Source organism: Rosa chinensis, chromosome 6 (genome assembly GCF_002994745.2).
Source record: "Rosa chinensis cultivar Old Blush chromosome 6, RchiOBHm-V2, whole genome shotgun sequence".
Classification (NCBI taxonomy): Eukaryota; Viridiplantae; Streptophyta; class Magnoliopsida; order Rosales; family Rosaceae; genus Rosa; species Rosa chinensis.
The window spans coordinates 5213143-5284549 of NC_037093.1; the positions used below are offsets into that span (position 1 = coordinate 5213143).

General features: G+C 39.2%; 4 protein-coding genes, 1 long non-coding RNA gene and 1 other non-coding gene across 9 annotated transcripts; 2 read left to right on the forward strand and 4 right to left on the reverse strand.

Moving 5' to 3' along the window:
- Nucleotides 1-4749: 4749 nt before the first annotated feature.
- LOC112173879 lies at nucleotides 4750-9643 on the reverse strand. Of its 2 annotated transcripts, none has more exons than XM_024311562.2 (8): nucleotides 9228-9643; nucleotides 9065-9132; nucleotides 8763-8829; nucleotides 8468-8622; nucleotides 8276-8349; nucleotides 7668-7736; nucleotides 7281-7381; nucleotides 4750-5281 (listed from the first exon to the last, which is right to left on the reverse strand). In XM_024311562.2, exons 1-8 carry the CDS (start codon nucleotides 9483-9485, stop codon nucleotides 4988-4990), a joined length of 1086 nt encoding a protein of 361 aa, XP_024167330.1. In that variant the 5' UTR covers nucleotides 9486-9643; the 3' UTR covers nucleotides 4750-4987. The 2 variants fall into 2 exon arrangements, with proteins under 2 accessions (XP_024167330.1, XP_024167331.1); XM_024311563.2 differs by having other exon boundaries at nucleotides 8276-8346; nucleotides 9228-9641.
- A 652-nt stretch (nucleotides 9644-10295) lies between these two features.
- Nucleotides 10296-10381, reverse strand: LOC112174948. Its single transcript, XR_002926258.1, has one exon. It is a non-coding gene; the product is annotated as a small nucleolar RNA SNOR75 (small nucleolar RNA).
- Nucleotides 10382-20655: 10274 nt separating this feature from the next.
- LOC121050117 lies at nucleotides 20656-21668 on the forward strand. Its single transcript, XR_005802001.1, has 3 exons — nucleotides 20656-20689; nucleotides 21008-21171; nucleotides 21536-21668. It is a non-coding gene; the product is annotated as an uncharacterized LOC121050117 (long non-coding RNA).
- A 10797-nt stretch (nucleotides 21669-32465) lies between these two features.
- On the forward strand, nucleotides 32466-41303 carry LOC112172105 (CLP protease regulatory subunit CLPX3, mitochondrial). 3 transcript variants are annotated; one of them, XM_024309291.2, is made up of 15 exons: nucleotides 32466-33751; nucleotides 33847-33908; nucleotides 34096-34193; nucleotides 34418-34497; nucleotides 34807-34857; nucleotides 35868-35942; nucleotides 36015-36092; nucleotides 37336-37392; nucleotides 38551-38621; nucleotides 38705-38804; nucleotides 38972-39076; nucleotides 39433-39495; nucleotides 39797-39919; nucleotides 40053-40211; nucleotides 40828-41019. In XM_024309291.2, exons 1-15 carry the CDS (start codon nucleotides 32918-32920, stop codon nucleotides 40837-40839), a joined length of 1968 nt encoding a protein of 655 aa, XP_024165059.1. In that variant the 5' UTR covers nucleotides 32466-32917; the 3' UTR covers nucleotides 40840-41019. The 3 variants fall into 3 exon arrangements, with proteins under 3 accessions (XP_024165059.1, XP_024165058.1, XP_024165057.1); XM_024309290.2 differs by lacking the exon at nucleotides 40828-41019 and adding an exon at nucleotides 40622-40769; XM_024309289.2 differs by lacking the exon at nucleotides 40828-41019 and adding an exon at nucleotides 41041-41303 and having other exon boundaries at nucleotides 32467-33751.
- A 12216-nt stretch (nucleotides 41304-53519) lies between these two features.
- LOC112173113 (probable fructokinase-5) lies at nucleotides 53520-55407 on the reverse strand. The gene is made up of 5 exons (XM_024310666.2): nucleotides 55144-55407; nucleotides 54622-55032; nucleotides 54119-54253; nucleotides 53900-54016; nucleotides 53520-53814 (listed from the first exon to the last, which is right to left on the reverse strand). Exons 1-5 carry the CDS (start codon nucleotides 55315-55317, stop codon nucleotides 53680-53682), a joined length of 972 nt encoding a protein of 323 aa, XP_024166434.1. The 5' UTR covers nucleotides 55318-55407; the 3' UTR covers nucleotides 53520-53679.
- A 3409-nt stretch (nucleotides 55408-58816) lies between these two features.
- LOC112172504 lies at nucleotides 58817-66829 on the reverse strand. Its single transcript, XM_024309872.2, has 2 exons — nucleotides 66542-66829; nucleotides 58817-59298 (listed from the first exon to the last, which is right to left on the reverse strand). The coding sequence occupies exons 1-2, from the start codon at nucleotides 66754-66756 to the stop codon at nucleotides 59094-59096; spliced, it is 420 nt and encodes a 139-aa protein (XP_024165640.1). The 5' UTR covers nucleotides 66757-66829; the 3' UTR covers nucleotides 58817-59093.
- Between the last annotated feature and the right edge of the window lie 4578 nt (nucleotides 66830-71407).

The window sequence follows — 71407 nt, forward strand, 5'->3', positions numbered from 1 at the left end:
AATCTGTGATCTGGATAGTGATTGATAAATTAACCAAGCATGCACACTTCATTCCACTCTCACACCCTTATTCTACTGCTTCTTTGGCTAAGGTGTATGTGCTAGAGATATTTAGATTGCATGGCATGCCTGAGAATATAATATCTAATAGGGATCTAGTATTCTTGAGCTTATTTGGTAGGCTTTCTTCAAGTTGCAGGGTACCAATTAAGCTCAGTAAATCATCAGCTTATCACCCTTAATCAGATGGTCAAATTGAAAATCTGAATAGGACTCTAGAGCAATACCTGAGGTATGTAGTAGGTGAGAAACCTCAAACATGGGTGCAGGCAGGCACTACCTTGGGCGGAATGGTGGTACAACACAGCCTACCATTCTGTCATCCAAATGACACTATTTGAGGCACTTTATCGATATGCACCACCCTGCTGTCAACCCTTATTTACCTGGTTCAACAGTTATAGCTCAAGTTGATCAAAAATTCATAAGCAGGGATGAACTTTTATTTGTGCTCAAAAGAAACCTGATGAGAGCTCAATCAAGAGTGAAGGCATTCCATGAAAAGAAGCATACTGAGAGGACTTTTGAGGTAGGAGATATGGTTAGCTCAAGTTACAGCCCTATAAGCAACATTCTATGCATCAAAGTGCTTTTGAAAACTATCTGCAAAATATTATGGCCCTTTTAAAGTGGTTGCAAGGGGTTCAGTAGCTTATAAACTCAGGTTGACACCCACTGCAAAAATTCATGATGTGTGTCCATGTATAAGAAGAAAGTTGGTGATCAGGTGTCTGCGACGCCCAGCTTCCCCCCATCAGTGATCCAGCCAACCCCAAATGGACCTTCAGCTGTGTTGCAAAGAAGGTCGGTAAAGAAACATGGAGCTGCAGCCACTTAATGGCTAGTTCACTGGTTTGGTACATCACCTGAGAAAGCAACTTGGGAGTATGCTGAAGATATAATGTACAAGTATCTAGATTTTGACTCAGAAAATGCAACTTGAGGACAAGTTTCATGTGCAGGAGGGAGTGATGTTATGATTCTCAATATGGTTATCCTAGAAAGTCAGGAATGGTTTCGCACTAATGGTTTCGCACAAGTTTCATACGCACCGTTTCATTTTAGGGTAAAAACTCCAAATAGTACCTGAACTATTGTGAAAGGTACTTTTTGGTACCTACGAATTTTTTTTTTCTCCAAATGGTACCTGAAGTATTGCGCCGTTACCAAATATAGTACCTCCGTTAACTTTTCCGTTAAAATCATCTATGTGGCATGTACTTTTTTAGATAAAAACTCCAAATGGTACCCAAACTATTGTAAAATGTATTTTTTGATACCTGTAAAAAAAATTTATACCCCAAATGGTACCTCAAAGATTACACCTTCACTTTTTTTTTTCATTATAATATGAAATTCATTCATCGAAAGAAGTGTTACAAATAGGTTGAAACAATACAAGTTTCGGTATAAAAAAAATCTAGTATTTCATCAAATTAACTATTTATTTTTAGCTAAAAATTTTATCAGGGAAAAAAATACAAACAGTACCCAACCTATGGCCGACTCCGAATTTCTGTACCTAAATTTTCAAAACTATCACTTTGGTACCTGAAGTTCGGACCCCGACCCAACTTTAGTACCTGAAACACTGTTGGCTGTTACGGCGTCAGACAGGTGGCATATATTGAAGGGTAATTTGGTCATTTCATGTTTTATTCATTATTTTTTTCTTTCTTTAAGCATTTTTCCTCTCTCCTCCTCTCTTCCTCTCTCTCGGTCTCCCCTGTTCTTTATTATCTTCTTCTTCCCTCTTTCCAGATCTTCATTTTCCTCCTCCTCCCTGCAGATTAGGGTGAGTTCCCATTTTTACCCAATCTTGAGTCAATTGAAATTTACACAGCATGGGGTGGATTATCATCATCATCATCTTCATTTCCCCTTCTGCACCAACCAATGCAAGCAGCATTGGCGGCGATGGCAGCCCACTCTGTGATGCTCTCAGCTTACTCATCCCCCACTCTCTTCGCCCAAATTCAAACCCCTAACCCCCGCCTAACTCTCCACTCCAACTTCCATGGCATCTTTCTCAAGCTCCCCATCAAATCCCAATCCCAATCGATGTCTCTCGCCGCCGCCCCCAAGCCCCTCAAGGTCGTCGCTTCCACCAAGAAGGTCGTCGCCGTCCTTAAGGGCACTTCAACCGTCGAAGGTGTCCTCACCTTGACCCAAGACGATGACAGCACTTTGTCTTGCCTTCCTCATCAGTTGCTTCCTGAATGTTTAATTGCATAGCAGAATTGAATTGACATTGCAACTGTGTTTTTTGTATTGGGTTGCTATTGTTTGTTACTCTGAAATTGGTTTTTGTTACCATCGAAGGCGTCTTCAATCTTCATTTGGGCTGCTCAGCTCTGTAATTTGCTCATGTTTCTGGGTTTTGGGTGTTTAATGATGTGTTTTCACCATTGGTGGTAGTTGGGTTTGTGTGTAATTCTGGTTTGCTTTCGCAAAATGCTTACTTGCTTGTTCTTGATTATTACATGTGAATTGTGATGGGGCTGCAGTTGAGATTTTGGGTTATTTTTGATAATTTTGACTTAATTGTGGTTAATCTCCTTCAACACGTTTTGATCCCTATGATTTTTATTGTTATCTGATATCTCCGATGCCTTTTTTGCAGTCATAGCCTTATAGAGATTCTTGATAGCCAAAGAGGAGCCACCATTCTGGTTAGCAAAAGAAAAGCCGCAAAAAAAAAAAAAAGCATATGTTGTATCAGTAGGATCTTGATTATTGCAATCAAAGTCCGAAGAAACATTGTTGTTGCTTGTGGTGGCTCGGACAAGGTGAAAGTACTGGTTCTGCTGAGACTGAGAGATGGAATATGGAGATAAATGACAAGAAGTTGAAACAAACGTGGAATTGATTTATGATGATCTGAGGGTGATGAAGAATGGGTTGTAAAAGAATGGAACTTCATGGGGAATTGATGTTCATGGGTTGGTGCTGAGGAAAATGAAGATCTGGAGAGAGGGAAGAAGAAGATAATAAAGAGAGAGAGAGAGAGAGAGAGAGAGAGAGAGAGAGAGAGAGAGAGAGAGAGAGAGAGAGAGAGAGAGAGAGAGAGAGAGAGAGAGAGAGAGAGAGAGAGAGAGAGAGGAAAAATGCTTAAAGAAAAAAAATAATGAATAAAACATGAAATGACCAAATTACCCTTCAATATATGCCACCTGTCTGACGCCGTAACGGTCAACAGTGTTTCAGGTACTAAAGTTCGGTCGGGGTCCGAACTTCAGGTACCAAAGTGATAGTTTTGAAAATTTAGGTACAGAAATTCAGAGTCGGCCATATGTTGGGTACCGTTTGTATTTTTTTCCCATTTTATCAACAAAAAAGATTTGGGGCAATATTTGAGGTACCATTTGGGGTAAAAAAAATTTATAGGTACCAAAAAATACATTTTGCAATAGTTCGGGTACCATTTGAAGTTTTATTTTAAGAAAATACATGTCACGTAGGCGGCTTTAACGGAAAAGTTAACGGATGTACTATATTTGGTAACGGCGCAATACTTCAGGTACCATTTGGGGTAAAAAAAATTCGTAGGTACCAAAAAATACTTTTCGCAATAGTTCAAGTATCATTTGAAGTTTTTACCCTTCATTTTATCGGCTGGGTTTTGTTTCTGTCGTGCACATGCATTGCACGTGTAAGCTTCCTGTTAGGTTATTAGTTATTACAAAATTAGAGTTTATTTAATATAACTCTTGATTGTTGACAAGTGTCACAATCCTGCTACTCCTTGAGTGAGTACATTAGGTTTCCCATGTTATTCAACAGTCTATGAAATTTGCTATTTCTCTTTTCTTTTTTTCTTTTTTTTTTAGATTGCATTTCTCCGTTGTGATTTAGGCTCATATCATATTCCTTCCGACTTTTGATATTCACATGCAATAGGGAATTTTGTAAATTTGAAGCCAAACTCTAACCGACCAAAGAAAACTCCAACAAGCCATTGGGACAAGGCTTATTGCGCCAAAGACCATTTCCTTTAACTTTAGCCCCAGCACCATAATAGTCGAATCGTATTAAGAATAGCCGGGACACGATATGTGATCATCACCCCCTTAGGGCTCCATATACAACTCATCTCTCCCATGAATGCCGAAGCTTTGAAACCCGGGCGTAGGAGTACACGGCAAAACCATGTAGAAACCTTCTGAGGAAGAAAAATCCTCCGTCAGAGAGAAGTCCACCACATCTGAGTCCACCATAGCAAGTTTAGAAGCCAAACTAGTATCCATCACATCGATGAAAGACCTCTCTGTATGGGGTTGCTAACACAAACCGAAACCCTGACAGAGCGAGGGAGCGAAGATGTATTCCTCTCCTTAAAAAAATAAATAAATAAATGACATTTGTCACTTTTTTTTTGAGAATAATCACAGTTGTCACTTGGACTCACTTCTTATCTACTCAGCTTAACGGCCTCTAACATCCGCTAACCATGTTAAACGCTAAAATAAAATTCTAACATTTATTCCAAAAAATATTGGCGTATACCAAAAATCGATAAAAGACCAAACCATCCCTTGTTCTCCATTTGGAATTAGAAGAGCAATGCATGCAGTGTTTTGGATGGTACTCTCCTTAACTAAAGAACTGCTGCATCCACTAACACAAGCAGTAAGAAATTTATACCAAAGAACACCCAACCACAATCAACTCACATTTTAATATATATCCTTTGAATAAATATAATATTTTATAAAGTGAACACAGATGCAACTTACAGTGGTGCAGTCAAAGTAATCCAACAATTGAATTTTAACTAAAAACAATATTTAAAAAATGACATAGATATACATGCAGTACAGATTTAAGAAGTATAATCCCTTTCACCAAAAAATAAGTACAATCCCTTTCACCAGAAAAGGAAGTACGACCCCAGTTAACAGTTTGATTACACACCCAACTAGATATCTTAAAGATTTTCCATGGGTGTGAAGGCGATAGTTTTGGGTTTGACAACCCAATACCCGATAAAAACAGAAACACATAATGAGATTACTGATAGCAAAAGGGCAAAAACACTAGCAGCACTGACTGAACTACTTTGTTTCACCCTTGTTAGCATAGAGATTTTCATAGATATATCCAAGGGAACCCAGTCACAGCTAACAGAATAGTGTCCAGAGCCATGCCATGATTTTCCATCAACAGGATACCAGAATGCAACTGACATCTTACTTGATCCGCCAATTGTGAATTGAGCATCCTGCACAAATCAAGTAATACTGACTTTAGACTACTTAAAAGTCTATATTTCTCTTGAAGTCATATAAAGAGGCCCCTTACAAGATGATTCTTTGAGTCAAACTCCCCCATTAATGAACTCTTATTTATTTATTTAAAAGAAAGAATATACAAGGTCAATATTTTACTTGCAATATGTGTGTATGGGCCCAATCTTGAGAAGACTCCCTCAAATTTGAAATTTGTAGCATTTCCAGCCACCATGCAATTTAAACAATGATCAGAACTATCACCTTCTACATCCAAATGCAACAATCACCTGTACAAAGATCAGCCAAATCCAAAACCGTTGGATTTTCCAAACATGCAAACAGATGCAGTTCAGTAGACAAAACTGGAATGAGAATGGACGTAATCAAGTCGCTAAACAGTTTTCGATTAGGCTGATTTTTGCAGGAATGATTCTTGCAAACAATGAACAGTTCCGATGATTGCATGCTGGAAATTGAAGGGTCCACCAAGTTCAAATTTTTGAGGGACCTTCTCCAGAAAGGCTCAACACACTGATAAGCATGTGATATGGTATCAAAGGTCAATTATAGGATGAGCAGGGTGTAGCACAAACCAGTAATCAATCCAAAAAGACTGCCAGGACTTAAATGGTGAAAAGAGAAAGTACATTCAGTGGATGAGTCCACAGCCATGAGGCCCAAAACAAAAAAGTAGCCAGTGACCAAAAACAAGACCGCAGCCTCACTGAACAACAACTAACATATTCATCATAATAAGAAACAAAACAGCCCATAAACCAAACAAATAGCGCACTTGATCCCAAAGCTCATCCACTCCGACCCCCTCGTAAACCTCAAAATTTTTCTGTTTCGCTCCATCCATAAAACCCAAAACACTGCCAACAACAAACAGCCCCAAAGGATTTTGTCTTTCCCTTTCTTCCAAAGCCATGAAGCGAGTGCTCAACAGCTCATTGCAACCTTTTGGAAAAAACCAAACAAATGTCAATCTCCCTAAACACCTTACATCACAACTTCAAAGAAAGACGGCAGTGGAGTAAGACATGGTTTGAATTTTTTCTTTGCAAAAATGCACCAGTTAGGAGAAAAACAGCGCCTCCTTTGGAAAAGATCACAAGTGTTAAGTTGTTAACCCTCCCAATAGCCACCAACCATACCAGAAATTTCACTTTAGGACGGCCAACGATTTCCAAAATATGAGAGAGAGAGAGGAGAGAAATGAGGAAGGTTATCCCTGTTACATAAAAAGAAACAATAACATTTGCAAGAATCATCCCTAAACTATCAAGATTGGTTGCTGCACAAGAGCCAAAGATATACTATTCCAACTTGTTTTGTCCTCCATCGATGAATAGAAGCGGGCTTCTTCCAAATTCCTTAAAGAACAACCAGCTAAGCCACTTCAAGTCGTCAAGATTTCTCTTAAAGCTGAAATTCCAATTGTAAGGATACAAGAAGACATCGACGAATCTTGAGATACTCTCTTGTTGCTTGCTAGGGAGAGGATAAAATCTAGGACATAACACTCGCAACGGATCTTCCTTTACCCAATTATTCTCCCAAAACTAACTTACAGCATTACCCACAACAAACTTACAGCATGGTAAAAAAGAGGAGAAGCCAGAGAGATATCTTTCCAAAGGCTGGTAAGTTTGTTGACATTGACTAAATATATAAACAACAGGCATGCGTCAAATTTGCAGAGTTTGTGCAAGTAAAAAAGCAAGGTCCCAAATGATTTACAACATGTTCATCACATGATTAAAGCAATCTTGTCTAAGGGAAATATTTTTCAATTGGCAACCAGGCTAGATAGTGTTGGTCATAATCATCTTGGTTCAATAAGAAACCACAACAGTCCAATCTGCAAGAAACTTGCACAACAGACAATACAAAATACACAAAACTAGGGGGGAAACAGTCATCTTTGAAATCCCATTAAAAATAAATAAAAAATCAAATTTGGTAGCTCAAAATTTGGAGGCTGACCTGTTGGAGGCGATCCATAGTTCTCAAAGGCCTAGAGAATTCAAAATAGTATGTACCCTTTTGACCATCTGATGCATAGGGACTATCTTCTTCCACAAAACCTTTCATAGTAACAATAAAAGATGTAAAATTGAGGGGAAAACACAGCTTTTGGGGGACAGAGAGATGAGCATATATTTTTATAATGCACGCTCAAGTCATAAATACAGGGCCTTTACAATGGTGACCCTGAACATAAGCCAATAAATTTAAGCCAAAAAAGAGCTTATCTGAAGTTGACACAGGTTATCCAACTATATCTCAAGGTTGGAAAATAATATATGAACGCCAGAATAACAAAACCATATCTATATGATTGATAATTACATCCCTATCATCGATAGCTACCTGAGTGAACATTCAAGCTACTGTGCCACCAAGCGCCTTTCCAATCATTTTTTGCACTAGAATCATTTGCTGACAATGGAAACAGATAACCTTAATTCAAACCCTGAAAATTATGAACAAAAAAAAACGCAAAATATACATTGAAGGATTTTTTTTCCTTTTTCTGAGTGAGGTCTAAAACAGTACTATTTGCAGTTGGTAAGTTTTCCAAAGGAGATAAGATGGGCAATGTTATTAAATTATATCATGTGCAGTTAGGAGCTTCTGTAACGGAAATAAAGTATAACTGAAATCATAGAGTACATAAGACAATAGTTAGCTAGATGAACCAGAGATATTGTTGAAAATGAGCATTATCAAAAGGGAAAACACTTTTTAACATAGAACTATCTTGAAGGATCATGAAATTTGACATTGGAGTATTACAGAATAAATTTAATGTTGCCTTTATGAATTGCAATCTCTTTGTAGTCACTATCTTCAGTGCTTGTTGTACTTCATTTATATTTTCTTATATTGTAAAGCTAGTGCCTTTTTCTAATATACAGACATGCCTTATTCTGCCATTCATAGAAAAGTACCAGTAGGAGAAATAGCCTTAGGAATACCTGAAGAGCTAATTCCATCTAGGTATCTACAGTGTGGGTTCCAACCATAAAGATCATTCAAATGACCAAACCTGCTAAAAAGAAATAGTAAGCAAAGACAATAAAATGACAGCATAGAAATTAAATCAGAGTCCATTTGGCAAACATGTGGATCATTAGTATAAAACTCAATATGGGATTGCACTGCTGCACCTGTCACCTCCATTTCCATCCCTGTTGTCCACTGGGTTACCACCATAGAGACGTCCAGGAATTGCATTTCCAATAGAGAAATGCATAATGTCAACTTCATGGGATTTGCAAGTCTTGTTTGTGCAAGAGTCAACTCCTTCCTTACAGCCGCCCATCTAGCAATACAAAATCCCTTTTGGTTTGAAGCTCCCAGTATATGAAGGAAAAGCCAACATAAAACAAAATATTTTGTACAAGTTTATAGAAAAATGAAAAGAACAAATCCATAGTTCTATAGGCCAGTGAAGAAACTTACATTATGATAAGTTGCAGCTTCACCAATTTGAAACATGAGGGCAACAGATGGGCATTTGGTATTCTCACTACGTAAGAAAATCAAACAAGAGGTAAAATGAAATATAATTAAAAAAAAAATTCAACAAAAAGTAGTAAGGTAACCGTACAGATGTCGTAGAATAATGATACCACTGACGAGCTAATGAAACAAAAAGTGTAGCAAAACATCCCTAAAGGACAGTATCTAATCGCAATTCAGTTTCCACTAAACGTAATAAGTAGAACAAAATCAAAATTAGTTAGTTCAACCGAAAAACATACCCTTTTGAGTAAGCGTAATCCCCATCAACTTGAACCATAAAGAAGACATCACGGCCATCATGCAAAGCCTGTATGAAACCAACGTACACTAACTAGGTCAAAATACAACCAAAAAGAGAAACAAGAAAACAAAGTCCAAGGTTTGGTTTAAATCTAAGAGTACCTTGACGGTCATCTTTCCACCTGTGTATTCAGTTTCAGCATCTGGGTCAAGAGCAGGGAGAAGAGAGAACTCGGACCCATCCGTGTCCTTCCAATCGTCGGCGTGACCATCGAGGGTGATAAGGCCGGGCCCGAACTGGGCCTGGATTCGGATGTCTGAGTCGGACTCGCAGCTCCATTCACCCGACTCTTCGTGCGAGTTGACCCGTTGTAGCAGAGGCACACAAAATACTAACAGCAGTAGCCATGGTCGAAGCATTGTAGCGGACAATCAACTCTGGGGCTTCAGTTTGATTCTTCTGCATCCCGTGAAGATTAGTATTCGAGCTTGACTGATAATACGATTTTTCTAATGACGACTTTATTTTTGGATCTGATTTTGTTTTCGCATCCGAGTCAGTTGCGGTCAAGCTCCTAAAAAACAAAAACAAAAACAAATATATATATATATATATATATATATATTCAAGAGTCAGTTCTTTTTTCGACAAAGTATAATCAACCGTCAGTTGCGGTCATCTAACATAATTAGAGATCAAGAAATAAAAAATTTTGATATATTTTAATTATAAAACAATTTCTTGGAGAATATGAGGTTTTTTTTTTTAAAAGGAAAAGAAAACTTACAACACAAAGCCTCTAACTACACTAAAATTAAATTGGTCTAAATTAAAAGCCGAGCAGGCCAAAAGAGGAAGTTTGTCTCGCCATATAATCGCATCTGGAGATTGATGACCAAGGGAGGCAATAGCGTCAGCCACAAAATTTGTTTCACGAGGAATATGAGAGAAAGAGATTTCCTCAAACATACTAGAAATGTCTTGGATGTCACGAACAAGAGAACGAATTTTCCAAGGAGGGTCACTAATCTTGTTAACACAGTCGATCACCAGCTTTGAATCACCCTCTACTAGAATGTTAGAGCAGTTGAGATGCAGCGCATGGAGGAGACCATCTTTGAGCGTGCTACACTCCGCCACAAGAACAGTAGTAGAGCCGATCTTCAAGAATTCTATTTACGATTTGAATTCATCAAACAAACAAAAAATTAGGAAGTGGGTATTAATCAATCTCTCAGACAATTGCCTCATTTTGTCCTCATGATTTAGTGAATGAATGGATCGGACTAGTCATCTGTTTTCATCATCATAGAGAAAACCCAATACTTACTTCACAATTCAAAACAAATCAAACACAAACAAGAAAGAAAAATTGAAACTTTCAGAGATTTGAATGCTCCTGCAGCCATCATAATGAAAACCCACAATAGTTATATAAATGAAGACAATTTCCAGGGCGGCGGCGGCGGCACCGGAGGAAGAGCTCGGCAGCACAGAGAAGAGTGAAGGTGGCGCAGAGGAAAGAGATCTTGGGTTTTAACAACAAGGGGCCTTTACCCTTACCTAGATCAGCAAACTCAGTTTCTCTCAGAAATCGAAGCCAAAAATCAACCAAGAATTTCTGCTTTGCTGCTTGAGGAAGAGAGAGAGAGAGAGAGAGAAGTGGTGACAGAGAAAACGCTCGTTCGCTTTGAAGATGTGGGAGACACAACGATCTCTCGAGCTGGGAAGATATGTTTTGACGGCAGAGGAGGCTGGAAAGAGAGAATGGAGACGCTAAGCAACCATATCCGGCTCACAATGTAATTGTTAGAAAAGAATGAGTACAGAATAAGTCATTTGGTAAATTTCATTAAAAATACACTATTCACTCCGTGTTTTCCATAGAAGGAAAATCCAAAAGCTAGTACTTGGTTGCTTCTCACTTTCAGCTGCCGGGAGAAGCTATTTGGACCAAAAGCAACTTCTACAGAATTTACCAAACACCATACCATTATCCCAAAAGCAGAAGCACCCCCAAAAACAGCTCCAAAATCAATCCCAAACTGGGCCAAGTGCCATTGGACTTAGCTTCTAGTGGCAACATTGTGAGAAAACTGATAAAATTAATACATATTCATAGTTGAGGCTCTTCTTATTATCTCGAAAAGTTTTTTTAATCCTTATTGTAATTTATAAGAATTAAATATTGTTTAGTCCTTGAGCTTTTGGCCAAAAAACACTTCAGTCCCTAGCCTTCTAATTTCACACGTTTAGTCCCTGTACTTCAAAATTTTGAACCAATAGGTCATTTCGGTTAACCATCCGTTAAAAGTTGTCGTTAACTGGTTGATATGGCGTTTCCATCCATGCCAACTCAACTTCTGGCATCCAAGTCACTGGTAAAATGTCCAAAGTAACCCTTGCTTCATTATCCCCCAGCTGCAGCTTAAATTCACTCCAAATTCATTCATATATTCCCTCAAAATGACCTACTCCAAATTTTGAAGAAATCTGAAAATTAAACATAGTTTGCCACAATATCACAAAAAGAATCCTTAAAAAAAAAAAAAAAATCTGCAGCAAGCCAATGAACAAGCTCTAATTTACAAAAAACAAAAACTAGAGCATTACACTCTGATAAACTGTTCTATAAGCAAGTACTTTAGCTCTAATCATCTTATCAAAAGATTATAACTAGCAACCAAGTGGCACAACACAAGGTTGCACAAAAAAAGGATGTCTAAACTTCATTTGCTTGGCAGCCTAACACTTGATCAATTTGCAGACCTATTTTCCCTCTCCCTTATCAGAATTTTCTCTAATCCTTTGGGATGATCTTGTTGGTTTTGCAACTTGCTTGGTTGATGCCCTAGTGGTGGTTAAGGTAGCTTGAACATGCCTTGAGGTAGTTGGGGCAGATGTGGCTTGTCTAGGCCTCCCTCTTGTTGGGGCAAACTTGTTTTCTGCTAAGCTTGCTGCCTTCTGTGCATCCCACTTTTTTCTGGACACACATGAACAAGTTAGAGTCAATTTAAGTTGAAAATGACACTTTTGAGTCAAATAGAGAGTAAAAATAGCAGGCAACATACCCTTTGATACTCAGCTCTTTCCTTCACTTTCTGCCTCAACTCATTGGCAGTCATGAGACCCTTTTTACCTCTCTTAGACTGCAGCAAACAATAGCCAAATGAAATAGCAGCTTATCACATAATTAACTTATCAACTATGCAATTGAAACTACAAAAAAGTGCACTTAATATGTTGTATACCTGATTTCCAGAACCTTGACCAACTTCATTAATTTCCTTCCTCTTCTTAGAAACAGCTGAAGTCGTCTTCTCTTTTGGAGGCAAATGCCTCTGACAAGTTTTGACATTATGTCCTACTTGGTTGCAGTTGCCACACTTGAGTGACCTTTGCACCCTTCCAATATTACCAATACTATTTTGAAGCTTTTCATAAGCATCCTTGATTCTCTTAGTCTTTGGCCTACCCAGTTGCCTTGAGTATTAAGGAGGTAAGATTGTTGGTTCTTCACTTCTTGACCACATATCCATGCTATTAACAGGCATGATCAAGTTTGAGTAGATAGTCATATATGTGCTCTTAAGGTAGCAATCTGCCACAAAATCATCAACATCCTCCCTCTTTCCAAATATTGCAGAAATGGCCTGCTTGCATGGGATTCCAGTCAAATCCCACCTCCGCCAGCTGCATGTCCTTGCAGCAAGGTCAACAACATTCTTGGAACCCTCAATGTTCTCCACTATTGCTTGGTCCCCACCATTGAATGTTGAAATGCAATCTTCAACAACCTTTACCTTATTCTTCTCAATCACGTTTCTGGCCTTTGGGCAGATATTTCCATGATCTGTTGCCATCTTGTCTTTCCTAATTTGAATCCTCCTTATTAACTTCATCCTTATCTCTTCAAACATAGTGATAGGAGGCTTACCCCTTCCCTCTACAATAAGGGCATAAAAGCTCTCACACATGTTGTTAATGAGGATGTCACAATTGTTGCTTGTTCTAAAATATGCCTTGGACCAATGTTTGGGTGGCCTCTCGGGTGCTGCAAATAACAAAAAAAACTCCATAAGTAAATATCAGCAACAGTCCATAAACTTCAAACAGAAACTTAAATGGAGACTAAGTACATGTCAACCAATTATAAGCATCAACATCAAGGGCCTTCATCTCCTCCATTTCATTGAGAAAGTAAGGCAAGGTTGTTGACTTTGCTGTTTTCCACATCTGGTCCTTCATAACCTTTCCCGGAAACAGCATAGTGAAGTTTGTCCATAAATGTCTTGCACAAAATCTGATTTGTGCATATGGGACAACATCCTCAAAGGCAAGTTTCAACCCTTTCTGTTTATCACTAATAAAAGTCCAGCCTGCACCATCATTCTCAATACTCAGATCCTTCACCAACAGCTCAAGAAACCAAGTCCAGCTATCCTTTGTCTCCAACTCCACCATTGCATATGCCACAACCCAAGAAGTGTTGTTGGCATCAATCCCCACAGCTATTAGAAGCTGACCCCTAAAGTAACTCTTAAGATGTGCTCCATCCAGCCCAATCACTGCTTTACACCCAGCTCTGAACCCATTCTTTAAGGCTCCTAGGCAAATGTACATTCTTTTGAAAATGGGTAGCTTCTTTTTGTTGTTGAAGTCACACTTTATGTCGGTGGATGTTGCTGGATCAACCCTCTGCAACTCCATCCCATAATCCCTCAACCTAGCATATTGCTCTCTAATGGATCCCTCAACCTCCAATAGGGCAGTTCTTTTAGCTCTATAAGCCATTGACCTTGAAACCCTAGCTCTAATGCTAGCTGACATGGTCTTAGCTAGAGAATCTGCAAAAACAAACAAATTCATTAAGTTTCAAAACACATCTGAATTAATGGCATAAGCAGTTAGAAACAAATTAGAACACTTAGACCTGGAGTTATCTCTTGGTTAAGAGCAATCTGGTCCTTGAACCTTGCAGTGAGGTACCTCATCCTTACCATACTATTGTTAAACTTCCTTGTGTACTTGTGTTCAAGTACATACTCCTTCACTTAATAGTACTTTCATATTACATCTTGGAGGCAAACAAAAAAAATAAAGGCAATTATCCTCCTTGCATACCACCCTTAACCTTGTCTTATCATTCTTGATATAGACATATTCCCATCCACCCTGAATTGCCATCTCCCTTAAGGCATCCCTCAATACCTTCACATAAGCAAACTTCATTCCCAAGCAAAACTTGAGTTTTTTCATATCAGTAATAGGGTTGAATTCAATCCCCACATCCTCTAATTCTCCATCAGAATTAATGGCATATTGCAGCCTTTCATCACCTGAACCATCCTCCCTAAACATATCCTCATCATCAGAAAAGTGCCCCACTTCCTACTCTACATTTGACTCTTGACCCTTTGATCCCACCCTTGCAGTTTTGCCTTTTGAAGCTGCCTCCATCACTGCTTCTTCTAGCCAATCATCATCATCAGTTCCATAGTGTTCATAATCCTCATCATCAAATTGAGGATCATAATCCTCTTCCTCACTACCCTCTTCACAAAATCCCTCATCAGCCTCACCACCACCAAAGGACTGTAGATAGTCCATCACATCTATATCATGTAGACCAGAACCCTTACACTCTACACCATTTGTCCCCCGCACCACACTTGACCCTTGCACACCACTTGTTGAACCAATACCACTGCTGCCTTGTCCTATACTTGACTGCCCCCAACCACTTGATGCTTGCTAATCACCTTTTGAATTTTTTTTTTCCCACTAGAGTGGTACTCTATAAGCTTATGTTTTTCCTTCTCTTTTGGATCCAAACCTCCAGCTTGGCTTGCTTGAGTTGGTACATGGTTCTCCAAATCTCTAATCACAACTCCTTTGCTTGGCTGTGTTATAGGCTCATGTGGTAGCTCTGTTATAACAACACTTGACTTCTTTCTTGGAGAGTCATGAAGCTCTTCTATAACAACACCGCTCTTACCACCTTCACTAAAGAACAAATCTTCATACATGAAAACATCATCATCTGAATCCCCAAACACTTCATGAAGCTCTACATGGTCCAAGTACAATATGATAAGCCTCCAAGTAGGAATTGCACTACACATAAATACCACATCCTGATAGGTTTCCACTTCATAAGTGAATCTTTCTCATCACCTATTCTATACCAATAGTCGATTCTTTGCGATGCATAAGCCAGATTAAGTTGCATCACCATGTTATTTACCTCCACCAATGACATCCTATCTTTCCCTACATTATCATAGTAGTCATTCTTCCCTCCAACATAGGACTCCCTCTGTAAGCAGCCTCCATAGTACACTTTGACGGTGAAATAATCGGGGTGGGTTGCATAAGGATTATAAAAATATTAGTACCTAACTCTTGAAGCAAGAAAACACAAATAAACTTGCAAATTAACTACCTAGCCACTTTGCATGCAAGAACCAAAACAGAATTGTACAAATATATGCCTCCATAAAGAGGTAAAAGATAAACAGACCAACTTTCAAACATTGTTTAAGACCAGTAGTGCCATTCTTCCCACATGGGAGACAAAGACAAAAAATACATTATTTACTGCCTCTAATGGACCACTTTCAGCACTTTCAGTACCATAATAAAAGCAAAAGCAGAAAACTCATCCACAACTTGGACAATATTAAAAGCCATACCCAGCCTTCTCAACAAACACTCGAGTTATTTGAAGCTCTTAAATACAACACACACTGAACTTGAAGCAAGCAAGTGCACAAAATCTGCAAACCCAAAATAGTTTGAAAATCCCTAAACTAGAAAACCAGAAACTCATAACACCCAATTTCGATTTCCAAACCCTAGAACTCGAAATTTCCATTCCAACACAAAACCCTTTACCAAAACATCGGAAACAACACAAAACCTACCCTAAAAACAACCCACAAACCACCCATAAAGAAACCCCCAATTTTTGTTGAAAACCCTAAAACTCGAAACCATCCAAAATAGTTCGTCTATACGTTCAATTCATCATCATGTGGTTCAAAACAGAAATCTAACTCACTATATTCAGGGATGTCCTCTTTCTCAGCGTCTTCAGCTCTCGGAACCCGAACAGTTAAAAAATAATTATTTTTAAATCTATCCAGCTATCTCGAGAGAAGGGCAATGGTAATATTGGAACTAGTTAGTTGTAGGGTAGCAACAATTAGTGGCAGATTCTTTCAAAGTTTTAAGGCTAGTTAGGTATTGTTGTGACTTAAAAAAAAAAAAAAAAAAACTGTTGTTGCTGTGTTGTGAGAATAATCAGCTGTAAATTAAAAAAGCTTCGTGTTTGGTAAACAATACTTTTAAAAGTGATATCAGTATACAGGAAAATTTTATAATATGTTAACGTATGACAAGCATACAATTGTCTTAAAGTGGTAAAATGAGTCATCAAAATAGTAATATTAGTCCTCAAAGTGGTAATATGAGTCCTTAAAATGGTAAAATTTCTTAGTTACGACATTAGTCCTTTAGTGGTAAAATGAGTCATTAAAGTGATAAAATGAGTCCTCAAAGTGGTAAAAATAGTTGATGTATGAGAAACATTAACATACCATAGCCTTACCCACATAGGAAACAAATTCAAAGCATGTTTAATTTAATAGAAAGCATCTTCTAAAGATAACCGTTGGATTGCTTCTAAAATCTGCTGCCAGTGACCTATAATTTTCAATTAAATTTTCTTTTTATTTAGTTACCAAACATAATAAAATCTAAAATTTTAGACAAAAATTGATTTTTTTAAAACGAAGCAATCCCAAACAGGTCGTAGAGATATCTCGCACCACAATTTCATGCTAAACGGTGTCTCTAATTTCTTTTCTTCTTTTTTTAGAATTATATATACTATGTTGCTCCCATGTTTTTTTTTTTATAGTCAACTACGCCGATTGTCAATTATAGCCAATATTCGATAATATTTTTCATTTACTTTCCTTACTGGCTATTGGCAGCAAGAGTGTCTATTTGTTGGCCAATGTCATATGAACTAACTGTCAATTCCGTACATACACTACTAATGTGACATGAGCTCGACATTAGGGCTGGCATTTTTAGCCGAGTTCAAGCTGAGCCAAGGAAGTCGATAACCGACATTTTCGATAGCCGAACTATTGGTACGGTAGTACCGAATCGAGAGAGAGTTGACGGTACGGTATTGGTTTTGATTTTTAGAAAAATATGGTATACCGTACCGAACCGTATATAATATATATTATTTATTTATTATATATATTGATCATCTGAACCGTTGATTATTAATAGTTTTATTGCATATTAAATTATAACCGTTGGATTAAACTAAAACTTTCCAAACCCTAAGGGTGGAATTCAGAAACATCATTCAGTCTCTCACTCCCTCGAAGCCTCGAACTGAGCCGTTTGGAATCTCTCTCAGACTCAAACCCTCTCCACCTCTCGTTGACTCGATCTCTCCTTCGAAGCCCAAACTATCCAAGAATCAAACACGGAAAGTGTTAATCTGTTCATTCAAATCATGTCTACGGCCGGTGAGTCTTCCCTTTTGGTTACTTTTTGTTTTAATTTTAGTTAGAAGCTCTTGGATTCATTCAATTCATGTTCTAAGTTGAGTGATTTCTAATGTTTTTGCTATTTTGCATATTGCTTGCTGATGTTGAATCTCAAGTGGAATCGATCTATGTTGCAGTGTTACCATTAATCTCAAGTGAAATCGAATCAGTCTCTTTCAAGTGGATATTTTATCTGTGAGTTCTAAATCCATTACTTTATTTTTTTTGTCGGAATCGATCTCTACAGGGTCTCTCAATTATGTGATGTTCTAGGTTTTCAGGTTTTGGTGATTAACTAATTCTGGGCTTTGTTTTTTGTTAGGGTCTTTGCTTTTGGATATCAGGTCCTGATTGGCATTGCTCTTCATTATTATAGAGGTGAGGTGAGGTTCGATTGGCAGTCTTCTCTTGAGTGTTATTAGATTTTTGGTTCATTGCTGAGCTTCATTGATACCAAATTTCATGTGTTTGGCAGATTGTAGATTGCCGATTTTTGGTTCAACTGCTACTGTCTATTTGTTGTTTTGTTTAATTCCCTTGTTTCTTCATATGAACTTTCAGTTTAGTTATTCAGATTATTGTACATTTGTATGAACTTTCAGTGAAGTGATTTTATGAACTATGAATTGAAATTTCTGAATTTGTATGAAGTATGAACAATTAAGTGATGAAATGAAGCAATGAAGTTGATGTATCATGAATGAGCACTACTACAAAAAGTTAATCACACAACACTAATCACACAACGGAACACAAATCATCTGTTGTGTGTTGAAGTCAGTTTAATCATACAACGGTGCTGGTTGAATTCTGTTGTGTGAATGCCAACAAAGTGATAACTTTTTTATAGGAACTACATTGCACAACGGAAATTAAGCATGGTCCGTCGTCTGAGCCTTAAAAATTTAGCGGCAGATTTCCCTCCACATATCGTCTTGGTTGGCTCTTGAAACATTGACATTTGGGCTACTTGGTACAACGGGTTTCACTATTTCCGTTGTGTGATTGAAAAACTAAGCACCAAAGTTGAGGAAGCTTGCTTGAATGTTTTCGCCTAGATAGGCCTAGTGCAAGCTGTTGTGATTGTACAACAGATTTTAAGATTTTCTGTTGTGTGAACTTAGAACTGAAAGGCAAAATTTTGAGCCAAAATCTTATAGGCGCCATATTTCCCTCCATAATTTCACATTTTGATTTTTAGTGCTGCACTCACACGACGAACTGCTGAGACTTGTGTTGTGTGAATGACATAAGAAATTTTAGCTTTGCTTTAATTGCCATACCGTGTCCAAAAGAAGAAGGAAAAAAAAACATAGCCCTCCGCTCTCGACGCTCGACACTCAGCTAGAAACCCATCTCTGCTCTCTATCGACCGTAAACCTAGAAACCCATCTCTTACAAACCCATCTCGATCTCAGGCCGTACTACCTTCCCCTTCCTCACCTTCACCCTCTTCTCCCTCCCTGTGACCGTCCTCACAGCTTGAACCTCCTCCGGGTTGTGGTTTTTCTCCCCTTCCCTTCCGCCTCCAGCTCGATCTCTCTCTCCCCGGCAGCTCGCTTCCGTAAGTCTTTCTCGCATTCTGGCTAATGGATTCTGATTTTGCTGTGAAGTTAATTTCTTCATTTTGGGTGAGAATCTAATTCAGATTGTTGTGGCCCAGCTTAATTTTACCCCAGAGCTGTCAGATCTACTTGTTCTCAAATGCTCTGGTCTTCCCCCGAGAGTCCATGGATATCTGGTAAGGCCTTCTCATGTAATTTTGTTGAATGCAGATGAGAATGAGCTTGAAAAAGATGAACTTTTTATTGTAATCTTGAATTTTGTTTCTGGGCTTTTATATGTAAAATACTGATGAGATTGACCTTGAAAACGATGCAACTTATTGTTCTAATCTTGAATTCTGTTTCTGGGTTTTTGTGTGTAGAACGCTGAAGAGAATGAATACGAAGAAGGTGTAGTGCCAGAGATGAAATTTGTGTTGACCAAGGAAGACGTAACAGAGACTGGAGCACCAGCTACTCTGTTGGTTTTCAATAATGAAGTTGGCTTTTCCAGGGAGAACATGGATTCCATTTGCGGCATATTCCATTCTACAAAGATGGAAAAGAGACAGCAGAGGTTAATTGAAGAGAATGGTAATTTCTTGTTAGACTTTGGAATGTTGATAACTTTATGTATCTATGAGCTCGAGCTTTGTCATTTGATCAATCTGTGTTTCTTGTGGTTGAGTAATGTTTCCTACAGGCACTTTTATAATTTCTGGTTTAGACGTTTTCGATGTTCTTTTATGCATCCTTCAGTTCTTGACTAAATAAGTTCTGTAGAAGATGACTCTTTCTTGACTAAATAAATTCCTTTTTTGGAGAAATGTTTTATTCCTTTGTACATGTAACTAGTATTTTTACTGTCTTGATAGGTAATGGTAATCCCGAATTTTGGTCAGAGATCCATAACAACATACATGATGTTATCTCATCTCATTCATATTTGAATTGAATATCAGTGTACAGATTCCGCATCGGATGTACCTCTTATTTGTTATTCATTGTTAGCATAAACCTTGAATTTGAATGTCAATTTTTTGCCCCCATCCCCACTGTTTTCAGGTACCGGCCTCTACAACATTGCTATTTCTGGTCTCAATGATGCCTTGTGGGAAAGAATTCATTGCCTGGTAAGCTTTAGTTCTTTAATATTGATTGTATTAGCTAGTGTATTTAACTGTACGAGATTTAACTGTACACTAGTATATAATGCATGTCTTCATGCTTTTTGCGTCTGTTACAAAGTATTAGCACACTAAATCTACAGTTTTTGTGGTTTACATGATTATGAGTATGAGACAGTGTCTTAAAATGGAAATTAGAGCATTAGAGTTAACAATTGTTTGGTATTTTTGGAGTAAAGTGGATAACAACACATGAGTTAACAATTTCCTGCTCCAATTCTGCCTTCTCAGTTCACTCAAGAGAGTAGATAAAGATGCTCTGCCTCCACGAGCTTGAGAAGCTGATAAAGACGAGGGCTTCATTATTCGTTTCCAGGTTTTCAAGCTGACTTTCTTTTTTTTAATTAATTTGATTTGGATGCATGTGAACACTAATAAGATTGAATTGAAATGAATGATTAACAGATTTGGTTTGGATGTTATGGAATTTGATCAAGTATCAATATTTTTTATTTTGTTAACATATCAAGGGAATTGGAGTAATATAGTGTATGAACATGTTTTATATTTTCAACTTGATGTCTGTAGTCTCAGATGTTCTATTGCAAATTGAATATGACTTAATATAATATTGATTATCAGGTTAGCATAGACATGGATTTGAAATATTTAAATTATGGTGCTTCTGTGGCAGGTTGAAACTGAATTTGAAGAACAATGGGCAGATGTTAGGTGGAAGAATGGTTAAATATGATTCAAGACATTGAACATGTTCAAGATCAGCAGACTGTTATTGATCTTTGCTATTTGAGCACAGTGGAAGAACCGGTGGATTTGGTTCCTGCAAAACTAAAGGAGGTAGTGATGATAAGAGAAGCATCAAGATAAGTAAGTTAATAGCTACTTATAAAAGCTCAAATTCAGTAAGTGATGAGATAATTGAATCAAATTTGTTGATTAAAGCTCATGTTTGAAGCACGGAAATTGCAAAACCGTCTATGAGGTTAAATTGTAATCTCTTCAAGTTTTTCTTTAATTGATTCCTTTCTGTAATTGTAGATAGAGAGATTGTTCATTCTATGTATGTAGTCTGTTGTAGTAATTACAAAGGAACCACCTTACTTGCAAGTAACAATGTGTTGCAGTTTTGTTAAACTGGTGTCTACAACTATTCCCCTTAATCTTTTTGTCTCAAATTTTCTTCTGGTAATTCAATTGTCAGGTCATGGAGCAAGCCACTGATGCAGAGAAAGCAACGGCTGTGTCTGAGTTTCGTGATTTCAAGTGCAGGAACAACTTATTCTTTCATCATATCTGTTATGATTAGAAAATCTGCTTGCGGCATCGCGCGGGTTCTCATGCTAGTATAAAGTAAAAGCTAAGTTAAGTGGCTTCTGCTTTTTTTCGTTCTAAAACATGCACCTATTTTGTCAATAGATGTGCTCGTAGTAGTAATTAAACCGTATATAACTAGAAGTGCTGCTTACTGTTTTCTTTGATGATATGGCTTCCATTATCTGTAACTAGGAACTAATCAGAACCTAGCTATTGGTAATTGAGTACAGGAGCTGGTCATTGGATCCTCTGTTTTAGTAAAAATAATTCTTGCACTTGACTTTCTTAAAAAGTAATGACTACTATTCCCTGAAAAAAAAATTCAGAAATTGACTATTATCTTGTTGAATTCCAATGAAAGTGTTCCTGCATAATGGTTGATATTTTACCACAACTAAATTGCACCCAGATATTTATTCTTTGAAAGAACATAAATTATTCCATTCACAGAATCGTACATCACCAATGGTTCTAACTAGAACAAGCAGGTGAAGAAGAATTTTTCTTATGGAATCCAAACTATTCCAACTAAGAATAGTGATGTGATGGAACTACTGAGAGTGATATGATTGCTGCAATATGTTTGTTCTCATTGTTTGCTTCTTTGTTTGTTGTTTTTGTTTTGGTGTGGACAGTGCTTCTGCATAAGCTGTCATTGATAATCCTGACAATTGAACGGTTGATTCGCATTGCCCTGTTTGCCAAGACAAATTTGAGCTGGGATCTGAAGCAAGGCAAATGCCATGTAAGCATGTATATCACTCAGATTGTATTGTACCATGGCTAGTCCAGCACAACTCATGCCCTGTTTGCCGCCAAGAACTGCATCCACAAGGATCTGGAAGTGGTCATAGCTCAAACATTAGAAGTGGTGGTTTTGGTAGTAATCCGCCAAGAAACAGATTGAGCGTTTATATTCCTAGAAGCTCAGTAATCCGCTCTGATTTGTTTTGTTTTTTTGTTTATACTGATTCGATGGGTCTAGTCAGCAGCTAGAAATAGGTAGGGATGCTTTTGATTCATGTGTAGGTAGCAGCTAGGAATGCTTTCTTTTTTGGTATATTATCTAGTAACTTGAATGTTTGGATGTTTGAAAAATGCTACTTGAATGATATGGATTAGTGTGGTTTTATATGGTAATATGGAGCATTATTTTTGGAAAGAGATTCCAAGTATGAATTACATAATGAACAAACAACAGCTCCAAATAATGTTGTGAGAACCAAGCTCAAACAACAAACCTTACATTGCTCACACAATGGTTGATACAAAGAATTTGTTGTGTGAACTAACAACCAACAACAAAGAAAACAAATTCTGTTCTCTGAGATTAACATCACACAACAGAAATCAAATAATCTCTGTTGTCTGAGTAATCAACAGACAAGGGAGATAATTTTACTTCAGTTGTGTGTTACTTACCTCAGACAACAAACATTAAGTTATATCCGTTGTCTGTTATTAGTCTCAGACAACAAAGAATGAGTTATATCCGTTGTGTGTTATGAATCTCAGACAACAAAGAATGAGTTATATCTGTTGTGTGTTATGAATCTCAGACAACGGCAAATTTCATTTTCTGTTGTCTGATTGTGCCGCGGCATCCCCGCGCATGCCATGCCAGGCACATGCCTGCGCAGAATTCACACAACAGAAACTAGTATATTGAAACACAACACTCACTTAGACCACGGTGAGTTTGGTCATCAGACAACAGAAATTCACCGTCGTCTGATGACCTTTTTGTAGTAGTGGAGAGTTATATACTTATTTTTCTGATTTTTTTTCATTTACTTATTGGCCTGGGCTTTTTAAAATTATAGATGGGTCACATTGGAGTTTTGGCCCAATCATAAACTCGGTTGGAGGCCCAACCAACCGATACCAACCAAGTCTCTGGGTATACCGATAAGTTGGTATACCGACTTCGGTGGTCGGTAGTGGTTTGGCATTTTATGTACCAAACTAGATCGGTACGGTACATGGTTTTGGGCCTGCGGCTCTGGTACCGAACCGAGTCCAGCCCTACTCGACATGACATATGATCATATTGTCATTCTGGAGTTTCACTCTCAGGTCACTAAACATACATATCTCATCATAACACACAATGTTTGATCTCAATTTTCTTTCAATTTTGATAATCAAACAATAGGCTAAATACTGGTTACTATCATGTGGTTTAGGTCCAAAATCAATTCAGTCCCTAGACCTCTAATTTTATCAAAAACACCCCAGCAATTTCAATTTTGATTTAATAGGTCCAATCTGTTAGTCTTTCGATAATTGAGTCATTTAATTTGTTGACGTGGCTCATATATGGCCTATGCTTTATGATGTGGTGTTGAGGTGACATGCATAGTCAATTTAGGAGTAGGTCTCACTATTAGAAATCTATCAAATAAAAAGTTTTTCATCAAATAATCCAACTATAAGTTGAACCCATAGCAGAATATTAATGAATTAGACCTATTAGATCAAAATTGAAAGTACATGGGTGTTTTTGATGAAATTAGAAGTCCAGGGATTGAATTGATTTTGGACCTAAACCATATGGTAGTAACCAGTGTTTAGCCCTCAAACAATTTATGCATATCAAATATCGAGGCATTAACCATGGTATCTACAAATATTTGTAGGCAACACAATAATATATAAGCATATACACACATATAAAACCACTAACAAGACAAAGACAAACCCTGTCTGGATATGGAATTCTCGTCCTCTCTTAGGTTCATTCCCAATTTTCAATCCTTCATTCAATTCCGAATGCACACGCTCGAGTCCTTTATCAAAAACTAAATCCGATAAGTAATTGATATATGATTCACTTTAAAAAAGTCACTAATTTACATTTAGTCGACAATTAAGGAAAACCATTTCCAAATAATCTGTTTTATGTAGTGAAAGCTCATACGGGATGTGGTGATCATACTTATCATCTATCCACTATTTATAGTTTAGGTTAACTTATTTGACCCTTTTACTTGGCATTTATATCTTAAGCAAATGAATAGCAATTACTATTCCCAAATGATTTTGTTTTCTATGGTTATTCCGGGATACAATAAAACTTGAGTATTTTTTTTTTTTTGAATAAAGGGCGGTGCGACTTCCCTCAAGTCTTAATTAATGAAACTGTCGAATACAAGGGTGGGGGGGGACATTGAGCCAAAATTCCTGGTTACAATACGCAACTAGAGAACATCTTGAAATACTATCATGAGTCCCTACTAAACAATTGTATTCAACTAAGCACCAACTAGCAAAGAGCGCTCTACTAGCTACTCTATTTGCTTTGACACAAGTCACACAGCGTGACACAACGGAAAGATAACTCGATCTGCAACTCGATTATAGCATAGCATAATTTCTATACGCACAGCTTTCTCATCATGTTGCCATTGGAAAATACATCTAGTGAAACTAAGTTTCATCCTGTCACTAGGAGGCAGCGACCATTTGACTACGCAAGGAACTCGCAGCCTACCTAGAGCAGACACGTTACTGCCACTAAGAGGATGCGACCATTTGCTAATGCAAGGAACTCACCACCTACCTAGAGAGACAAGGCACATAGAGTGCACAAACAAGCATCAAGCTCGACTAGCCCTACATGCACTACTACAGTAGGGAATTATTTTCAACACACGCTGCAAATAACTAAAACTCCGAAGACAACAATAACAAATAAAAACAAAGAAAAGCCCAAGCAGCATGGCCTTGACACAAAGGCCCGGACCAACCAATGGCATGACCCAGACACAAAAGTCCGGCCCAACCACTGCTCACCACAAACAACCAGTGCCTAAAACTTGAGTATTTTAGTTGTAATTTGATTCGTCAACCTTACTAATTTAACTTAATCATAAAAAGTCTACCATTCTCATTATCAAATTCTTATCAACAATTGTAATTACTCAATCTCCTTAACAATATTCAACATATTGTTTCACTAGTCAAAATCGGTCGATACTTATTTCCCAATTTCCTTAAGCATATGACCAAACCACCGATTCCATTCTTATTTTACATTTCAACATTGATAACAAATTTATCATTTTAATTCACAAAACCACTTCTCTCTACACATTCAACTAAACCATACTTGTCTCATTGTCATACCAAGTTTTCAACGATAACTCAAGGAACCAATGACTACTTAAGCAATATAAATCCAATTTCACTTCATGTAATCCATAAAACCACAACTTCAATGAATCTAAACAGTTCATGGCAAAACATATCCAAAATGTCTAGACCCTTACCATTCTTCTTTTCCAAACTAGGAGTCAATTCATCGCTCCACCAACATTCATTTTAACACCTAACATGCGCAACAAAATTAATAATCCAACTCTTAACCAAATTCATATCCAAAACAGAGTTTGTGATCCTTACCATGCATCGATAGAAAACATGGCGTCCAGCGGCTGTTCAGTGCCACCGCCACCACCAAAAGAAAGAGCACATGCGAATAACGACGACTCAAACCCAAACCTAACACTGCCATGAATTGCCTTCAGCACGCAACTCCCAAAGCTCACGATGCCATTGTTCACTAGCTCTTTCTGATTTCCTGTTTCCACCTCACCACACTACCACCATTGCATGATCTAGCAATCATCGCTCATTGATGCCAAACAACCAGAGATGATGGCTCTGAGTTTCTCCAACCTCCGACCTGCTGCCTGAATCGCATGAGACCGTCTCTAATTTTAGAACTAGTACCTCACGATCCATCAACCTTCAAAATCTAGAAGTCTAGAATCCCCTGAAGCAAAACCCTCACTACACGTGTTGTCGTGCGCCTATGGGACTTTTTAGATCCGCTACTCACGACCACAGGGATTTCCAAGCTGCCTCTATTAGGTCATTGTCATGTTCCCTCTTTGGTTGAAGCTTCTAGTTTGATGTGGAATGTTAGTAAGATATGTCCAAGTATATCATCACATTTCTAATATTAATTCATTGAAATTGCCTCTTTCCAATGCGGTGAATATTATAGTTTATTGACAAAATAAAAAACATGGTAAAATATACAACCATAGATGATTTTTAGTAGCTACTATAGATAAGAAATCATCAATGATCATCAATTTTTGATTCCACACATTCATATATGCATGCTTTAGCTATAATAAGGTTTATTGATATTGAGTACCCATGCCTCTTTTAGGACATGTATTGTCTCTCCAAGGTAAATTGAATGTAGATATTTATATAACCTCATGAAGAACGTTATAGGGCTTGTATGATCTTCCTTTATAGAGAGTTTAAAACTCATTGTGAGTATATTCCAAACAAATTCACGCTGTTATATTAGTCTTTTCTCTGATTTGACCATACGCAAAATGCGTATAGATTGAATTTAAAATATCTATTGATTGGTGGTGAGTCCAAACAAATAGGTCAAAAGTACATAATTCATAATTATCACATTTTCAATTTCTCAAATTTTTTTGAGAATTTCTCAAAAGTAAAATGAGACATGGTGGATAAATATCTCATAGCACTTCATCTCGTTATTCATAAACGATATTTCTCCCTTTAATAGTGTAAAGATTATCTCATTATGAGCAAGGTTGCAATACTATGCATGTCATCAAATTTTGTAAATAATTATATGCAACTTGGTAGATAAAAAAAGAAAATAAAACTCAACCGGTCATGCCACAATAATGTGGATTTGGCTAAATGAAATTTGTGGTTCATGATTAATATAGTGGTTATAGTTGTGTAATATAATTAAAATATGATGAAAATTATCTACACCATATGCAAAAGAATGTCATATCGGTAACATGATATATAATTATATGCTATGCTAGAGATATCCATCAAGATCTGTAGCTTTTAAGATGATTGTTACCTTAGCTTTGAGAAATATCAATCATGAAAAATGGCAATTGCAATGGATCATGTCCATAGTTGCAATATATGCAAAAATAAATATCTGTGCCAATATTTATGATCATGAATATCGATAGGTAAAATTCAAGCCTTCATTTGTTATTGAAATATGTATGACAAGATATTGAGAGATCCAATAATTTATGAACGTAAGGTTCATAATATAGTTTAATTGGAATCAATATTAATATAGCCGAATTTCGAGTTTAGGACTGTGGTCCATATGTGTATAAGCGTATACTACAATTAAATAATTCAATTGAGAATCATAGCCCTCATTGGATTTCAGAGATAACTCAAATATGTTTGAGTTTGCATAGTAAGAAGCTTCAAGTTCTAAAAGTAGAATGAAAAGAGGTTAACACATGTAATCATAGTGAGAAGGAGTAGTGACTCTGACATAATTGGAGATCAAGAGACAAGAGGTTTTGAGCTATTTTGATTGTATAACAATCTCTTGGAGAATGTGAGGTTCTTAAGTATTCGGATCAAGAAACAAAGGTTTTGATCTCATGTGATTACAACATTCATAGATAGAATTTAAGATTTTAATTCATCAAATCAAAATAATATTGTAAGATGAACAAATTGAATCCATTCGGTCAATTTAGAAATGTATATACTTAGATAACAAAAAACTACCCACCTCGTGTATTATGATTTGGTGATTGGCTACCAAAGGAATTAATATGAGATGCTTTCAAACTTTTTGAGAGTAATAGTCAACCAATTTATTAATAATAAACATAAGAAAAATTACAACTTATGGATGCAGAAGCTACATCAACATATAAAATAACAAGATTAATACTAGATGCAATAAAGCATTGGAAATAAAACCTAATAAGGGATGCAATTAAGCATTTGACGAAGCACCAGATAAGATCAGGGCTATGTAAAACGACACCAATAATATGGTGGACCATACTTCCACGCAAAGATATACGCCGAATAGAGGGTAACGTTCTATCAAGATGACCAGCGGTAGTGTATATATTGATTCAGGGAACATATATTGATATTATAGCCCATATATGTTGTAGTATCAATAATCTTGATTAATGACTTAAGCGTGCAGACATGGTGAAATAAGAACAAACAGTAGCCTTGCTACTTTAATTGCCTGCAAAGTAGCACCGATGAGAATAAACAGTAATCTTGCCAATAAGATTATATGTTCAGTCTCGTAATGTGAATTTCCCTCTTCTTCTTTCTTCCTCTTGGTGGGTGGAATCGTTCTATCACTCACTCTCTGTACCCCTCTCTCACTCTTTTTTTCAGCAGATCAAAGAAGTAGGTTGTCCTTCTCCGGAGTAAACACGCAGTAGAAGAAAGAAGAAACCAATGGAAGCATCTAGCAGCTCAATGGCACCCTGAAGTTGTGGGAAAAGAGCAAGGGCAAAACTGACTTGTTACTGTTACATGAACAGGTGTGAACAGTTAACTCATCTTTCATATATAGTATAATGTTGATTGATCAACAATATGCTATTTAATAAAAGAAATTTATGTGCATATTAATTGAAAAATCTGAAAAGAAAATCAAAATCTGTGATATGCAGCATGTATGCATACATATCGATAAACAAAACGTATGTATATGTTGCCAGAGATAGAGCATTGACTACTAAGTTGGGATTGCATACAATTGAATGGCAAAATCATGGCTGCCTAAAGGTATGGCATCTGGAAGCTAAATCGGATCAAACTAAGTGTCATTGGACTTAGCTTCATGTGGCAACATTGTGAGAAAACAGATAAAATTGTATTATGGGTTCGAGTGAGCAATGTCTTTCCGATATGTTACCACAATTATAAAGCAAATGAAATAACAAAAAATGAACTCTTCGCTAATTGATGCATGCTAGAATACATATTCATAGTTGGGCCTGTTCTTATTGTCTCGGAACATTTTCTTAATGCTTGTAATTTATAATTTAGGTATCACGCTGTAGTTCTATTAATAGTCGATGTTTGATCTTTTATTTAATCAAATAACCGGCAACCGCTAGTGCCAAGTTGATTTTTATTTAATCAAATCCAATGGCTCTAATTGTTCTAATAACTCGTGCTAGTGCCAAGTCCAGTTGTTCCATCTTTTAAAGCCAGATTGGTTTAAAGATTAATTCTTTTGTTACTATTTTTCTTAGTCTCTCGAGAGAAGGGGAATGGTAAGATCTAAAATAGTTAGTTGTAGGGTAGCATCAATTAATGGCAAGTTCTTTCAAAGTTTTTGGGCTAGTTTAGTATTACTGTGACTTTTAAAAAAAAATTCTGCTGCTGTGTTGTGAGATCAATTAGCTATGAATTAAAACAGTTTCATATTTGATAAACAATACTTTTAAAAGTGCTGTCAATACATAAAACAACTTCAGAGCGTGTTTTAATAGAAATTATCTTCTAAAAATAATCTTTGAGTTGCTGTAAATTAAAACAGTTTCATGTTTGGTAAACAATACTTTTAAAAATATAGGGCTGCACGCAAGGAATCAAGTCTTTATGTTTTCTCTCTTTGAGAAAACCCTAAGAAGGCTTCATGATCTTGAGAATTTTCTCGTCCGGCGGTGGCCTTGGCCTAGGCTGGCCGTTTGGCTTCGTCGAAGCCGCGGGGCTTTGCTGTCGGGCGGGATTGCTATTGCCTCAGTGGCTTCATGTGTGGGAGGTTTGGCTTGCAGGTTTGCCGAAATGGGTGGAGGTGGAATCCGAATGCCTTTTTCTGATTCGAGATCGAACTGGACAGATACGGCGACGGGTCATGGGCTTCCAGGACCTGCGGCGGTGTCTTCGTCATGGGATTTCCAGAACTGGAGGCAGCGGTGGCTATGGAGGAGTTGGAGCAAATCGTGTCGTGGAGGCGTGGCTTTGGTGATCTGGATGGATTGCTGTGGCGGCGTGGCTATGGAGGGTCTGGCCGGATCGTGATGGCCGACGTGGCTTGGTGGTTTTGGGCTGTTTCGTGGGGTGGTAGTGGTGGCGAGGTTCTAGATGATGGTGGTCGGCAGCGTTGCACCAAGCTGTCCACAGATTTTGGTTGGGTGATGGTATTTGGGTTGGGCTTGGAGCACCCTTCCCTACTGGGCCGCGAACTGGACTTCCTCTCTCTTGGAGCTGCCCTCTTGGGCTTTTATTTTGGGCTGGGGTGTTTTGCCCTAGGCCCATTTCTATGTTTTTAGTTTATCTATTTACAATAAGGACTAAATTCTACTTACTACCCTGTACTTTCAAAGGTTTATCAGTTCAGTCCCTGCACTTATAATTTAATCAGAAAAGTCCTTACACTCTCCAATTTCATCAAATCGATCAAATCTATCACCACTCCATCAATTTTCGGGGAAAATTTTCAAACTACCCACCTGCATTCACAACACTGACGCGTTGGTGGACTGCCTAGCGATGGGTAGTTTGGGAATTTTTTCTGTGAGAAGGTCCCACGTCAGCATTTTAACAACGAAAATTGATGGAATAGTGACGGATTAGATTAATTTGATGAAATTGGAGAGTGCAAGGATTTTTCTGATTAAATTAGAAATGCATGGACTGAACTGATGAACCCTTGAAAGTACAAGGTAATAAGCATAATTTAATCCTTACAATAATTTCCTTTTTAGGAACCTATGCACTTTTATGCACCGTATGTACCTCTAGCGCTTCTGGAGTAGTACCGAAAGAGGGTATCCGCTACCTCTACGTATTTAAATGTATAATGAGTAGGACTATATGTATGTACCACTTGTGGGTACTACCATTAGCTTCTTGTCTGTCTATAAATGACAGCGGAATGGTATATAACGGCCTATTCTGACTTGTGATAAATATATTATTTCGCCCTTGTGACATTACTAAAAAAAAAAAAACTTTTAAAAGTGCTGTCAGTACATAAAACAACTTCAGAGCGTGTTTTAATAGAAATCATCTTCTAAAAATAATATTTGGGTTGCTTATAAAATCTGCTGCCAGTAACCTATAATTTTCAGTTAAAACTGCTTTATATTAGGGGTAAAAAATACAAACAATATTCAAACTATGGTCGACTCCAAATTTCTGTACCTAAGTTTCCAAAACTATCACTTTGGTACTTGAAGTTCGGACCCCGACCCAACTTTAGTACCTAGAACACTGTTGGCCGTTACGGAGTTAGTCAACTGTCAAACTTTGAGGGGTATTCTCGTCCTTTCACCAGATTTCTTCTTCTTCCTCAAACTCTCTTCATTTTCTTCTTTCTCCCAACTCTCCCATCATCTTGGGCACGGGTGGGCTGCGCAAGCGCGGGGTGCTAGGAGGGCTGCGCAAGCGCGGGGTGCTAGGAGGGCTGCGTAAGCGTGGGATGCGGGTACATATGTTGGGTCGGGATAGATAACCTGGGTACCATTGTGATAGTTTTTGAAAATTTGGGTATAGAAATTCAGAGTCGGTCATATGTTGGGTACTATTTGTATTTTTTTTTTCCTGGAGGTAAAGACAGAGGGTCGGTTTTACCCCTAAGAAAATGCCACGTGGCATGATAGTTAACGCCGTCCATGACGGCAGGTACGAATGTTGGGTCGGGTGAGATATTTGGGGTACCATTGTGATAGTTTCGGAAGCTTGGGTATAGAAATTCAGAGTGGCCCATAAGTTGGGTACTGTTTGTAATTTTTTCCCTTATATTAGTTACCAAACATAATAAAATCTAAAATTTAGACAAACATTGATCTTTTAAAAGTGTAGCAATCCTAAATAGAGTCTTAAAGATGTCTCGCACAACAATTTTATAATACGGAGTATATCATGTTGCTCTCATGTTTTATTTATTTATTTATTTTTTACTAATATTTATTTCTCTAAGAAAACAAAATAAATTACTTTTGCGTGATAAATGAGATGGAAGAGTTTTCTCCGACGATTAAGCAGAAATATAGAAAAAGAGTTGATCCAAAAATAAATAAAAGGCGGACATGGCTGGATGTTGCGGCAATGGTGGGGTGGTGCGGCTGCCGAAGAAGAGGGATGGATTGTTAGGTACTAGGTGAACGAATACGTCAAGTACATGTCAAGTTATTAACAAGGCGAACGCAGTCAAAGTGTCAAAGTTAGCAAAAATAAGACTGGACGGAAAAGGAAAGAGAAGAGTGTGTGGATTGTGGATTTTGGATTTGGAAGTATTTCAGTTTTTGTTCCTATAAACACTCCCCACTTTATCTTTCCTTTCTGGATTGCTTGCTATGCTCCTCCCCATCTCTTCCTACAAATTTTTGTCACAGTTTGATTATTATAATAGCATAGCATTGGAGATCCCGATCGCAATCTCAATCTCTTCTCAACCCCTCTCTCTCTGTATTGCATTAAAATTGAAATTTCGTGATTTGTTTTTATAATGTCTGGCATGTTGAGATGGCAGAAACTAAAGCATATAGCACAGCTCCACCAGCGGTTCACTCAAGTATCCGCAATCTCCACGCACCTGCACCACTTCAATATCACTAGCCATCATCGCCGAAGAGAGTCTCTCATCGGAGTGCAGGCGCGCTACAAGTGGGATCACGGCGGCTCGGGCTCCGGCGATGCCCGCACCACCCGTAAAATCAGGGCAGAGGCCAACTGCCCGCGCTGCTCCTTCAACCGTATGGACCTCATCTTCTCCGATCGCCGCTTACCTAACTTATCCCCTCCTCCTCCGCCGGCGGAGGAGGCCGGGAGGAATGGCTCTGGGCTTCAGTATCAGGCCCTCAATCTCTGCCCCAATTGCAAGACCGCCTACTACTTCCGACCTCACCAGGTTGCTCCCCTCCAAGGCACTTTCGTGGAGATTGGGAGGCTCACCAACACTAACACAACCTCTTCCAATCGCAACGCCACCAAAATCAAAACCAATGGTTCCAATCCCAATACCACAAACGACGATACTAATGGCCTGAGGGCATCCTTCTGGGACACTCTGAGATCATATGCCAATGCTAATGGGGCGTCGGAGCCACCTGGCAATTGGCCTCAGCCTCCCCCTGGCAACGGACTTGCTGTGCATACGCCCCCGGGCCCCCCTTTTGCACCTGGAGTTAATGTCATTCGCGCTACTGGAGATGCAGATGCAGATGCTGGAGACAAGAAGACTGCCTGGGGCGGCTCCAATTTGGGGAAGGATTTGCCCACTCCTAAGGAGATCTGCCAGGGTCTTGATAAGTTCGTTATTGGGCAACAAAGAGCCAAAAAGGTTCCAATCCCATTTCTTTACTCAATCTTTGCTTCATTCTCATGCTCTTTCCATACTTCATCTATGGACTGGACATTTTAGTATTTGCGTTGCAGGTGCTTTCTGTTGCTGTTTATAACCACTACAAACGAATTTATCATGCCTCCTTGCACAAAGGGTTGGTTTTCAGTTTTCCTTTTCCTTGACACCATATTCATGCCCTTAACTCTTTGTCAAAACTTATTTTTTGTTTAAACCTTTCCCCCATTCTTCACCACAATACTTGTTTATGCACGTACCGATTGTTGTACTATATGTTTTATGGATTTAGATACTATAACTGAACCAATGGAGTTTGATTCTAGGTCAGCAGCAGAATCAGGAAAACCAAACACAATAGATAAAGAAGATAGTGTAGAGCTAGAAAAGAGCAATGTGCTCTTGATGGGCCCAACTGGATCTGGTATTAAATACTTCCAAAGCACTTATCAACTTATGCACTCCAGTTGTTTATATTCTTAGCCCTGTAATAATGATCTAAATTTATATATGACTATCTGGATTTTTTATTTTATTTTGGATAGAACAGTATGTGGAAGTTGAGATAATTATACAGAGAGAGAGATAGAAGAGGAAAGAACCCCTAAGATGTTAACCTTCCCTTCTAACTATGATATTGTAAAACAGGGAAGACGTTGCTTGCAAAAACACTAGCTCGATTTGTGAATGTGCCATTTGTCATTACTGATGCAACGAATTTAACACAGGTGAGTTTGTTTTATAGTGATTTCTTGACAACTCTTATGAATTGAAATAGTCGCATGAAATCTCAAATACAAGCTCTACTATTTTGGTCAAGGTTGGTATCTGCCTAATATTTTGAAGTAGTTTGTAAAATCATTTTAATTTTATTGACACGCTTGGTATCTTTCACTAATTGCAGTGAGTAGCAAAGTTGGCATGTCATAAAGAAAACATTCACTTCTCATAATTAACCATGCTGCATGTTTATAGGCTGGAAATATCTTGTTTGAATTACTGGTAAACTGAAAGAGGCAAATTCTGCTATTTTGCAGGCTGGTTATGTTGGGGAAGATGTCGAATCAATATTGCAAAAACTATTGGCGGTATGTCTTGTTTTGCATTCTTCAGTGGTTTTTTCTTATCAATCCACTCACATATCTGTTACCTTTTTTCCCCATCTTTCTGGAGGAATGTATATGCACATATACATGTATTTTGTTTTTGTTCTATATATTCTCAACAGTTAATAATCTTTGAAATGTGTATGATATAGTCCTTTCTCCACATCATTTTTCTTACCATTTTTTTATGTTGTCTGCACATTCTGAGAATGGTTATATGTGTATGTGTTATTGATGAGAAGGGAGACTCTTAGTTATATGTTCAATCAACTTTGTGATTTTTTTAATGCAGTGAATAGGTCAAGTCCAACTTCTAAAGGCAAAATTTGTCTTTTTTTTTTTCCTTTTCTTTTTTCCTAAACCCTTAAACCCCACCCCTCCCCACCCTTGATGGGGTTCGAACACATGACATCTCAAATGAGAAGTCAGTATCTTACCACCCCACCAAACACACGCACCCAGGCAAAATTGGTCTTTTAATTGCAAAAGAGTTGGAGATTAAATTATGGCTTGGATCCTTCATTCATATCATGCATCATTTATATTTGTTTTTAGTGATCTAGTTACTGTCTTGTTCACCTACTCATTCCTTACCTCAGCAGTCATTAGATCTAAATCCATTGTTGTAGAATAATAACGCAACTAAACTGATTCCAACTGCCTCAATAAATTCCACCAATGGATTTAAATCCAAGGGCAGTTGAGCACAACTGAGTAAATAATCAATTGACTAGGTGAACAAGACTCCGTCTAGTTATAGTGAATCCTTAGACAGCAATATATAGCAATCAACTTTCTGCTGCACCAAAAACATTTTCTTAAACATGTAAGCTTGATGTAAATTTTGTCCGCTGGACTGTTCCTGATATTTTAGTTTACAACTTAGTCAACATAATTTTTGATGTTCGTTTAAGCTCTTGACTGCAAGCATCTAACCTGTGCTCTAATTACCAGTTATATCACTGAACTCACATAATTGATCTTGTAAATAGGCAGCTGACTTCAATGTACAAGCAGCTCAACAAGGGATTGTTTACATTGATGAAGTTGACAAGATAACTAAGAAGGTGCTGTATTTTTTTTTTTACATAGTTTGTAGGCATCATCATATTCTTAGTTTTTGTATTGTTGGTTTTCAGGCTGAGAGTTTAAACATTAGCAGAGATGTTTCTGGAGAGGGTGTTCAGCAGGCTTTACTGAAAATGCTCGAAGGAACTGTGAGTCAATTGTTTTAAACTGCAGTGTTGCTCCTCATTTTATTGTTTTTATCCATCTCACCTTCTGCAATCAAGTAACTTTTGGATGCCTGGAACAAATTGAATGTTGGCTGTGGTTTTCTCCACCTCGTTGTCCCTCTTGTTGTCTTTTGAATTCATGATAGATGCAAATCCCTTTCTAGGTATTTTAAATTCAGCAGGACTGGTTGGAAAAAAGTGAAAAGAAAATATTATAAAACGAAAAGAAGGGGATACCAAAATTGGCACCCAAATATAATTCATGAACAAATAGGAGTTTATTAAACATTGCAACAGATATCTCACTTTTGGCCGCATGTGAAAAGGCCACACTGCCCCTTATAGCGCATATTGCAAAAAAGGTATGAAAATTTTTTATGACTTGATTATGAAAGTGCCATTGCTGTTTACATTTTGAAAGAAAAAGTTTATTTTTGGTTCATTGAAACTTTCAGGTGCCAAATTTGGTAATCCCCCAAAACTATAATTCTAATTCCTTGGCCTGAAGGCCATTCTTTCTCTTGTACAACTTCCTTGCTATCCTTTTTTGTCCCAACCATCATTTAGGTGGTTTAGTCAGAACTCTCTTCTTCTTTGCTATGGCTTTGAATAAGGATTCTTTGTTTGGTGAAATTAGAAGCGGAGAGCAACTCTTAAAATTGGGTTGGTCAATCATTTTTCAGTAGCACTCTTGCGTGCTCCACACTTTCTGATTATCTTCTCATTTTCACCGAAGCTTCCTTGTTACTTCCAAAGTATTCCATTTGCCATTATTTCATACAAAGTAATCCGTCTGTTATCTCTGTAAGATGAATTTATAATCTACTATTTCAAAAAAGTTGTGGACTCTTACTAATAAGATGAAGGAGGATAATAAGATGAAGGAGTATTTATCCTGTCCAAATAAAATTTAACATTCTATATTTTTTGGTCAAAAGATTTAAATACGCTTTGTTTTTTTTTTTTTTTTTTTTTTCTGTATTGATTTGTGTGTATATGTGTGTGTTTTCGTGATGATAGCTCAGAAAATATGCCTTTCAATGAGACTCTAAATAATATTTGCATCAGTTATAATTGCAAATTGACACAGGCTACATATCACGCTAAGCACACTTTTATTTATAATGAACTTTCACATCCCCGGCAAGGCAGCAAGTCAGTGTTATTAATTTATCATCAGAGTCTCTTCTACTCACTAAAGAGTAATATTTTCTTCATTGTTTAGATAGTGAACGTTCCTGAGAAGGGTGCGAGGAAGCATCCACGGGGTGATAACATACAGGTATGACATTTTGTAGTTTCAATTTTCTGAGATATTATGCCACTCACAAATTTGTTCATATAATGTTGATTATCTTATTCGGGTATTATTAGAACCTAGGTTTAGCTGGTTTTTATATCGTATAAACTTCCTAATTTGATCTATGTGCATAGTTTGAAATCTTTGTGTTTTGGCCTAAACGTCATCTTAGACCAATGTACTAAGCTCAGCTCTGGATGCAGAGCTGATCTGGGTTGATGCGATGGCTTGTGTATGCTTAGCTGTCCTGTTACTGGCTGCTTAAACCAAGCCAGTCACCCAGGGAAACTGGTGTGGTATCGGCAAAGGACCCTGGATGCTTAAGTTAGCAAGGGTGATTAGGAGTAATTAATTTGTGTACAACAGTTAGGAGAGTAAAAGTTGCATACCGTAAATGTAGACTACTAATGCCTTGAAAAGGGAATTGTGAAGGAAAACTTTCTCCCTTCTTTGATGTAGGATCAAAGAATGATAACATTCGTTCTTCATTTCAGTGCACGAATTGGTGCTAGAATCATGGGAGTTCATGTTTAATGGCCTGACAGAATGCCACATGGGGTCTGACTGCCAGCTGGCAGCTGTACCCTTTCTAAGACTAACCAATGACCTGCCTCATCCATTGAGCCCCGAGGGGGAAAACGCCAATGTGAATGTATGGGAAGTACTTTCCTTTATGGCAAGTGCACCATGCTGGGTACCCCTGGGGTTGTCTAGCCAAGAATGCCAAGCAATAGGTCCTTGAGGCCGTGGGTCCCTGTAGAATGTCAGTCATAGATGATCTTACTAAGGTTATTTCATTGTCAGCTTCCACCCAGCCTCAGTAAGACCTTCTGTTCTGACTGTGGACAGCTTTGCACTGTATGAATTTTGTGCTTCCACTTCAATGTTGAAATTATTAAAATCAGACTTCATCAGTGCATGTTTTATTCATCCTATATCATGAATTCTATCTTGAGCTACTCAGCTGAACTAGGTAAAGTGTTTCACTATGAAGACAGTCAAAGCAATATAATCTCCTACCCTACGAATTTTAAAGCTTTGACTGGTGAATATCCTGATTTTGAATACAACCTCCACCATATTCATATTAGTTCACTATTACAATATCATGATCCTAAAACTCATGTAATTGATCTGCAGATAGATACGAAAGATATCCTTTTTATTTGTGGTGGAGCATTTGTAGATCTTGAAAAAACCATTTCAGAGAGGTATGTGTATCAATTTCTCCTAGGCAGATTCGTTTTCTTTTTTCTTAAACGTATGTTAGGTAACTATCTGTATTTCTGACCAGACGACAAGATTCTTCTATTGGCTTTGGTGCTCCTGTCCGTGCCAACATGAGAGCTGGTGGTGTAACCAACGCAATACTGACATCATCTTTACTTGAATTGGTACGATTCAGACCTTTCAAAGTTGTTGAAATAGGAAACTGATTTTTGCCTGTTCCATTTTCTTTATAGATCTGCTTGTTTCTTGGACAAGTACAGAATATATTTGCTTGATATGAAGTAAAAAAATTTGTATCGTATGGTCTAAAAATTGCATTTCAAATGTCCAGGTTGAAAGTGCTGATCTCATTGCATATGGACTCATACCCGAGTTTATTGGACGTTTTGCAATATTAGTTAGTTTATCTGCTTTAACTGAAGACCAACTTGTTCAGGTAACAACGAAAGCATTTTTGTTTGGATTCAATGCCCTGCAGGTGCTTCTGATCCTACATACAAGATATTTTACCAGGAAAAAATTGCTTATAACTTGTAACAGAATAAATCCTTTGTTAGATTTTACAGAATTAACTGTCTCCATGCACTTGGTGAAGTGGCATTTTATGTCAACTCGGACCTTCTGTAAATATTTTGGGTACTGTGTAGAATAAGTGCTACACATTCATGAGTCATTGATTTTCAATTCAGTATGGAGTCATGTTTAATTTCTCTTAGCCATAATACTTATCACTGCATTAGAATTTTTTGAGGATTGCTTGACCTATACTTTTCGATTTATTCTTTTTTACAGGTACTGACGGAACCAAAAAATGCCCTTGGTAAGCAGTACAAGAAACTATTTAGCATGAACAATGTAAGCACTTTTCTTCTGCTTTTTTGTTTAATAGCATGTTTTGTACTAGCATTGAAGCATATGTATCATGATTGACTAGAGTTAAGACAGGAATCTTATGATTTCATTAGAGATATCATATTGAGGATGGGAGACAAGCCAAGATGGCGGGATCTCCATCCAAATGTTCTTTCAGTACCATGTCTGCAAACTTAACTAAAGCATCAACTACTCAATTACTTTTTCCAGGCATGAACTCAACGATGACCTGTTGAATGTTCTTCCAACAGTTAAGATTATGATATAGTTTTAATCATTTCAGGTGAAGCTGCATTTCACGGACAAAGCACTAAGACTCATGGCAAAGAAAGCGATGGCTAAGAATACCGGTGCCAGGGGATTAAGATCGATATTGGAAAGTATTCTAACCGAAGCCATGTATGAGGTGAGGAAGAATCCATTGCTTATCTGCATGTTTTAGAAAGAAAATGATGATGATGATGATATCATGATAATGATGTGGAGTTGTTTTCAAATATGTTATATCGACTAATTATCTTGATGGGGTTATGTCTCAGATTCCGGATGTTAAAACAGGAGAAGATAGAGTAGATGCTGTAGTGGTTGATGAGGAGTCTGTGGATTCAGGAAATGCCCCTGGATGTGGAGGGAAGATTATTCGAGGGGACGGTGCATTGGAAAGATACCTTCGTGAAATAAAGTTGAAAGAATCAGTGGTAAGATCCTGCAAGTGATTACACTTTTCCAGCCTTCTTCTTCTTATTTTTATTTGTTTATATTTTTTATGAATAGACTGAAACAAGCTAGGAAAAAAGCCTCTAGGGCAGCCTGAACTATAATTGTCAAAATTATAGCCACTTAGAGCATATAAAGGAAGGCCTTTAGTCCAAGTGAGATTCCCATCAATTGTGTGGCCATCATGGGATTGGCAATCGTCTGTAAAGATTGCTTTCCGGTCGATATAGTTGAATGAGATCTCTTCAAAGGCATGGAAAAGCCAAATAGTGCAGTCAAAGAATGCTGTACTTGCCAAGTGTGTCTTCCTGTTTTGGTTTTATCCTCTAGGATCCCTTAAATAATTTTATTTACCTCATTGGCTACCCTTGCGCTTCTAATTTCATCACAGGTGCCCATGGACTCACCAACCCTTGGTTCTTTTGTCAACTAATGGTTGGACAAGATTCATTAAAATGATGACTACTAGGTGACGTACGATGACATTAGAAGGGTAGGAGCATAAATGATTTAAGGTGTAAACGTCAGAGAGGTGAAATGAAATTAGTCCTTTATTTTATTTCGAAGTACTGAACAGTTTCTGTTTTTGGTCAACAGTTCATTCTTTAAGCTAATTTGGCTTGTGGAACCCACATTTGCGGGGGGGTGGTCCGTCCTTTTTTCTTTATCATGAAAGTGGACAATCCATTGAAAATACAATTTCTGTTTGGCATGGACTATTTAGTAAAGAATGTGTGGTTTCTATGTTCTCAAAAGAGCAAAAGAAAAAAAGTGAACAAAAGGCATGATAGAAACATTCTACCTGTGTAGGAGTATGTCGAGGTAGCTGAACGGGAGTCGGAGGGAGAATCAGAACATTCCAGGGCTATGAGCATGTAACTATAATACCATCATAGTTGTTATAATATGTAAAATTTCTTTATTGTTATTTGTAAAATTAACATTCATAATCTGGTGTAAATACCCTATTATAGAATGATGTAGCTTCTGATTCAAATTAACCAGAAAAGAAGAAAGAAAGAGAGCAAAAAATGTAGCATGTCTGATTTATTTAAATCTTTGCAATTGAGGTTGCCGTTTTTGTTTATCCTCTATCATTGTACATGTTTTTTTTTTTTGAGGGGAATGAAAGACTCATTCATTGATTGATCATCATTACAATCGGAGATTAATATAGCCTCCACAGACATAGGAATGTTTGAAAAGAAATCTAACAGAAACTCATCATTCTTGGCCTCCTGAGCCAAGATGTGAGCCACACCATTAGCTTGTCTTCCAACCTTGAGTACACGAGCTTCCAAGGCTTCAGGCAACAAAGCTCGCAAGTCATCTAGCAAAAGACCGAGGTCCGAACAATCCAGTGCAGCAGAAGATAAAGCTGACACCAAATTCAAGCAGTCTGTCTCCACAATCAATGGAGTAAGATGATTCTCAATAGCCAGCTGCACCCCTAGAACCAGTGCTAGCAGCTCCGCATGGCGAGCTGATTGAACCATTGTGATGGAGTGCTGAAACCCATGAAGAAAAGCCCCGTCATGGTCCCTAAACACCCCCACCTAACCCCGAGCGACCCGAAGCTTGATCAAAGGCAGCATCAACATTCAGTTTTACGAAGCCCAATGGAGGTTTCGTCCACCTGGGAACCGGCCTAGCAACCGGACCCGACTGGGTAGAAGAATGAGCAGCTTCATATTCTTCCAGCCAACCAAAAGTCATTGGGACAATCTGTGAAGCTTGCTTAAATTCACCCTCCCAAACTTTAGCATTTCTATTTCTCCAAGTAGCCCACAAAATCATAAAAAAAGAGGCAAAGGTCTGAGGACTTGACGAAGAGGCCAACATAAGCCAATCTGCAACACTCGTAGGGGCCGAGAATAATGGGAGATTGGCACCTTGAATCAAACTAGTAGCATGGGGACAATCTCGAACCGCATGAAGAGGAGTCTCTATTTCTTCGTCACAGAGTGGGCATTGGGTATCTAAATCAATACCACGTTCACTAAGCCTACTCCGAGTAGGAAGAGCATTGGAAGATGCTTTCCATGCACAAATCTTTACACTACCTGGGACTGACGCTTTCCACAACTGGCGCCAGAGTGCCGCACTTGGGTTAGGTGTGGAAGAATCCTCAAGAATCCGATCTTGAGCAATATGATAGGCCAATTTAACAGTGAACCGACCTCGTTTATCACCACCCCAAATCCACCTATCCTCATGATTCCGAGGGCTAAGAGGAATAGAGAGAGGATCTTCTAAACAATATGAGTGGGAAACAACTCTGATAACAATGTAGAATTCCACACACCTAAAGAACTAAGAAGATCAGCTACAAGAGTCACTTTGTCCAAGAAGAAAGCACTCAAATCCTCATCCATCAGCCACGGGTCCAACGATATATTGGTAGTCAAACCATTCCCAATAAGTCGTTTAATACCAGCTTTAAGAATATCATGATTCTGCAAAATACTCCGCCAAGCATATGATGGCTGTGTGCCTAGAGTAGCCTCCCAAAAATTACTATGGGGAAAATATAGAGCTTTGAAGAGTTGGCCAATCAAAGAATCTGGGCTTTGAAGTAGCCTTCACCCTTGCTTAGCTAACATTGCCAAATTGAAAGCAAAAAGATGTCGAAAACCCATACCTCCCATACTCTTGGGTTTACAAAGCTCATCCCAAGCCCTCCAATGCATAGCTTTCTTCTCCTCTGTACTCCCCCACCAGAATTGGGCACGTAACTGATGAAGTTCCTGAATGAGATTCTGAGGAAAGCAAATAGAAATTTATTGTGTACAACGGTACAACTTGAGCTACCACTTTGATTAGAATTTCTCTTCCCGCAGCACTGAGTAATTTAGATCTCCAGCCTGTCAATTTTTTGGATAGGTTATCTTTAATATAGGAAAAGGTATTAGCTCTAGACCTGCCAACAAGGGTCGGAATCCCTAATACTTTTCATGCTTATCCACCACTTGGACTCCTAGAACCTGGGCCATACTAACCCTCATATGTGGCAAAACGCTCCCACTAAAGACAATATTACTCTTCTGTAAATTCACTTGTTGCCCAGAAGCTCTTTCATAAATATTCAGCAAATTTCGGATCATAAGACAATCTTGAGGTGTAGCATTGGAATAAAACATACGATCGTCAGCAAACAAGAGATGACTAATGGTAGCAGCTCCATCACAAATACGCAACCCTAGACATTGATCATTAGAGACCGCATGTGATATAAGAGCAGAAAGTCCTTCTACACATAATAAGAATAAGTAGGGAGACAAGGGATCTCCTTGCCTCAACCCCCACTGCGGTGTAACAAAACCTCTGGGTGTGCCATTAACGAGAAAAGAATAGCGTACCGTAGAGAGGCAGGACATAATAAGATCCACCCATTGATTAGCAAACCCCATTTTAAGCATGATACGCTGCAGAAATCCCCACTCCAATCTGTCGTAAGCTTTACTGATATCCAGTTTAAGGGCCAAAAAGCCTTCTTGGCCACGTCTCAGCTTGTGCATGTAATGAGCTAGTTCTGACGCTACCAGAGTATTATTAGAAATCAGGCGATTAGGAACAAAAACACTTTGATGAGGAGAGATAATATCTGGCAAAAACCTCTTGAGTCTATTAGCAATAACCTTTGATGCTATTTTATAAATGACATTGCATAAAGCAATTGGTCAAAGATGAGAATATTCGCAACTTCCTTGATCTTTGGAATACTTGTCTATTTCTTTCGGGGTTAAATGGCAGCCAAATTCTTATGTAGATTGTAGATACCTCTACTAGCAAGGCTATTTTCTATGTCATCAAGTATAAGTAACACCCTCTTGGGGGGCCCACAAGCCATGGTGGGGCCCAACCGAGACATGCATCCCGTAGCCCGATGTCCAAGCTACGCCACGGTAGTCGGCAGTGGCCAATACCTCGCCGGGAAGCCACCTTCCCGGCCTTGCCAACATGCCTCCACAATATGGCTTTCTAGACTAGAATAGTGGCTTTAGCATCCCACATTGGAAAACAAGTGTAAGAGGGGAGGTTTCCTTACTTATAAAAGGGACCTCCACCCACTTAGATCATCATCCCATTACATCTCTTGTAATCCCTTTTGGGCCGCGAGGCCCAAACACACATAGTACAATATTCAAGTGGATGTAGTCTCCCGCTAAGACGGGAGACAAACCACAATACTTCTTGTGTGTGTGTGTCTCTCTCTCTTCATTTATCGTTAATTAGACCCCTCGGTCACAAACATTAACATAGATATTTGTCCATATTTTATTTTATCTTGATTTTGTTATGAGCACTGAGCACAATGCCTCAGATTTTAATTCAGGGTTTTTTACTTTAACAGTGTCTGAACTCTTTGAGGACTTTTAAAATGATACCTGAACTTTCAAAGTTATCAATGTGATACCTGGACTCATTTTTTTGTATCAACGTCGTACATACGATTGATTTCCGTTACGGTGCCGTTAAAATGAGCACGTGTGAGGCACGTGACGCATTAAGTGATGACAAAAAGACTAATTTACCTTAATTCTAGGGCTATATCTGACATTTTTCATATTTTTAATTAAAAAATAACCTATTTATCTTTTTTTATAATCAATTTTTTTAAGGTCTTTTTTCTTCTTCTTCGAGTTTCTCCACCTCTCGCCTTCAGAGAAGATAGGAGTTGTTGATGGTGTGGTCGGGGTTATAAAGAGAGATGAGGTCAGGTGCCCAGAGAATCTGGGTGTCCAAATCACTTCTAGGTGCGGGTATGCCGGCGCGTGAATTAGCTTTCAAGCGTCGCGGGACAACGTGGAGGCCGGGCTCAACTCGACGGAGGCCGTGAGCCCGAGGGTGGTGGAGGTTTTGGATCCCTATTCATTTCACCCATCTCGGCAATGTCGGAAAGCTCGAATCTTCAAAAGCTTTGATTTTGGGTTTGATGGAATCGTCAAGATTTCTCATTTTGGGGATTTTTATTTTTTGAATCACTCCCTCGAGATGGGTTTATGAGATTTTGGATGGGGAGGAAGAGTAAAACAATAGTGAGATTGAGGTGTTGAAACATGGCTTGGGAAGAAGCAACGAGCTTCTCAGATCACTTGTGTATTTTTCAATTTTCATGCTTTGTTGCTTTGGATTGGTTTGATTAGTCTTGCTGGTTTTAGGTTGTGGGTATTTTTCAATTTTCATGCTTTGTTGCTTTGATCTCAGAACACTTGTGTTTGGTGGATTAGCTAGGAAGATGTTAACAAGCTTCATTCCAGAGCTCAAGGACTTCATATTCGTGAGCTCGCCGCTTTTGGATCTGGAGGCCAAGAGTTGTGAAACTATCTACACCGCTCCGGCCATCAATAAATTCGGATAAACAAAGCCGTCGAGCAACTTGTGCTTGGAGAACTTCGACAAGATGGAGTCTCCGACGGTGTCCGTCCGTCAGAGAATAGGATTCAAGTTTTTCTTTGGGTTTTGCATTTTGCTAGGAAATGTCATCATCCCACCTGATTGCAATTTGCAAATGAAGAAGGAAATAGAAATGGAAAAGAAGAACTGAAGGTACGACGGGACATGTGAAGAACTAAAGGAAATGGGAAAGTCATTTTTACCCTTATTTTGTGCCTCACGTGCAGGGCACGTGGTTATAGTTAACGGTTCTGTGACAGAAATTGACCATAGGTATGACGTTGATACGAAAAAATGAGTCCAGGTATCACATTAATAACTTTAAAAATTCAAGTATCATTTTAAAAGTCCTCGAAGAGTTCAGACACTATTGAAGTTAAAGGTTTTTTATTCATATAAGGCAAAGTTAAAGATCATGACCCATTTTTTTCCTGATTTTTATTATATATATATATATTACTATTATTATTATTTTTAGAAAATTACACATAACTTTTTTTTTTTTTTTTTTCATGACCCACTTTTTTCCTGTTTTTTATATATTACTATTATTATTATTTTTAGAAAATTACACATAAGTTTTTTTTTAATTTTTTAATTAACACGCTTAGCCCACCATACCTTTATATATGCCAGTGAGAATTGAAATCATGACATTTATAATGTTGGAACTATAATTTACCAACAAGTCGCGACGGTGATTGTTGTACTCATATATATTTTTTATCTATTTATTTTTAAGTTATGTGGTTTTTGGTGAGTGGCCAAGTCTACACACTTATTGTAGATTTTCCCACATTCGATCATGTACTACTATATTAATCTTTTTTGCCTCATGAGATTAATAGTGCCTTCCTATTGTTTTTTGAGAAAAATTCAACAACCATCCCCAAACAGTTCTGCCAAGGTCAATTTAATACCCAAACTCTCAAATGTACCAATGTGATACCAAAAGACTTATATTGACATCGACGTGATACCTCCATCCAAAATCTGTAACGGCTCCGTCTATTTGCTGATGTGGCAAGCACGTGTCAGACATGTGATAATTTTGTCAAATGCAAAATAGTCTTACACTACTAACTAATTTTTAAAAAAAAAACACAAACGAAGCTCTCTATGTCTCTCTCTCTCTCTCTCGCTCTCTCTCTCTCTCTCTCTCTCTCTCTCTCTCTCTATGTCTCTCTCTCTCTCTCTCTCTCTCTCTCTCGCTCTCTCTCTCTCTCTCTCTCTCTCTCTCTCTCTCTCTCTCTCTCTCTCTCTCTCTCTCTCTCTCTCTCTCTCTCTCTCTCCCAACTCCCATTCTTCTTCTTCTTCCCACATTGCCTCCCACTCCCAGATGCATCATTTTGCTGGGTTTCGCCAGATGATCTCGACCGCCATCGTTTTGTTAGGGTTTCGCGACGCTAAGCAGCCGAGATTCTTGGGGTTGAATCTCCCAACCAAACTTGATACCGGTCGAAGAACTTGCTGGTGTTGAAGATGATTAACGACCCATCGTCGAAAATTGGGGCCGCCGAGTTGTTGAGCGAGATGAGGCTGTCGGCTGGAAGAGTGGTGATCGTGAGAGAGTGGCGTCGAGCAAGATAGTGATCTTGGAGCAGAACGGGAGGTACTTGAGTGATCGGAGAGGCAAAGCGATGGGAGGAGGTGGTAGCAGATGAGGTTGAGAGTGGGTTGGCCGGAGTTGGTGAAGGTGGCATTGGCTGAAGCAAAAACGGTGAGCTAAGACGATTGGGAAGTGACAGAGTGAGAGGCGAGGTCGAGTGCGAGGGACATGGATTTGTAGCAAGAATAGGAGAGGATCTTGGCGGAGTTGGTGATGGTTTAGGTAGAGGAGAAGGAGAGGAGAGAGATGAGGGGAGAGAGAGAAGAAGAAGAAGAGTGAGGTTGAAGAAGAAGAAGAAGCTATATATTTTTCTTTGGTTTCTTGGGAAAGTGTCACCAGCTGCAGGAGGGATCAGAGGAGGCGGCAGAGACGAAATCGGAGGGGTTTTATACTTCAACAGTGTCTGAACTCTTCGAGGACTTTTGAAATGATACTTGAACTTTCAAAGTTATCAATGTGATACGTGAACTCTTTTTTTCGTATCAACGTCGTACCAACGGTCAATTTCCATCACAGAACCGTTAACTATGACCACGTGCCCAGCACATGAGGCACAAAATAAGGGTAAAAATGACCTTTCCCATTTCATTTAGTTCTTCACGGGGTTTTTTACTTCAACAGTGTTTGAACTCTTCGAGGACTTTTGAAATGATACATGAACTTTCAAAGTTATCAATGTGATACCTGGAGTCATTTTTTCGTATCAACGTCGTATCTGCGGTTGATTTCCGTTATAGAACAGTTAACTATGACCACGTGCCGTGAGGCACTTAATGAGGTTAAAAGACTAATTTACCCTCAAAAGTATTATTTTTTATTTTTTTTGCTTTCTTTCTTTCTTTTTTTCTTTCTTGTTTTTATTTTTCGACGTCTTCTTCCATCTGATTTGTCCCCTTCAATTGGAAGCCATGGCCGCAAATCAGATCTCACCTTCTCTCTCAACCACCCAACCCTTTCTAAGCACTACCTGACTACAACCACATTGAACTCAGCTAGATCGATATCACTACCTTGCAAAAATTCAAGCTCCTCGCCACTCAATGCCCCGTTGTCGCCTGAAGCCCCACGCACAGCCCATCCGCCAGCCCCGTCATCCACCTCCGCCGCTGTAAAACCCTTAGATTGTTCCTCACCCGCCTCGACCGCCGCCGATTGCCTCGCCGGAGTACCTAGTCCGATGCTCCCACTAAGTACTGATATTACAGCCGCAAATAACCAAAGGCCGGTTCCTTTTTGGACAAATTGATTAGAAGCTGGAATCAGTGAAATGATCATTGCCCCATTGTTCGATAAATCATATACAGATAGATATAGTTATACACAGACACGCAGTCGCGGAAAAATCAGTTTTGGGTTTTCTCCCATCATCACCATCCTTCGCCTTTTCGCCGCTATTGAGAGAGAGAAATAGAGTTGCAGAAAGAGAAAGAGAGAGACTCTCAGTCTCCTTCACTTTTGCAGATTTTGATTCAATTACAAAGACACGGACTATTTTTGAAATTCATGAACTTATGCTGTGATGTTAGTTGTGGTGAGGAAGCCGAGTGCCACGACGGCATGGCCCGCCTCCGTCATATCTCCGGCAAGCTGCACAAGAAGGTCTGTATTGCCGCTGGCCATATTCTCTCTCTCTCTCTCTCTCTGATCCCTCTGTCTGAAATCTCAGGTAAATTCCAAGTCTCAGATCTGGAGGCCAAGAGTCGTGAAACCGTCTACACCGCTCTGGCCTACAATAAATTCAGAGAAGCAAAGCCGTCGAGCAAGTTGTGCTTGGAGAACTCCGACGAGATGGAGTCCCGGCGGTGTCCGTCCATCAGAGAATTGGATTCAAGTTTTGCTTTGGGTTTTGCATTTTGCTAGGAAATGACATCATCCCATCTGATTGCATTTTGCAGATGGAAAAGGAAATAGAAATGGAGAAGAAGAATTGAAGGTACGACGGGACACGTGAAGAACTAAAGGAAGTGGGAAAGGTCATTTTTACCCTTATTTTGTGCCTCACGTGCTGGGCACGTGGTCATAGTTAACGGTTCTGTGACGGAAATTGACTGCAGGTATGACGTTGATACGAAAAAATGAGTTCAGGTATCACATTGATAACTTTGAAAATTCAGGTATCATTTCAAAAGTCCTCAAAAAGTTCAGACACTGTTGAAGTAAAAAACCCAAATCGGAGAGAAGGACATTGTGACACTTGGTCTTCCAGCAGACGTTGTGAATGAGGGAGGAGAATTTGGTGCAGGCACAGGCGGTTGGTGGTTGGTGGTTGATGACGTTGTCAGGTAAGTAAGAAAATGAGGTGGCGAAAGTTGTGGCGGTTTGGCTAGAACGAAATCCTAGAAGAAGAAGAGGAAAAAAAAAAGAAAGAAAAAGAAATGAAAAGAAAAAAAAAATGAATTAACAAAAAAAAGGGTATATTGGTCATTTAACTTTTTTTTTCTACGTACTTTCCACGTCAGCAAATAGACGGAGCCGTCACAGATTTTGGACGAAGATATTACATCGATGTCAATATAAGTCTTTGGGTATCACATTAGTACGTTTGAGAGTTCGGGTATCAAATTGGCCTTAACAGAATAATTTAGGGATGATTGCTGAATTTTTCTCTTATTTTTTTATTTATTTTTTTCTTCTTCTTCTTCTTCTTCATGGTGAATTGCTTGATCTAAGATATATTGATTGCTATTGGTTAGATTTGTGACAGATCATGGTCTGTAGGTCTGATCGGTGTAGATCGGGGCGACAATTTTGAGATGATGTTGATATTGGACCAAAAACCTGAGAAACCGAGTGGAAAAATTTCGATTCGGGTTCAGTCCGATCCTAACAAGCTAATAATCTTTATTTGCACCCAAATTCAAATATTCAGGCTCGGTCTGATTCCATCAAAATGATCGTTGGTCTCGACCCGCGCCCACCTCTAATTATAATAAGTCCACAAGTGGGGCAATAGGAAAAAAGAAGAAGGTAAACTACAAGAATATACCCGAACTTTATGAGGCTGTTTCAATTAATATCCCAACTTCAAATTGTTTCAGGGAATTACCCAAATTTTATTCATAAAATTTGTATATAAATTGGTTATATATATGTGCCTACGTTGCACTTATGGCCGCACTTTCTATGCTTATGTGGACTCCTTATGTAGATTAATTAATTCAAACAAGCAAAGAGAACCACTAAACAATCACAAGATTTTAAATATATTAAAAATTGAAAATCAACACAAACATTTTTGTATTAAATTGTGCTTTTGGTTGTCAATTTCAATATTGAATCCTAATGACTTTTTTTAAGAGAAGATGGTGGAGGAGAAAATACATTTTCCTTTACCTCCATTTTGCTTGTTTTAATTTTTTAATTTTTATTATTATCAAATACTGTTTTTTTATTATTATTGAAATATAATTTTGTTTAGAATATTTTTGAGAAAATTATTGCTATTATTTCTAATTTTAATCTATGTAGCAATAATTAATCCACATAATGGATATTTGGAGTCCAAGTAATCATAAAAGGGTAAGATCACAAGTGTCTGGTAGATTTATGAGTAAACTGTATGATATTGTTTGAACTATGCCCACACAATTAATCTAATATTAGGTTTTGGAGTTTGCCCCATGCAAATATAAATATATGCTTTCTATCACCAATTAAGGTGAGAGAGAAAAGAAAGTGCCGCAGTTTAGGGTTTTTGAGAAGTAACTGTAGTTTCAGGTTCTATAGAAAAATTATCTTTCCATTTGTTGCTTTTGTTCTTGTGAGCGACAAATATAGATTCGAGATAGTTGTTCTTCTATTTGGTTTTTCTCTTTCCATGAAGTGTATTTGGTTGTAATTGGGATTTGAGTTTGAGTGTTAAACACCTTGTAATATCCTTTTTGATATTTTCACTGTTTCCCCGTGGATGTAACCCTTTGATTTTTAAGACAAACCACGTAATTTTTTTTTTTTTTCATATTTCAATACTTCATACGTGTTTGATGCTTCCCACAACAATCTGATAGCGTAAACCTAGATGAACAAACCATCTTGGAAAAAAGAGAATAAGCAAAGAAAGAAAACTGTGAGAAGGGGGAGATGGTTATAGAAGAGAGAATTCACGGAATTTTGTGAGAAAGATTTGAAATATAGGCTAGAGAGGGCAAGCAGAGTGGGGATTATATCAATGAGGCCAAAGATCCTTTCGGGAGAGCCATCACAAACCCTCAAATTTGGATATGAAACACAGAGTTTAGAAAGAGGCAGGACACTGTCTCTAAAACTCTGAAAAACTTTGATAATGACCCACTCCACACGGTGAAGATCTGAGTCACTCTATAAGCAATTTCACCTCATCTAATGGTTATAGCATACTAGGAAAGTTCAAATTTTGGAAATTATTCAAATGAAAAAAGAAAACCGAGGACCTAATGCTTTCTGCTTCTGCAATTGTTCTACTAAGGTTTCAAGAAATGATTGAAGAAGATCCACATCTTGTGACGAACACTTTTTCACCAGTTTAGGAAGAACCTTCAAATAAAATAAAATAAATTAAAAAAGGAAGGAACTTCAAATGCACCACTATGCCAGGATCTAAGCTAAAAATCCTGAACTCATCCAAAGGACACGACCTTGTCAGCAATCTGCAAAGATCACCACAGGGCCTAGCTACATGCATCGCGACTCAACCCGGCCCATATTATGCGATCTTTTACGAGAAATAATAGTTCCATAAAAGAGCCTAAAAATAATTTTACAAATGAAGAACCTGACATCACATTCCACATCAGATTCAGTCACCAAATTCTTTGCTCTTACCTTCCTTGTTCTGTGCATGAATTTCACTACCTCTTTACACTAAGTAAGTGTAAATCTCTTTTTAACCCAATGGAAGGCATATAAATTTCATGTAGTTTGTCTCTTTCCGTCATTAAAAAGAAAAAAGTTTATTTATTAAAAAAGACCCCATCAAATTGACAAATTTAGATGAAACTTTGTGTTACATGTTTTATATACATAAACATGCTCCATATATCATTAAAAGAAGAGAAAGAATCAGAAATCAAAATAAAAAAATTTAGAATAATTTCTTTATTATCCAAAAACCGAACACCAACTAGATGGCCAAAGGCGGCGTCGTCGGACGGGCTTTTCAAGGTGGATGGGTCGTTTGATGGTCCTCTAGTATGCCCAGTCTGTGTGGAGATCAGATGTTGCCGGGATCAGGTATTGGTTCGCTGGGTTCCTGTCGCTATGGATGGGAAGGCCGGTGGGGATTCAGTGGTTTGCAGCGGCGGTCGTGGTCTTCAGGGTGCGATCTGGTAGGTCTCTGCCTCGGGGTCTTGTCAGTGGGGATAGATCCGAGCGGCCGGATTGGGTGGGAAGCGGATTTGGATTCGACTCGCCGTTGGTTTGTCCTTGTTGTAGGTCACAGTGAAGCACCGGTGCTGGGTTTGGTCTGTCTAGTGCTGGATTGGTTGGCACAGATCGTGGAATGCAGAGGTAGGGGTGTGGATGGCGGAAGGCGGGCGACGGGATTCCGACGGAGTAACCGGTGTGGTGGCTGAAGATCTAGACATGGGCTTGGGTTAAGAACTTTGTGGGCCTGGGCATATGCTTTGGGCCCAAACTATTTTAATTTATATTTATGGTCTTTGTTTTTTTAATTAGAATTGGCTTGGGCCTGGTTATATGTGTTGGGCCGGTGTTAGTGGGAAGTTATTATTAGTTTTCAGGGCTGGTTTTTTTGTTTTTGTTTTTCGGTTTTTTAAGTTAGCTATTGGGTCGGTGCACTGCAACTTTTGGCATAGACAATCTTCTCTTCGGCGGTCTAGAGGGTCGTTCCTGTTCTGGAGTTGGGTCAGCAGCGGTGGCGAAAATGTCTGGCTGTGGCATACTAGCATAGACAATCATCCTTGGCCTTCTAGGGGGTCGTTCCTTTCTGGTTTCGGATCGGAGGTGATGGCGATTTGGAGCATTTGAGGATTGCTGGTGTTGACATTAAGGTAGCAATGGAGTTGGGTTTAGTTTAGTCTCAGGTCTGATGGTCCAGCAATTCACTTTGGTCGGGTTCGAAGTCACAACGAGTGTAGACTTGGTCAATCAAAGGCAGGTCAGGAGGACTCTGGGTGGCGAGTTAGTGTTGACGAAGTTGTGAGTTTGGCATTCATTGCTCCTGTGCGAGTTGTCTCTGCCTTTTAGTTGTTGTGTAAGTTTTAGTTTGTAGTTGAGTCAGTCAGTCAGTGTGGATTTCTAGTGTGAATTCCAGTGGTCATTTCTGTGTTAGAAATGTTGCCCAAACTCATTGTAATCAGTTCATTATTAATGAAGTCTCTTCTTGATCAAAAAAAAAAAAAAAAAACTAGATGGCCAAAGGGATAAGAAAGAAAAAAAGAAAAAACGGAACAAGCAGATACATAGTCTCACGCTTATAAACCTATGCCAAAAGAGAAAAATAAAATCTATTTGGCTTTTGACTTAATGAGTTCGAGAGCATCGGATACGGCTGGAAGGGCAGGAATTGCACCCTTCTGAGTAGTACAGATAGCTCCACAAGCATTTGCAAAAGACAGAGCCTCCTTCAATTTTGCTTCATCCTATATGGTCAAAAATAATTGAACATAGTTATTAAGATTATTAATTATCAAAAATCAGAAAATGATAGTTTAACTGAAATCTTACCTCAAAGATGGACATATCTTTAGCCATGGAAAGAAGAAATGAACCAACAAAAGCATCACCCGCACCAGTTGTGTCAACAGCTTTAACCGAGAAACCAGTCACATTTCCTTTGAATTTCTGTATATGTTATATTAATTTGAGATCATTAGATTAGTACGTGTACATAGAAGTAGGAAGCAAGTTCCAAAGGTTTAGGTAAGTAAAAGTACGTCTATATACCTTAGTAAAATATCTGCAACCCTTCTCACCATCAGTGACAACAAGCAGTTTGAGATTATCGTGCCAGAGGGAGAGAACCACTTCTTCTTTGTCAGGATCTCCTTGAGTTAGGAATTGCACCTCATCATCGCTCACCTATAAATTAGTACTAGATTGCTTACAAATCACTCACTCACGATATGATATGATAAAATAACAAACTATTAATCACGTAGTTTATGATTAATTTGTTCGGTAGATGTATTTTTAAAAATAAAAATAAAAATCTAATTTGCAATATCAATAATAATCTTGTATACAATTATATATCCAGGGAATTAAGTCGTAAAATTGAGTATATTTTGATGACAATATATATGGTCCATATAGATTGATTGATCTACAAATGCACACATGTACATATCTAGGGAGTTAAATCACAATGTTGAGAATATTTTGATGATAATATATATCTGATCCATTACGAATGCACACATGTAGGTAATTTATGCAAAGGTAGGTACCTTAATGAAATCAGCCTGATTCCAGATGCTCTTGATGCCATCTCTAGCAGCATCAGCAGAAGGCCAGAGGGGCAACCTGACGTTGGGATCATAAGAAAGCAGTATACCGGCATCCTTGGCGGCTTTCATGGCCGCCATATGAGCCGATTTGCATGGCTCAGATATTAGGCTTATGGATCCATAATGGAATATCTTGGCCTGCTTAATCAGACCCATGTTCAGCTCTGATTCCTTGAGCAACATGTCAGCACTAGGGTTCCTGTAGAACATGAACTCCCTCTCACCGTCCTTTCTTAAGGTCACAAACGCCAGTGCGGTTCGAGCATGCGCATCCACGCACACTCCCTCAGTGTTCACTCCATTCTTCTTCAGTATGTTGATCAGCATGTGTCCAAACTCGTCATCTCCCACCTATACATTCATGTCAAATATCATATCATATCAATGAATTAGTTACATATATATAATCATGTAGAACAAAGACAGAGATCCATCATATCATATAAGGGATCCGAAAGGAACCTTTCCGACGAATGCCGCTTTTCCACCAAGCTTACTGATAGCACAAGCCACATTGGCAGGTGCACCACCGGGGGCTTTGAGAAAGCCGGTGGACTCTGCCAACGACACACCAGCGGTGTCGGGGACAAAGTCGATCAACATCTCCCCGAAAGCAACAATCAGTGAATCCGCCATCTTCGATTCTTTTTCTTCTGATCTGCTCGAGATCTAAAACCTTCTTCTTCTGATCGAGATCTAAAATGTAGGCTGGCTGGTAAACAAGTTTAATCAACAACAAGGCCTTTATATAGAGCTGTTTCATACTTTGGCAGCAAGATAACGAACTGGCCGGTATACATCACGTAAAATTAGGATAAGATGGGCTACTTACTATCTATATTTCGATATGATTGATTTCACCTCAAATTGGTTGTACCGTATACCTATCCCAACTGAAACAGATCGAGGATCTCGAGTATTTTGTACCGCAAGAATACCCTATCTTTTGTGTCCTACTACCGCTAAAACTATATCTAACGGCTCATCTCTTATAATCAAAGATAATTAAGATGGTTGATTACCATTTATAGTCATTATTGACCTTCGGATCTTTTTACTATATTTTAACCTATCTTAAATATATTAATTGGTGGATCATTAGTTGTCTTTTGTGAGTTTCAACTTCTCTTTCAGTCATTATTCCTTTACTCAAGGATATAGCTTCTCAATGAGATTATTACTCTTAGGTTTCATAATTTCATTATAAGATAAAGACGTATCTTACATGGATTATTATCCTTTTTCTTGCTTCTTGAAATAAAAGTTTGTTCATATTTTTTTTTTCCAAAAGGTTAACACTTAGACAATCTGCACCTTCAGGGTACGGGATTGCATCATCTGTACCGCTCAATTGGGTTGTTGACCGTTCAAATTTCAACGTCAGATTTTCAGGTCTCTTTGCAATTTATGAGGGATTGTCGGATTCAATTCTCCGTGCAATTTATTAGGGATTTTCCGAAACAGACTATTCAAAGTGGGAGCATAATTTACTGTCCGATTATGGTAAGAAACTAATTGGAGATTGATCCATATTTGCTTGTATATTGTATAGACATAGATGTACGGAAGAATGTAGTTGGAGTGTCCAATATTTCACACACATATTCTAATTCTTTTGGGATTGTATCCTAACAGTAATCCATTTTGGATTAGATTAAGAGGGAGGATTTATATTAGATTTATAAGGGTCTTTCTAAATGTACCCAGTAAATATCTAAATAAACTGAGCATTTATAAAATTATCCTAGACGGTATATGTTAAAAAGACCCTTCTAAACACACCCAACATCGATGTAGCTCTCTACTTCCACTCCTACCCCATTTGCAATCTTCAACATTACCGATAAATATAGATTGATATTGAAATAAGAAATCTGAGGGATATGAGGATCTGAGGGGTATGAGAGCAAACCCATATTAGGTAGCAAGGCTGTACCGGAACCAATCAACTTTCTTGTCTTATGCATGCAAATGATGCAATCATACCTCGCAGGTCTGTGATTCATGTTTTCAGTTCATTTAATAGTTCCAAACATACATTTTAGTTAGTGGGCAAACTCCAAATGAAACTTAACTGGATAATATTTGCAACTAGTTCAGAAGAAAGGATAAGCAAGAAGATACATATGGAGGCTAGGATTCAAACAATAGCATAACAATCAGCGAACCCACTGTTAGCGAACTGGCCGAAGCAATTTGGGATCGGAAGGGAGTTACCTCCCAAGAGAAATTTGACAAGATTCATTAAATTCCAAGGCTCTTCAGATTCAGAGGAAGAAAATGATCCTCAAGTAGATGTTGAAGTTTCCTCTAGCTTTGAATCAGTTCACCGAGACCCTTGACAAAAACCTTGCCACAAGCCCATTCCAGATGCTATTGAAGTACAGGCCTGAGGACAAAGCAGCGAAGAACGTCTTTTGAAAAGTCCCTAATTTTCCTTCATACGGGACTGTGGTACAATAAGGTTGACGGCGAAATCTAATGCAGAGTTAGAGAATGATGGGTGCGTTGAAATATAGGGGTAGACTTGGAAAAGTATGGATATAAAGTGAATGCTGGGTGTGATTAGATTTTTGCTGGGTTTCTATTTAGAAAGACCCATTAATAATTTCCATACTACCATACCATATCTATTTAGGACCTACAAAAGATTAAGGGGAAAATGTCCATTTATCCAAATTTTAACTACTTTAATTCCATTTACCCCAATATCTTATAAAATTGCCCACTTATCCAATCCCAATTAAGTTTTTATTTATTTATTTATTTTTGGGGCTATTATTTCCCTCTCTCCCTTTATTACATAGAGAGAGAGAGAGAGAGAGAGAGAGAGAGAGAGAGAGAGAGAGAGAGAGAGAGAGAGAGTTTAAGAGAAAAAAGTCATCGGAGACTTTGCCGGTTGCAGACATTTGGTCATCAGAATCGGGTATCAGTCGCCGGACTTTGCCAGAACCTCGCCAGATTTTGCCTAAATCCTGACGGATGTCCGTTGGAATCTCACTAGAACATCGCTGGACTTTGCCGGACCCTCACTAGAAGTTTTGTTGGGGGCCAATAAACTATTTAGATTTTATTGTGGTTCAATAGAAGGTTTGTTAGGGGGCAATAAACGTTTTATTGAGGGCAATAAAATTTTTATTCAGTCATGTTGGGTTTCCGGTTGCAAGAATGCCGAGGGTTGCTGGACTTGGTCGGAATGCTGAGGGTCGCCGGATCCTCACCGGAGATCTCGTCTGAGCTTTCCGATCATCGGAAGTCACCGGTGAGGTCGTGGGAGGTCCACAGGGAGGTCATCAAAGATCTCATAAAAGTTTTAGGAATTTATTGAACCCAACAAAAGTTTATTGACCCCCAATAAAACCTGTTATTGCCCCCTAGTAAATTTTTTATTAAGGGTCAACAATCAGTGAAAAATGAAGATTTTATGATTTAAAAAAATTTAAGAGGTTTATGATTGAATCTCAAAATAGTCACTAGGTGAGCACTACTCAATAAATGTCAATTTTATTGCCGTGAGACGATCAATAATTGTTTTTAAGCTTTTGGGATTAGTTCAAAGGAGACGAGTGAGTTGAGTTAGAATTTAGCCTAATTCAAAAATTTCATCTCCTCCTATGTTTAAAAAAGAAAAAGAGAAATATTTGCAATGATAAGGTAATAATTCATCTGTGCACACACACTTCCCCCAACTATATTCATAAGGGTTATTATCATAAATGGTACCTGAACTTATCATCTATTTTATCGATGGTACCTGAACTTCAATTTTGATCACAACCAGTACCTAAACTTTTCGATTTCATTTTAAATGGTACCTAAGGCAGCCTTCGATCACTATTCCGGCCAAAAAAGCCAAATCTAAAAAAGCAAAAAACAAAAAAACAAGTTCAAGGCAAGTCAATTACCAAAAAATCATCACTATATATGATCGCAACCCTCGAAATAATAAAAAATCATCACTATGATCGCCTCCCATGTCGTTTTTAGTCAGAATAGTGATCGGAGGTGGCTCTAGGTACTATTTAAAATGAAATCGAAAAGTTCGGGTACTGATTATGATCAAAATTGAAGTTCAGATACCATCGATAATATTGAGGTATAGTTCAGGTACCATTTGTGATAATAACCCTATTCATAAACAAGCACCGCCAAGTAGTATCTGTAGCTTGGGGTCTAGGCAAGTTTCTTATATAAATAAAAATATTATATACTCAAATTTGGAATCGAGCCTTCCGATTGAGTTCCAGAGTTGAACAAAAGAAAAAACAGATTCATCAACAAACATTACAAACATTTTTTGATACATAACAAACGTTACAAACATTACTAAGTATTATCTATAGCTATGTTGGAGTGAAATACACAGCTAATGTCATGGTGGGTTTGTATAGGTCGATCTAACCTCACTCGATCTAGCCGAAGTTATAGTGCTTGTCTACCCCAACTGACACATCCCACGTGCAGCTCATTCCTTTAGGAAATTCCACCAAGTCACCACCACCAATCTCAACCGACTCTTTTGATCCAGCAGGAGTAACCTTCACCTTTCCTTCCAACAGATAGCAAGTCTCTTTGTCACTGTACGTCCATGGAAACTTGCTTGGAGGGCAACTCCACCTGTCAACTTAACCCCAATATCATCACTATGTAGAATTGAAAATATGTAAATTTCAAATCAGAGAATATGTAAATTTCAAATCAAAGATTAGAGTAACTTCAGCCGTTCATGTGAACAGGACCATAAGCTTAAGCTTTTTGTTTTACAGTTCAAATACATGCAAAATGTATTTAGTGGTGCATTCTAAAAAATAGACTAAAGAAAATGAAAACCACTTGATACAATTCTAAGCCTACATTTTGTAGAACTTACAAGTTACATCTTTTGAAAGAATAAGATCCACATAGACCCAGACAATATAAAATAAAATAAACAAAGGGTATATCACCTCACCACGAGATAAAGGACTACACCGGCAACTACACGAGCAACCAGCGGTCCAATTAGTCAATCAACAACTCCACCAGTAAACCAACGAGGCAACAACCCTATTGGAACTCTGAGTATCACAATGGCCGACGAACAAGCACACTTAGCAGACCACCACCCCACCGACTAAATGGCGACCCTTGCCCCCAAACTGACTACCCCACTGACCGAACATGGGCCTTGCTTACCCTATTGAAACTGAACAATAGCAAAGGTTTGCAACCCACAATCCCATGACACTAAATCGAGCCACCTAACGCACAACCACCAAACCCACCACCATCATTCCAAATCTCTCATCGGACTTGCACAAATTAAAGGGGAGAATGAAGATAAATAAAGAGACTGAGGTAGAGAAAGAGAAGTCTATATCTGTTACTCGGTTAGACTGCCGGTTTGAGAAGCTACAATCGACAACCAAACTGCCACTGAAATCGTTCGTATCGGCCCGGAGAAGATTGGGTTGGTGGTTGGTGCATTAGGGCCAAAAATCACCACCAAAACTGCTCTGAAACATGAGTTACTTAGACGTATGCTCAATTTTTTTTCAAGAAAGTTCATTGTGTAGTAATGATACAATCAAAGGTCAGAATAATACAAAGATCACTCATCACAAGAGTATTGACACTCAACAAGTATGCAATATTAAACAACGACAAGTGTGGCCCATGGTCTACAATTGTATCAACTTAATTACCCGTTAGGTGTTGGATTTTAACACAAAACATATCAGTATAATCGGGTGTGAACCATTCACTTATAAGTTGTATTATTTTTATCACTTTTCTAATATGAGATACTCTCTCTCCAACACGCCCCTCACGTGCAATCTACCTCTAGGTCTACATGTGCAATCAATTAACAAATCCAGTTTCCACATCAAAAATATTGGAACACAAGCCCCACATCGGAGACTTGGTTAATTAAGTAACAATCTAATATAAATATTTCTGATAGCTTATTTAAGGAACCTAAATAACGTCCATGACAATTGGAAACATGATTAGAAAAAGACCCATTCTGACACATGTTATACAACAACAAGTGTAGCCTGTGATCCACTATTGTATCTATTTTGTCCCAACTTCACCACCCGTTAAATCTTGAGTTTTAACACTAAAGCATCGGTACAATTGGGTGTGAGCCACCTACTTATAAGTTATATTGTCTTTTGTCACTATTCTAATGCGAGATCTTTCCTCTCTAACATACCCCGCTCCCTGAGTGTACCTAAAGTAATCATTTACTAAACCTACTAGAGAAACATATCGCCTTCAGAGGAAACTCAACTGCTCACCAACCCGCCTAAGCATGCAATTGTGATACGAGAAAAACATTTACATTTAAAGGACATATATCACATGTATATCATGATCTATAGTTGAAAATGTTATAGACTCCTCCTCGAAAACTCTGATCTAGGATGTCCAACTCTAGATCGATCTTCAGCAATGGCATTAAAAGGTCAGCTAAGGCAGTGAAAACACAACCGCCACTGCGGTCCCAATCCCAGTAGTTCCAAGAAATAGCCTCCTAAAGCCCCACAACCCACAACCCTAGTTCTAGACCCAACATGGCTCATTCCCAAGCCCAAAATCGTGGGCTTCACCACCAGATCAAGTGATATCCAACCTAACCATGCCATGTTCACTAATGATTGTTGCCAGATGATTCTTCACCACACCAAACAATTAGCAATCCCACTGAATCTCGGTACTCGAGCCCCGCACCTAAATTTACCTATTTATTGATCATTTGGAAGGTAAACGACAAAAATATTTACTTTTTACTTTTGTTTATAATATTTAGGGGTTCCAAATGTTGATTTTTTCTTCGGCTCACTTTTTGAGAAATTTTACTTCACAAAAATTTGTAAAACACGTTAAACCAAGTTCATGGACACGGGGGCACGCTAAAATCGGAGTTCGTATCAAAAAGTTACTATCCAAAAACCGAAGTTATTTTTCCAAGAAATCCTAGTCTAAACAGCAAGTTACCATGGTAACTTCCCAATTTTGGTACGGAAACCTAATTTGAGATTCTCTCTACACGACTCGGGTTTGACCCGAACCACACGATGATCAGTACCTTGGCCCTACTTTTCCTCCCTTATCCAGTTATCACCAATGTCGCCATTGGCCGAAAATTGACCGCCACCTCTTTCTCTTTCGATCCAAAGCCTCCTTTACGCCAGAATCCCATCACAGTTGGAGTTTCGACACCGTGAAGGCTCTGACAATTCGTGCGACACGACCTAATCAGAGCTTTTTTTTTCGGCCACCTCAAACCACCACCCAGGTTTTAAAGCCTCCCCATCGAGTTTCGGACCTACTAAGCCATCGTCGCTGAATCGATTAAAGAAAGAAGATCGGCGAATTTATGTTTCGGGAATCTGATATTGAGGTAAATTCCGGCTTCCTTGTTTGTTTCTGGGCATCAACATAGTTGAAAGAAATATTGGGCTTTTGTAGTGAACATTTTGGCATAGGTGTTGCGAGCCAATTCAGTGTTTGGGTCGCTCGCCATTTACGTTCTTCTGGTTTCCTCCATTAGGAAAAGCTCAATATTATGAACAAGTCCATATGACTTTTGTTGACATTGGTGGACATTTGGTAATCAATCAGAAATTATGTAGCTTCTAATTTTCAGGTTTCGATTCGTGAAAATCTGACCGTCGGATCTTCATCATTTTTTCTTAAGTTACTAGAATTATTGAATTGGTGAAACATTTGAAGTTTGAGCCGATTCTGATGTGAATTCGGATCTCTGACGAGTTTCTTAAAGAGGTGTTTCCGGGTTCCATTCTAGAATTCAAAATTAGTTTTCGATCTTTCGAATTGCCATTTATGAGTTGTCGTTATGTTCAAGACGACGTGTATAGCCATCGCTCAACGAGGATTCCTACGCACGGCTGACTTTGCCGTATGTGAGTGGACTTTTATTTAAATTAAATGCATGCAATTCTTTTTTCCTTAAATATTCGTATTATGTTTTTCATTGGCATTTTTAAATAACGAATATTGGTTGAAACTCTTTTGGATTTTGCATATTGCTGAGTTTATATTTTCCGCAACTATAAATTGATTTATGATGAATATTTTGGAATAAGAATTTGAGCATGTTTTCAGATAATTGCCTTAGATGATTTTGTGAGAATACAGAATTGTTCTTATGTTGTGTAAATGTTGACAATTATGATTATGGTTTCATTGATTTATTACGCGAGGTTTTGGGGCAGTATGTTTCGGATAATTTCATGGATTTTTTTCTTTAATACCACCATACATCAGTTGTAATATGGTTATCGAATTATATTATACTAGTATGCTTGCCTTTGCCCTGTGTTCCACCTTTGTGGTGATGTGATCGCTACCTTAGTGGTCGGATCACTCAAGTCCAGTATCTACTCTGACTTGTTGGCGTGGTGGTACGTTAGTATTGGGAGTACCTTGATTAGCTGAGAGGTTATTATCCAAGCCTTTCTATTTCAAATGCCCAGTTTGCAAATCAGTTGATTCTCATTGTAGGAGCTAGGCATAACATACTTCTGCTCTGCTTAACCTACTTGTAATATAATTGGGTTTACATCATTTAGATTTCTCTGATTACCTATTGGGATATTTGTTTTAACTTTGAGAGATTGTATTTGTGGAGATGTTTAGTCTCGAATAGTTAGTGGACTATATATTGTGGAAGTGTTGGATTATTACTGAATTGTTTGGGCAACGTTGTGTATGTTGGGAGCATGCAGGCTCCCGGTGTTGACGTTAGTTACTGACTTAGAAGTGTGAATTTCAGTTTCCACAGGTTTTTGGTAGTCCATTTTTTGAAGTGATTATGCTAAATTTTCAGTAGAATTTCTCTTAAGGTGGGCCCACAGGGTCATCTCAGATTTCAAGGTAAAATTTCGGGTGGGTACTATCATTGCGTCCTTGAGGATGTTTTGCTCTCTAATTTTTCACCTTCTACTGTCGTCAAAAACATAACCAAAAGGCTGAACGACAAGGGGCTCTAGGAAAAGCACTAGGTTCGAGTGTTCGACGCTGAAGTGCCATTGGGATCACAAGGTTTGTTGTTTCGCAAAATAGTTCTTCATAAATTATCTCATTAAAAATTTTTGTAAGGGACCTAAAATTATCAAAGACTTATCCAAAAAAAAAAAAAAAGTAACAAAACAAATATTTCTCCAACTCATGTAAGCATTTTTAGCAATGCTAGTCATCTTTTAGTCAAATTTTAGCCAAAGTAACTAAAAACTCATTTTGGCTGGCCACTTTAGAATACGTCTGTATCAGTTAACTCTATTTTAACTACTAGTTTTATACTGACACTTTATAGTAACCTCTATTGAAAAGTTCTCTAGGGTTTCAACCTAGTGTTTTTTTTTTCCCTATCGTTTAGCTTTCGTCATGGTAGACGAGGTCTCTGGCAAGCTTATGGCTGTCTTTGCCATCTCCAAGAAGGGGAAGGTAACTTTCGGTCACGGCGCCGCTCTCTCCAATCACCACTATGCAATTGGACGTCTTCTCTTTGCCACAGGTAAAGTGGACGTCAAAGCTCTCATGGGGACGCTGTCTTCGGTATGGAATCTGAAAAACAGGATGTCTGTTAGAAATCAAGGGGATCATTTCGTCCTCAAATTCATGATGGAGCGTGAGCGAGATCATGTGTCAATGACGGGCCTTGATTTTACAGCAAATCATTGTTTGCTCTTGCAGTGTTCAACTGTTTGTCGGACCCTGGGAAGGTTTCGATCCTCTCCATCTCAGTCTAGGTAGAGGTGCTAGGCCTTCCTCTGGCTCTCATGACAAATGAAGCGGCACTCATGGTAAGGGGTACGCTTAGGGAGGTTCTATTTCTGAACAAGGTTGGGATCTGGCGAGGCACTAAGGAGCGAGTGAGGCTCCGCCATTTGATTTCGTCTTCACTGAGACAGGCTTTCCCGGAGATGAACTTTGATTCAAGCCGAGTGTGGAGGAATGCTGTGCTTCAAATACGAGCTTTTTCTGGGTTTTTGTCAGAGCTGTGGTTTGCATGAGCACTTTGAGAAGGGTTGCACTGGGCTGCCGTTCCAAAAGACAGTTGATTCAAGTGGTGTGGTGACTGGGCTGCCCAATTCTGGCCTGATTGGGACATTGCTACTCTCTGGTGGCGATGGTGATGGAGGAAATCCGGCGGCATGGGCCAAGCTGATCTTCCCAGAGGCGACGGTGAATCCTTTCAAGACGCCTTCTTTCTTCACGCTTCCTGGTACCACGGCTCAAGCCCTGGCCATGAACTCGACCCGGTTCCAGTCTAGTTGCGGCTCGAGGTCTGCAAAGCTAGCTAACTGCAATGTTGGTAGCTTTGCTGGCAGAGAATTGGGTGAAATGCAACACGACAGTGCTTCCATTGAGGGGCATAAGCGAAATATAGGTTCGGAACTAATCACCTATGCTAAGAGGACTAAGCAAGTTGCTCCAGCCCTTTAAACATTTCAGAGTGACTTCAATCCTTCTTTGATGTTGGCTTTACAATCTGGTGGCATTATTGTCTCCCATGCTAAGAAACGTAGGCTTGGAGACCGCGGGGGAGTAATAACAAATCTAAGGATCAACTTTCTCATGATTGCTCATTTGCAAAGAGTTTGAAGCTTCTCGAGAGAAGCAGGAAGAAGAAGCTGAGGTTTAGGTAGAGGGGTGTGGTTTTTGATAAGTCTGTTGAGACCTCTGGGGAGGCTCCTTCTGCATAGAGAGGTCCTACAGGTAAGAATAGATTGGATTAGAATTTGGCATAGTTCGGTGATTTTCCCGGTAGTGTCAAGGTTTCTAGGTTCTATGGTTCTGTATGGCTATCTAAGGCATCCTTACTTAGGGTTCTAGTTTTCTAGGTCTCTGGGCAATAACTTGATTATGTGGGTGGGTTATTGTATAAAGTGCCTCTCTCTACTTTTTTAATGGATTAACACCTCTTGTTTCAAAAAAAAAATAAAAAAATAAATAAATAAATAAACAAGTTTTATATTTATATTATTTATTAAATGAAGAAAAATAGTTTAAATGTATTTATAAATTACATATAATAACTTAAAATAAATGTTTTAAATTAACAAAAGTAGTAGAGAGTCTCGTCTAACTCTTTATATTTAGGAGCGACATAACTAAAACTTAAAATGAAAAATCATTTAGGAGTTTGGTGCAGTTGTTAAAATTGATAAAAAGTTAAACGTACTCTCTAAAATTGCTAAAGAGTCAAGATAGACAGTCTGCTAAAAATGTTCTAAGAAAAAGAATGCAATGCCTACAGTTAAATACCATACTTACTTGAGCACCATGGGCATAAAAGACATGAACAATACTAATAATAACTAACTGCTATCAAATAAATTTCATGCACCAACTTAAGAAACAAAGGCAATTATGCAAAAAACAAACTCATAGAGCTCAACCGCTTTGTTCTGCCTATGCATGTAAAGTTTCATTTAGTAGGGATTAGAAAGAGAAGTTGCAATTACAATATACATTCCAACATTAATTCTATTAAATGAACAATAGATTTGGAATTCATTCGCAAGTCCCCTAAAGACTGATCTATTTATGTGGTATTAGTAGTGAGAATGCATCCCCTATTTGTCGATCAATACGTTTTAAAATCTATGCAATTAACGTTACTAAAAGCCGGCCAGCAAGTAGGATCAAAACTTTCTATTTTCTCCTTTACAGAAATTTGTAGAAAGAAAAAGAAATGCAACAGAGGAACAGAGACGAACGATGTAGTGATCTTTACTCATATCTCATCCGAGAGCGAAATACACAACAAAACGCGCGCATATATATTACTGGATAAAAGAAAGAACAAAAAAAAAGAAAAAAGAATTGAGAGACAGAAAGATACTTGGGCCAATTCCTGACGCCGAGCTGGGTGAGCGTGGACTCGGGAGGATTCTTTTCAATCTTGATACCCAATTTTTCAGTAGCCATTGAAGAAGATGACTCTGCTGCTATCGTCACTGATCTTCTTCTTTTGTTGGTTGTTGCAGGCAGAACGGAGCGTTTGTGTAGAGTTTGGGTGTTTAATATAAAGCTATTATTAACGCACAGTGATGCCATCTGATCTTACAAATCCTTATCTCTTTCTCTCTCGAAGTGAGTCGTGGCAGTGCGGCACTACCATCTGGTTCCGTATCTTTATATGTTCTTCTTTTCAAACCATTTCCTGGTGTCCACGACTCCACAATTTTGTAGTTTTCTTCGGTGCACTTTCATCCATATATACCACATCTTTATTTATCGATTATACAACATTCAGAGCCTTGTAATATTTTACGGAGGAATTTTTTCAGAAACTATTTCGTAAAACAGTAAATTAAGTTTGGGTGTGGCTGTTTCCACCTTACTTCTTGTTTCAGCTGCGCAGATAGGGGTCTAGTCTAGCGGAATCACTGGATGTCTCGCTCTGTCACTATCGCTATCGGTCTCGTTTATATGTAAAACAAACAGAGGTCAGAGGGAAGACGGGGTGTGCCGGCCTTCAACGCTCTGATGCCTAAGTCAATATCGTTGTAAGATAAAGATAATGAAAGTGTTGGTATACACATACCTCCTAGGCACAAGTATCGGAAGCGCAAAACTCGTATCGCCAATATACCAGCGAGATAAGCTCCCAGCCAAGGGTTCTGATACCCCTCGGGCGATATCGGGATCCCGAGCATCACACACCGAAAGAAACGGAACCAAGCTCCCACAAACCTTCTACATTAAGGTCATGTCCAACAACCTAAAGAGGTAACTGTTTGCTACCGCTTTCCATTATCATTATCTTATCCGATACTGACTTAGGCATCGGAGCGTTGAAGGCCGGCACACCCAGTCTTCTCGCTGACCTTCGTCTGTTTTGCAGATAAGCGAGACCGATATACAACCCGTGTTTAGCTGGATCAGACTCCTCTCGAGACAACTGAAACATTTGGCGCTAGAAGGACTCCCCTCACTTCTTGCTGACAGGACAACACATTGATGGCTACCAGCAATCCCTATACCAGCAACGACGATACGCCTCGCGAGGCAGCGACCCGCGAGGTCCAGCGCACTCTTGAGTTTCAGAGCCCGAACACCAAGACTTAATCAGTCATGACCACCGATCCCACCACGGCGCTACAGATAGCGATGCGTGACCTCAAGGAGACGGGCGCACAGGTCGAGGCCGAGCGCGTCGCTGCCATGGTGGCTCCCCGGGAGGCCGGGAGATCTAAAATATGACCAACCAGAACCGCACCCTACGAGAAGCACTCCAACGGTAAGTCGGGCGAGATGACGCCTCAGAAAGGGCCCACCAGAAGGAAACCTCGATACCGACCATCGGCGGTGTCCCCACACAGGGACCAATCCTCACTGCGGAACCCGCCACCGGCCTCGCAGGCACCTTCATGCCCAAGAACCCCATGTCGGGAAGCCCCGCTAGCCCCACGCATGACAGCACCAGCACAGACCCTCCGGTGGTCTACCTGAACTCCCCCCTCTTTCCAGGCCAACTTGGCACCGCACCGCCTTTCCAATTTGCTGCCGGCACGGCGGGAATATCTGGTACAAACACTGCTGCGACTGCCAACGTACACCCACCCGACCCCAATGCTCAGCTCTTGCTCCAAATGAGCGAGGCCATCGCCTCCTTATAGGCCCGAGTGGAAAGCGCCGAAAGCAGAGCTGGCTGGCAGCCAATTACGGCTGGTTTCCAGGGAAAGACGGTACCATTCACCTCCCACATACAGGGTGAGAAGCGCTCACAGGAGGCCAAGCCCCTCAAGATCGAAAAGTATAATGGGACCCGAGACCCATACCACCATCTAGAAGTCTTCCAATCCATACTCCACGGAACTCGATACACAAACGCCATGGCCTGCCATGCGTTCGAGCGAACTTTGACTTACGAGGCCCTAAGCTAGTTCCTTAACCTACCCACCAACTCCATTGATAGTTTCCAAGAACTCGGGGACAAGTTCCTGCTATGATTCATCCTGTGTGGTAGCGGGTATCGCACAACACCTGACTTATTTTGGCTCAAGCAACGGCCAAACGAGAGATTGCGAGACTTTGTTCACCGCTGGCAGAAGCAGGCCACTCAGTGCCGCTCCCTTGACCCAGTCCTAGCAGCATCGACATTCAAGCAAGCACTCCAGCTTGGATACTTCTTGCTGCAGATCAATACCAATCCCCCTGCAACATATGATGACCTCCTCGATGCCGTTACCGCCTTTGCTCAGGCCGAGTACGATACCTTTGGCTGCGATACCAACGCTAATGCGCACTTGATCACCGTACCTCAAGTAAACAACCTCGATACCAAGAACAAAGACACCAACCGAGACAAACCTGTCCAGCAGAACGACAGGGCCCTACGAGAGTGACAAGGCTATAGCGATAGGAGGGACAAGCAATATGGCAAGAGCCCCGAGAAGCCAAAATACAACTCCTCAAGTAGTCGACATTGCGATGCACCATACAGCAGCACCCGACACAGGGATGGCCAACGTTTCGCATCACCCAGATACGAGATTTACACCACCCTCACCGCCTCTTATGAGGATATCTGGAATAACCACAAGGACATCATCCCACGCCCACCACGGCGTAAACCTGGCCAGGCAAAACCGCGAGATAATGGTAAATATTGCACATATCATGAGGAGTCTGGCCACCCCACCAATATCTGTTGGGCATTGAAAAAAGCTATAGAGCACCTTATTCAGAGCGGCCAGCTCTCGCAATATCGCACTCCCGCCACTGGTGCTAATGCCATCGAAGTCTACGGCCAGATCCTAACGATACACGGTGGCACCCCACGGACACCTGAGACCCACCATGCACAGAAGCGACAATGCCCTCGGGGCCAGGAGATATTGGGATTCAGCCATGGCTGCCACACCCCCCAGGTCGAATGGAATTCGATAGCTTTAATTGCAGCGATGACACCATCCAGAAACACCACAATGACCCACTCCTAATCACCATGGTCATCGACCACTATCGATGCCACAGGGTCTTGGTCGATAGAGGCGCAGCGGTCAGCTTCACGTTCGGCAACTGCTACGCAGGCCTCAACTGAGATAGGAAGAAACTCACCACAGACCACGAACCCCTAATCAGCTTCGCAGGAGAAATCACACAGCCCTTGAGATCCGATAATTTGAGGATCACACTGGGCGGCGGCAACATTATCGCCACTATGACAACACACTTCATCATCGTCGACTGCCTTTCCTCCTACAATGTTAGCCTGGGACGTGACACCATATGAGGACTCTAATGCTTTGTGGCAGGACACTTGCTAATGATGAAGATACCTGATATCGGTCTCCATTTCCGATGCACACCCAGAAAGAAAAGTTAAGATCGGGTCCAAAACGGATCCACAGTTCCAAGCGGAGCTAATCGCTTTCCTCAAGACCCGACAGGAAGTGTTCGCATAGTCGTACACCGATATGCCGGGAATCTCGCCAGAGCTATTGACCCACAAACTCACCATCTCACCAGACGTTCCCCGAGTTCGCCGAAAACGAAGGGCCTTCACGGAAGAAAAATACAAAGCGATCCAGGCCGAGGTCAAGAAACTCCAAGACATCGGGTTTGTCCGGGAAGTCTCCTACCCGACATGGCTCTCCAATGTTGTAATGGTAAAGAAGCCCAACGGAAAATGGCGCATGTGTGTCGATTACACCAACTTGAACAAGGCTTGCCCAAATGACAGTTTTCCCCTACCACGAATCGATCAGTTAGTCGACTCCACTGCAGGCCACAAGCTCTTCAGCTTTATGGACGCCTTCTCAGGCTACAACCAAATCGCCATGGAACCCTTCGATCAGGAGCACACATCATTCACCACCGATAAGGGTTTATACTGTTACAAGGTAATGCCGATTGGTCTAAAGAACGCCAGGGCCACATATCAGAGACTAGTTAACGCCATGTTCGCAGATCATATCGGTAAGATTATGGAGGTATATGTGGATGACATGCTCGTCAAAAGCGTCACCATTGAAGATCACATTAAGAACCTGGGTATCGTCTTCGACATCCTTCTCCAATATGGCATGTGACTCAACCCAGACAAATGCTTGTTTGGCTTACTGGGAGGCAAGTTCTTGGGTTTTTAAGTCAGTGAGAGGGGCATCGAGGCCTACCCTGAGAAGGTACAGGCAATCCTAGACATGGCACCACCAAAAACCAGGAATGAGGTCCAGTCCCTCACTGGGAAGGTTGTCGCTCTCGCCCGATTCATATCGCGCTTAACCGACAAGTGCGCCCCATTCAAAGCTCACCGTACTGAGACGATAAATTGGGGACCCGAACACGACAGGGCTTTCCAGGGCCTCCGAGACTATCTGGCGTCAGTACCCACTCTCTCGAAACCTGTCCCAGGAGAAGTCCTGTACGTCTACCTCGCCTTATCAGTCACCGCGATCAGCACCGCCCTAGTCAGGAGAGACGATAACAATGAGCTGATAGTATATTACACCGGCAAGGGATTCAACGGTACCTAGTCCAGGTACTCCGACATCGAGAAATTCGCCCTCGTACTCCTCACGGCTGCTTGACGATTACGACAATATTTCCAAGCACACACGATACATGTCTTGACCAACCAACTCCTAAAGCAAGTCCTCCAGAAACCAGAATCCTCTGGAAGGCTGGTCAAATGGTCCATCAAACTCAGCGAGTTTTACATTCATTACAAGCCGCGTACGACCATCAAAGGGCAAGCCAC

Excerpts from the sequence above, each read along its gene's own strand:
- LOC112173879 (XM_024311562.2), bottom strand. The coding sequence starts at position 9,485 with ATGCTTCGACCATGGCTACTGCTGTTAGTATTTTGTGTGCCTCTGCTA. Across the intron at positions 9,133-9,227 it reads GTGGAAAGATGACCGTCAAG|GCTTTGCATGATGGCCGTGA; the intron begins GTACTCTTAGAT and ends GGTTTCATACAG. Across the intron at positions 8,350-8,467 it reads GATGGAAATGGAGGTGACAG|CAGGTTTGGTCATTTGAATG; the intron begins GTGCAGCAGTGC and ends ATTTCTTTTTAG.
- LOC112172105 (XM_024309289.2), top strand. The coding sequence starts at position 32,918 with ATGTCTGGCATGTTGAGATGGCAGAAACTAAAGCATATAGCACAGCTC. Across the intron at positions 33,752-33,846 it reads GGCAACAAAGAGCCAAAAAG|GTGCTTTCTGTTGCTGTTTA; the intron begins GTTCCAATCCCA and ends TTTGCGTTGCAG. Across the intron at positions 39,077-39,432 it reads CTGAAGACCAACTTGTTCAG|GTACTGACGGAACCAAAAAA; the intron begins GTAACAACGAAA and ends TCTTTTTTACAG.
- LOC112173113 (XM_024310666.2), bottom strand. The coding sequence starts at position 55,317 with ATGGCGGATTCACTGATTGTTGCTTTCGGGGAGATGTTGATCGACTTT. Across the intron at positions 55,033-55,143 it reads AAGCGGCATTCGTCGGAAAG|GTGGGAGATGACGAGTTTGG; the intron begins GTTCCTTTCGGA and ends ATGAATGTATAG. Across the intron at positions 54,254-54,621 it reads ATCAGGCTGATTTCATTAAG|GTGAGCGATGATGAGGTGCA; the intron begins GTACCTACCTTT and ends ACTAATTTATAG.
- LOC112172504 (XM_024309872.2), bottom strand. The coding sequence starts at position 66,756 with ATGGCATCACTGTGCGTTAATAATAGCTTTATATTAAACACCCAAACT. Across the intron at positions 59,299-66,541 it reads GGCGTCAGGAATTGGCCCAA|GTGGAGTTGCCCTCCAAGCA; the intron begins GTATCTTTCTGT and ends TTAAGTTGACAG.